This window comes from Phodopus roborovskii, unplaced genomic scaffold, assembly GCF_943737965.1.
Source record: "Phodopus roborovskii unplaced genomic scaffold, PHOROB, whole genome shotgun sequence".
NCBI lineage: Eukaryota > Metazoa > Chordata > Mammalia > Rodentia > Cricetidae > Phodopus > Phodopus roborovskii.
The window spans coordinates 119,319-187,201 of record NW_026125539.1 but is presented as its reverse complement, the minus strand read 5'-3'; the positions used below and the strand labels follow the sequence as shown (position 1 = coordinate 187,201).

Genomic DNA, 67,883 nt, shown 5'->3' with positions numbered 1-67,883 from the left:
TTCATGATGTCCCACATTTCCTGGATGTTCTGGTTAAGGATTTGTTGGAATTACGATTTTCTTTGGTTAATGAATCTATTTCCTCTATTATCTTCTGTGCCTGAGAGTCTCTCTTTCATCTCTTGTATTCTGTTGGTTATGCTTGTGTCTGTAGTTCCCAATCATTGGCCCAGTTTTTTCTATTTCCAGCATTCCTTCAGTTTGTGTTTTCTTTATTTTCTCTATTTCAATTTTCAAGTCTTGTACCATTTCTTTCACCTGTTTAATTTTTTTTTTCTTGGCTTTCTGTACTTTCTTTAAGACAGTTGTTCATTTCTTCCAATTTTTTTTTTGCTTGTTTTTGTTTTTTCTTCCATTCCTTTACAGTATTTTCCCACTCATCTTTGAGGGCCTCTATCATTTTTATGATGATAATTTTTAACTCGTTCACTTTTGCTTCATCTGCTTTGGGGTGTTTAGGTCTGGTTGATGTAGATTCCCTAGAATCTGATGGTATCATGCTTGTCTTTCTATTGTTAGGTGTTTTCTTGTATTGCTGTCTTTCCATTGCTTCCTCTAGTAGGTGTATGTGGGGTTTCTCTCTTTCTATGGTACTCCCCACGTGGGCTTAGGTGGGTCTGATTTTTGATATAGTAGCTCTGGGTAGTATAAGCTCTCTAGGAGGTCTTTCCTTAGCCAGAGTCCTGGAGAAGGGGAGGAGAAGAAAGCACATGTGACTAGGAAGATTGGGTCAGGGTAGGAATAGAAGACAGGAGAGACAGACAGAGACAGAGATAGAGATAGAGATAGAGATAGAGATAGAGATAGAGATAGAGATAGAGATAGAGATAGAGATAGAGATAGAGATAGAGATAGAGGAACGAACATAAAAGAGGGAGCCATTATTGGTTTGAAGAGAAAACTGAACCTAAAGAAAGGTCTAGAGACCTACAAGACTGCTGCCAACTAACAATTTGCACAACAGTAGAAAAGCTACCATAAATGCCCTTCCTGGATAGTGAGATCAACAACAAACTTATCCACCATCATGGAGTCTTCATCTAGTACCTGTTGGAAACAGAAGCAAACGCCCATAACTAAACACTTAGTCAAACTAGAATCCAGATACAGAGGGAGAGGACAAGACCATGCTGCAGAAACACATAAAGACAGCTGACCTGAACAAGGAGGAGCTAACGGGCCCTCAGACTGATAGCTAGGAATCCAGCATGGGACTTACTCAGACCCCCTGAATATGGGTCTCAGCTCGGACTGAGTGTCTAAAGGCCCTCAGACTGTGGAACCAGGATGTATTCCTGTTGCACAAAAAGCACCTTGCGAACACATCCCCCATGGAGGGATACTCCCTTATCCTAAAGACAGGAGAGAAGTCCCAGACCCTACTTCAAATGACTTGACAGATTTACATGACCCCACCTGGATGGCATTGCCCTACATGTGGAATTGGAGTGGGGGGATGGGAGTGAAGGGTGGTCAGGGTGCATGTGAGGGGCGAGAGAGGGTAAGAGGGAGGGAGTGAGGGAGAGAGAGGGAACTGGGATCGACATGTAAAATTAAAAAAAAAAAAGCAAAGTCCTTAACTCTAACTCTAATACAGTAAAATTATATACACTAAAAACAATTCCATTTACAATGTTTAATCCATTTCTTTTTGGCATTTTGGAGAAAATAATCCATTATCTATCCTTTCTTAGTTGAGAAAAGTTTCATACATAATTCATTTTCTATCATAACAAAGGAAAGTTGTGACTATAATTATAATCTTCAACCATATCAAAGACCCAAGAATGATATATTACCTGAATAAACAGAAAATACCAAGGAAGCAACTTCCAATACTATAAGAAATGACAGAAAACCTGACTGTCTAGAGAGCCACTCAAGTTTCCTCTGGGATGTTTGGACATCCATATTCAGCCAACGGCCTAGAATATCTGACAGACTCTCTGTGAAACAGGAATTTTACAGTACTGTACCACCTTGTCTTGGCAAAGTTCAGCAGTTGTATTCTTTTGTGTCCTCTTTGTTTAATTTATAAGCATACTGTCAGCAGTCGAGGGAAGGTTAGCTTCTTTGCCCAGTGGCAAACTTTTACCATAAAGAAAGTAAATTCCATATGAAGGCTCTTTCATGTCTATCGTCTTTTTTTTTTTTTTTTTTTTTTTTTTTAAGTAAAATGGTGTTGCCAAAAGTAGACCTCTCTCACTGTTTTGAAAAGTTTTATGTTATTAAACATTTCAAATGCCATGTAGTATTAGTGTTTGAAGTGTTTGAAAACCATCAATTTATTTAAAATATATCTGTTTGGCCTTGAAAATATACCTAACATGACTATAAGTTTGCTTATTGTAGATGAGTAACTCCTAACCTGTATTCCTTTATTATCCTAAATATCTTTTAAGGACAAGAAATTATATTACTAAATAAGTTACATAGGTACAATACTTTACAAGTAGAAACATATACCATATAACAAAAATAAACTTAAATTTTTATCAAGTTTAAAAAATCCATACCAGCTTAAAATATTTTGAGGTTAATACTTTTTAGATGAAAGTAACTTCAATAATCTACCCTTTTATCCTATAATTTCTATATTCTCTTCTTCTTCTTCTCCTCCTCCTCTTCATCTTGGTTTTGGGACAGGTTTCCTGTGTGTGCCAGTGTTAGCTGTCTTGGAATTAGCTCTGTAGACCAGCCTGGCTTTGAACTCAAAAAGATCCAACTGCCTCTGCCTTCCAAGTGCTGGGATTAAAAGCATGCACCATCACCACCCAGCCATCCCTATATCCCCCTTTTGTTTTCAGAAAGAGATCCTTGCATCTAACCTCCTTTGTTTAGTTTCTTTCCTTACCATGACCAATGATAGTTTGCAACCAACCTCCATAAATGATGACAAATATCCATAACCCACTGGACAAACAAAACCACCAACCCCATCTCTTGGTAATGTGGGTATTGTGTTCTCTAGACCGCTTTCTGTTGTCAGTTGGTGCTGGCATCTTTAGGGTACCCTGAGGAAATTGAGATAAAGATCAAGTCCTGGGAAAGATTGCTGTAACATTTGTTGTTCAGTGTAGTGAGGTAGTCCTTCTGTAGCACTGACCACGCCGATTGGGGGATGGAGCGATGGGCGGAGGTGACCTGAGGAAGGAGGTCGGAGGGGGCCAGGAAGGCGCTCTCTCTTTCTGGCGTGACTCGGACAGGAGAGGATCGGGTTGAATTTCCTGGTGTTCATCTGTCTAGGTTGTAAGTTATTTCTCCCTGAATAAACATCTATTCGGCCTATTTGTTTATCCTGATCCTTATTTACCGCAATATCTGGTGTCAGAAGTGGGATTTACCTGTGTTTTGCCCCCAGGCGGCAGAAGCCGCCCCCTCCCCCACCTTCCCCAACGGGCAGGGTTTAACCAGGTGGACTCACCACAGCTTTGGGACATTTGCCTCTTCCTTACTGCAAAGGAGATCTTTGCCGCTAAAGCAGACCTGAGAAGGCACTTACCGCTTAACATTTTTTGCCCATTTCCGCACGGGACTTTGCATTCGCGCAGAGCCTCTCGGCGGCACCTGCCCAGCGGCACCCACCCGGCGGCACCCGCCCGGCGGCACCCGCCCGGCTTGCACGCGTTTCGTCTTGTGTTACAAGTAACTCCAAAAGTCCCCTTTTAACAAAATTCTGCTTGCCATAGTTTGTTAAGAACTTTTTACAGGAACCGGGATCAGACGAGCCTGGGCGACTAGGCGCTATTTGATGACACACCTCCAGGCGTAGCTACCACAAGCTGAGATATACAACTAAAAGCATCAAAGTTCCAGGACAGCAGAATTACACCTAAGGTAATTGTAACATCCTTTGCAATTTAAGCTGATATAAAATCTGAGATAAATTGTTCTGTAACTATGGCAGATAATTTTACTATGCAGAACTTCAGGAATTATTTTACTTCATATGTAGAAGGGATTTTAGCAGAAGAAACTTATGACTGGACCAATATATACTTTTATTTTGTAATAGCAATGGGTTTCATCATTAACATGATATTCTTAAAGAAATGGTTTGAGATTACAGCAAACAATAAGGAACTTGTACAAACCATGGGAGACTTAGTGACAAAGATTCGAAACATTGAAAATGATGGAATTCAAAACATAGAGACAAAGATTCGAAACATTGAAAATGATAGAATTCAAAGCATAGAAAATATAGAAAGAAAGGTTCAGAATATTGAAGATGGCGTTGGCGAGCTGAAAGGTAATATTGTTTAATGTCAGATACCTCAATAACCAGAACAGAAACAATGCAATGCATTAACAAAGTAGCAGAAACAGCCCACTCCTGGTCGGAGGAAGCTACTAATAAGTTTAAAAAACTGGAACATCAGATAGAAAGACTAGATGACAGAATCTCTTCCATGTCTGAGGATAATGGCAAGCTAGCAGATAGAACATTGTTTCTGGAAGGCAGTTTACACGCCATTCAGATAATATCTAAGGATGATAAGATTAAAAACATGGAATCATTTGTAGTTGGAGAAAGTAAGAAACTGACTGATGCAATGAAGTCTCTAGAAAGTTATTTGATTCAAGAAGTTCAGACACTCAAAGAAACAATGGTGAATAGATTTCAGGCTTTAGAAGACCTTCAGTCTGATACATCAGAAGAAGAACTACAGGTAACAGGGCATGAAAAAGATTTAAAATTTTCCACACCATTTAGGGTCAGGGGAGCTTTCCCTGTATCTATTCATGAAAAGCCAGCAACGAAGAAACATCCAAAAGGTGTCGTTGCATATCAGTGGGAACCAATACGTATGAAAGATTTAAAAGGTATAAAGGAAGCAGTAGTCTCTTATGGCATGCACTCACCTTATGTGAAGCAATTAGTAGAATCATGGGCATGGAATAACAAGGTAACCCCTAAGGATTGGGATCAATTAATATCAGCTGTCCTTGAAAGCTCCTCTCAAATAGAATGGAGGGCTTTATGGAGAGAGGAAGCAAAAGCTCTTGAACTTCAGGGCTTAAAGAAAGGGTATAAAGCTCCCCAAGATAAAATTCTTGGTGAGGGTCTCTATGCTGACCCAGAAACCCAAGCTGCCTATGATGAACACATCTTGTCTCTATGCAGTACAGCAGCTTTGAATGCTTGGGATAAGGTTCATGAATTAGGAGAGAGGATAGAACCCTATACCAAGATAAAGCAAGGACCTAGAGAACGTTTTAGTATCTTTCTAGAAAGATTATCTAGGGCAGTACAATTAGAGATAGCAGACATAGATGCTAGGCGAATACTCATAGAATCTTTAGCTTATACGAATGCGAATCCTCAATGCAAACAGGTGCTTTGGCCTTTAAAAATGCGGTCAGCACCCTTGGATGAATGGGTCCTATATACAGGCAACATTGAGTATAATGACAATAAGACTGAAGCATGGATAGGAGAAGCCATATCTAAAGGTCAGAGAAGATATCAAGATAACAGAGTTCCTTACTATGGTGACTTAGAAGCTTGGGTAGGAAAAGCCATCCCCAAAGGTTTGAAAAGATATCATAATGTCAGATGTTATAACTGTGGTAAGATAGGACATCTAAAAAGAAATTGTAGGCAAAGCTTCCCTAGAAATAACACCCCCAGGAATGAATCAAACAGAAGGCCTCAGCCTCCTGGGTTATGTAGAAGGTGTGGCAAAGGCAGACACTGGACAAATGAGTGTAGATCGACCAGAGACAAGCAAGGAAACCCTTTACCATCGGGAAACTCCTTGGGGGGCCTCTCCGAAGGCCCCCACGTCACAGGTGGTTCGAACATTCCCAGTCACAGTGGAAGACAATCTCCCACAGGACAATTAGAAAATTCTGTGCCTATTATAAAAACTCATACTGCTCTGGATGACGAACTAGTGACGGAAGTTGAATCAAACATGACAGAAGGAAATGAAAAACGTATATTTTGGCAAACTGCTATAAATAGTCATAGGCCTAGATTGATAGTTAAGATGAATAATAGACTGTTTGAGGGTCTGCTGGACACAGGAGCTGATGTAACTATCATATCTAATAAATCTTGGCCTCAAAGATGGCCCCTGCATGAGGTAAATGTTCAATTCTTAGGGATTGGAACCCTGGCTCAGGTAAAACAAAGCACAAGATGGATTGACTGTATAGGACCAGAAGGACAGAGAGGGAGGTTGAGACCATATGTGGCTGATGTAGTGATAAATTTATGGGGTCGTGATCTATTACAGCAATGGAATACACAGATTAACATTCCTCCTGTATTAGATAGGAACCATAGACGACCTCATGATTGTGGAAAGAATACTGTTAAGTACTATACAAGACAGAGACCAAATATCCAGGCAGTACAAAAACAAAATACAAATGCTGAACAAACAGAGAAACCAAAAGCCCTACCTTTAAAATGGCTAACAGAGGAACCTGTCTGGGTAGGACAATGGCCTATGACCTCTGAGAAGTTAGAAGCTTTAGAAAGCCTGGTTCAGGAACAGCTAAATGCTGGACATATTGAGGAATCAACCAGCCCTTGGAATTCTCCTGTATTTGTGATCAAAAAGAAATCTGGTAAATGGAGAATGCTTACAGACCTGAGAGCCATCAATAAAGTTATCCAGCCAATGGGCTCTCTACAGCCTGGAATGCCCTTGCCTTCTTTGATAGCCAAAGAATGGCCTATTATAGTTATTGATTTAAAGGATTGCTTCTTCACTATACCTTTACAAGAACAAGACAAAGAGAAATTTGCCTTCACGGTACCTAATTATAATAATTCTCAACCGGTGAAGAGATATCAATGGAAGGTTTTCTTTTCTTTTTTTTTTTATGCATATAGAGTATTTTTTATTTAATTTTATATAACAAAGTCCAATTAAATGAAAACAAACATTTATACACAATATTTGGGAATTTGGGCGTCGTTCTTTCCAAACTACTTCCTGCTGGTAAGGGGCGCTGTCTTGGGGGATTCGAAGAAGATTCAGATATCCTAGCTGTAGTCTGTAGGGCTGTTTTGTCCAGCTGTTTGGAATGTAGGATCAGCTTGTACTCTGTTTCAGGCGGTCTGGTGTGATCAAACCACATTAGTCTGGAAGGAATCCACATTTTTTCATTTTCTGTGGAAACAAAAATAGAAATACTTTTCCCCAGTAACTTACTTGTTCTTCAACTTAAATTTTGGAGTCAAAGCGTTTTTTTTTTTATTATTATTATTATTTTACATGTCGATCCCAGTTCCCTCTCCCTCCCTAACCCTAACCCTCTTAATGATCTTCAAAAATTACTAGGAGAGATTTCTCAACTGCAAACCATAATTGGAGTAGAAGGGCATGATTTGAAAAACTTGAAAATGGCCCTAAAAGGAGATAAGGACTTGAATAGTCCAAGAATACTATCAGCTGAAGCTGAGAAGGAATTAGAATGGGTAGAAAAGAGGATACTAGAAGCACATGTGGACCGTGTGGATCCAAACCTAGACTGTATTCTGGTTATATTACCATCTAGAGAATATCCTTCAGGGATTTTGATGCAGAGAGAAGATATCATATTAGAATGGATATTCCTACCACATAACAGAATAAAAAACTGAAAACATATATAGAAAAGATCTCTGACTTGATTATAAAAGGTAAATTAAGACTTCGTCAGCTAATAGGAAGGGACCCAGCAGAAATTATAGTACCTTTAACTAATGAGGAAATTTCTTCCTTATGGAAAGATAACGAATATTGGCAGAGAGCTTGCAGTAACTTTTGGGAACAATTAGCAACAACTATCCCAAAACTGAGAGAATCAAATTCATAAAGAAAACGGTTTGGATTCTTCCACGCATTGTAAGAAAAACACCTATTTCTGGAGTTCATACATTCTACACTGATGCAAATAAATCAGGTAAGGCAGGATATAAATCAGGAAATATTAGCAAAGTGATTCAAAGCCCTTACAATTCTGTACAAAAGGCAGAATTGTATGCCATTCTCATGGTACTTATGGATTTTAAAGAACCCCTCAATATAGTTACTGACTCTCAATACGCAGAGAGAGTCGTTTTACACATTGAGACTGCAGAATTTATTCCTGACAATACAGAATTAACTTCATTGTTTATACAGTTACAAGATACTATCAGAAAGAGGACTCATCCTATATATATAACACACATCAGATCCCATACGGGTCTGCCAGGTCCTCTAGCACAAGGCAATGATGAAATTGATCGTTTATTGATAGGAAGTGTGCTAGAAGCCTCAGAGTTTCATAAGAAACACCACGTGAACAGTAAAGGTTTAAAAAAGGATTTTTCTATCACTTGGGAACAAGCCAAGGAAATAGTAAGGAAATGTCCTACTTGCTCATTCTATAACCAAACTCCTTTACCACCAGGCAGTAACCCTAAAGGTATAAATAGGAATGAAATATGGCAAATGGATGTGTTTCATTTTGCAGAATTTGGAAAATTAAAATATGTACATCACACTATAGATACATTTTCAGGGTTTCAGTGGGCTACTGCTCTGAGCTCTGAAAAGGCTGATTCTGTTATAACGCACCTTTTAGAGGTAATGGTCATTATGGGCATACCTGCACAAATAAAAACTGACAATGCTCCAGCATATGTCTCCAGCAAATTGAAAGAGTTTTTTGAGTATTACAAGATAAAGCACATAACTGGTATACCACACAATCCTACAGGACAAGCAGTGGTTGAGAGATCCAATCGTACTTTAAAAGAAATGCTCCATAAACAGGCAGGAGGAACCAAAACACCCAAACACAGATTACATAATGCTTTATTAACATTAAACTTTCTTAATGCTGATGAAAAAGGAAAAACAGCTGCAGAAAGACACTGGACAATAGAAAAAACTTCTTAACTAAATCAGCCAGTGTATTTCAAGGATGTACTGACCTCAGAATGGAAAGCAGGATATGTGTTACGTTGGGGTAGGGGTTTTGCATTTGTATCTACAGGAGAAGAAAAACTATGGATACCATCTAAGATAATCAAGATCCGAGTTGAACAAGAGAAACATCTTAATGAAGAGAAATGACAAGTCATCCAACAAACTAGGTCCTATGAGGTGTGCGGAGGCCTCTCAAAGGTAGGGGAAGTGTTCTGTTCTTGTTTTTACAGGAAAACAGAGAAAACCTATCATCAAACAGCCAAAAGACACTGAACATGTAGGTGCCTACAGAAGAGAAGACAGCTCTTCAGAAACAATCACTTAAGGAAGCAGAATCTGATATATGGTAAAAAAAAAATATTTAATTGTAGTAAACTATTTCTATATAGAAATCTATTTCTCTCTACTATCTAGTATTCCTGAAGTCCCAAATTTTGTAAACCAATGCTGGCTTTGGAGTTGGATTTGGCTTTCCTTCTCTAAATTCAAACATGTTGTTAAGATTAAATTCATGGTTTCTGCCTTAAATCAAGAAGCCAATTGGTGTAAGGCAGAAGAAAACAAAATCTGGGGACTCATATCTTATGCAATTTTCTCTCTGAAATCCTAATTTTCTCACATACTTTTAATGCTTATTGTTGTCTTTCCCTAATGCATACCTTAAAACTTGAAAATTTTACTTTAATATTGATGTGTAACTTATCCACAAGGAATAATAACGATTCCTAACAGAAGTCTTTGAACTTTCCGGAAAGAAGATGGGGCCCCACATCATCATTTCCACTTGACTCAACCTGATGCATCAGAACTACAAACATCACCCTAAAACCGGTTTGAGACTGTTTTGCTCGAGACAACTCATGACTAGCGAGCTGTAATGGTGCACCTTTTTATTACAACCTGGCCAGTTTCAAATAGAACTACAGTCAAGAATTTTCTGCCACACAGTGACTAACTACATATGTCGCAGCCAGTTCTGTTGAAAAATTTGGTTGCTAAAAATTTTCTTCCTACAGGATCCATTGGAGCAATCATCGTCCCATTTCAGCAGGAAGTAATCTTAATATGACTACGCCCCCTTTCCCTACCCTTGGAATTTTGGGATAATAGTCATCGTCTTTGGGTTGGTTTTAGTTATTTGGGATTGGGTGATGCTTACACTCGGTTTATCTTTTAGACAGAAATAGGGAATGGTGGGTAAAGGTATGGTTTAGATGGGATATAAGTAGATTAGCCTATTTCCTTGAGAATTTGAGTATGAATGAGATAGTATTTTACAGCTTACACTGTTATGTATTCCTATGTGGTAAGCTATGTAAAATTAAGTTTATATTTTGTTATATTGTGTTAAATGTTTCCACTTATAATATTTTATGCACATTATTTTTTACCATATTCTATGTATGTATACTTTTCTTGTGTTCAAGACATTTTGTATATTGATACAATTTGGGGATATTTATCTTGCTGCCCTTTATAGTTCTACCTCTTGTCTTGACACTTATACTCTACCTCTATTTTAGGGATTTACATGTAGGTATATGTAAATAGTTATATTGTTTAAGTATTTGTTCCTGCTTTACTCAGGAAAGTTTTAATCAGTCTTTTTAGCTAAGTTCCCGAGTATTACAGATTATCCTCACTCACATTTCCTGTACCTATGAGATTAGTCAGATATAGATGCTTAATCTTCAATCACTTCATAGACATGCAGAACATGGCATTTAAATGTTTTAATATTAGTACTCCATTGACATGAGACACTGTTGCTCCTGACAGCATCGTGCACTTTCCCGAAAATGTGTTGGACACTGTTGTTGCTCCTGCTGGAGTTCAATCTCGCCTCAGCTAATGGCCTGTTGGGCATAGAATTGCCCCCACCTTGACCACTGATTTGGACATGCAGTCCTATGTGCTTGCAGGAGACAAATATAGAAGACTGCTTGACCTTGCCAAGTCAGGGTAAGACAGCCATTCTATTTCCCTGCTGTTGTTGTGGTCTGTCAAGTTCTCTTGGCCTTAGCCAAATCTGGGTGTACCAACGTCGCTGTGAGACCTAGGGTGACTGTTCAGGTGGCTTGCTGTTTCTGTCCTTGCTGCACCTTTTGGAAGTTGTCCATCCGCATTTCCTGTCTACTCTAGTATTGTTATTTTCCTTCTCAGGTCTTGATGAGGTTGAAGATTAAACTATCACAACTATTATTCTTTCTTCCTAGTTAGATATATTAGGTACTAGACTTACGTTTTCCAGCTTAGGACAACTCTATTGTAAACTCCATTATGCCCTCACCCTAGGACTAGATATGTAGGTCATTTTGTTCTCGATTTTCCTTTTCTTAGAGCACACTTGTTATTCACTGTTTTGTATATAGTTTTGTATTAAGCCTAAATCTTTTCTTTAGACTAAAAGGGGAATTGTAGTGAGGTAGTCCTTCTGTAGCACTGACCACGCCGATTGGGGGGTGGAGCGATGGGCGGAGGTGACCTGAGGAAGGAGGTCGGAGGGGGCCAGGAAGGCGCTCTCTCTTTCTGGCGTGACTCAGACAGGAGAGGATCGGGTTGAATTTCCTGGTGTTCATCTGTCTAGGTTGTAAGTTATTTCTCCCTGAATAAACATCTATTCGGCCTATTTGTTTATCCTGATCCTTATTTACTGCAATAGTTCAGTCTCTATGAAATGGGAAAGCACAAGGGGTATCTGCAGTCCTGGCTAGAATAGTCTGTGAGACTGAACCATCTTAGCCAGGAGCCTTGAACCTGGTCTTGTTGTCTCAAGTCTTTACCATACTGTTTGCACTAACAGCATTTTTCTCACTGTGAATTCTTGCCTATACCCTAATATCAAGATGAAAAATAAAGATTTTTAAATATTTACAGGGCTCAAGACAGTGCCAAGCAATTAAGATAAGCTCATGACAAGAATCCAGGAGAGATTTTTGACAATCTCCTGTAATTTCTGATAGAAATCCAGGATGACTATGGGGTCTATACCTCTTGAAGCCATCAAGCATGGACATATATCCAAAAATACACTGATATAACCAAATAAAAATTAAAATGAATCATTAAACAAACATTTTTCACCCATGGCTATTTTTATTGCATAAGCATTCATTCTCATAACCCAGATATTTAAGCATAAAAAGGCTTACCTACAGAGTTTCTTTATTTTGAGTTACTTCATATAACAGAAAATAAGCATGTAGGCTTCAAAGTCATAGAATCAATACTTCTCAGTTGTTGGTATCATTTAGAAAACTTGAGAAAATGCTACCCTGTAGAAGAAATCTGGTGGTGGGTTTTGAGATTTTAAATCCTTGATACCACATCAGTTCACATTCTCTGCTTCATGCTTTGGGTTGAGGATGTCATCTTTGAGCTTCCTGCTTTAGCTATTATGTCTATCACATGTTGCCTGTTTCACTCTGGAACCATAAGCCAAATTAAGTTCCTTTAAAAGTTGCCTCATGTGTCCATAGGATTGTAGGTGCAAATAAATTAAAGAGGGACATTAAAATGCTTGAGTAGATTGCTGACACTTGTCAGATTTTTCTTCATGTGTAACTAAATAGAAGTTTGTTGACAAAAGCTCATACCAAATCCTTTATATTCATAGATTCCCCAAGTCTCAGTTCTTTCATGTCCTCAATGTCTACCATGATATAGGAAGGCTTTAATAAATGTATTACACCCTACAGATTTTATTCTTCGACAAACTCTTTCATAGATTCAAAGACTGGGGTGAAAAGCAAAGACTTTATAACAGTGATGAAATTCATATACTTGTTCTCCAATATGAATTCTTGCATGCCTTTAAAAAGATAACTATGGCATGTAAAGGCTTTACCACACTGATTACATTCATAAGGTTTCTCTCCTGGATATATGAATTTGGAGAAGACTGACTTGTGAAAAGGCTTTCTCACATTGATTACACTCATAATGTTGTACCTCGGTATGAGTGATTTTATGCCTTTGCAGATTAGCGTGACGTGCGAAAGCTTTCCCACACTGATTACATACATGAGATTTCACTCCAGAATGAGTTGCTTTATGAACTTGAAGATGACTGTGTTGTGAAAAGGCTTTACCACATTGTGTACATTCATAGGGTTTCTCTCCAGTATGGGCTCTTTTATGTATTTGAAGATTACTGTGACATGCAAAGGCTTTACCACAATGATCACACTCATAAGGTTTCTCTCCGGTATGTATTCTTTTATGTATTTGAACATGACTGTAACGTGCAAAGGCTTTCCCACACTGATTACATTCATAGGGTTTCTCTCCAGTATGAGTTCTTTTATGTAGTTGGAGACTGCTGTGATGTGAAAAGACTTTCCTACACTGATTACATTCATAGGGTTTCTCTCCAGTATGAGTTCTTCTATGTATTTGTAGACCACTATGTCGTAAAAAGGCTTTCCCACATTCATTACATTCATAGGGTTTCTCTCCAGTATGAGTTTTTCTATGTATTTGGAGATTTTTTTGTTGTGAGAAAGCTTTATCACACTGATTACATTTATAGGGTTTCTCTCCAGTGTGAATTCTTTTATGTCTCTGAACATGACTGTAACGTGCAAAGGCTTTCCCACACTGATTGCATTCATAAGGTTTCTCTCCTGTATGAGTTCTTTTATGTAGTTGGAGACTACTGTGGTGTGAAAAGGCTTTTCGACATTGATTACATTCATAGGGTTTCTCTCCTGTATGGGTTCTTTTATGTATTTTGAGACTACTTTGGTGTGAAAAGGCTTTCCCACATTGATTACATTCATAGGGTTTTTCTCCAGTATGAGTTCTTCTATGTATTTGGAGATTACTCTGCTGTGCAAAGGCTTTCCCACATTGATTACATTCATAGGCTTTCTCTCCAGTATGACTTCCTTCATGCCTGTGAAGATAATTGGCACATGTAAATGCTATAAGAAATCCATTTGTCTCATGAATACTTTAAACTATATGACTTAATTTTACAGTTTGTTCTAATGGCAAAGAGGAATCAGATATTAAGAGTTTACCATGTTGTTTCCATTCATAGGTTGCTCATCATTATTGGTTGGCTCTTTTGCATGTTTGAGAATACTTGTGATGGTTAGTGCCTTTAGTACATGGCTCACTTTGATAGCATCCTTTTTCATAAGACTTTTTAATATAATTGAAGATAAATAGAAGAACTCAGAGATTTACCACACTGATCAAATTCATAACATTTTCATATACTGTGAGTCACAACATTTGCAAAGTAAACCAGGAAAAACAGAAGAATTTATACAGTTTTTTATACTTAAAGGGCTTTTCTGTGGTGTGAGTTTGTTGATGTTTTTCCAATGAGGTTTGTAAAACAATTCTAAACTTACATCAGAATCAGAAAGTGTACTCAAAGTGAAGACAAATACATATCTCCTAATTATTCTTGGAAAAAGAGAGGTACATTACTTCTTTCCATATCATTTATGCACACATGACCTGTTTTCAGAGTGACATAAGGAAATACCATCAAAGAAAGAAAAACAAGTAAAAGGTGTCCATATTGCATTCACACATTGAACTCTTTTGTTCATCATAGAGACATAGTATAGGTATTGAGGTTTCTCTACAACAAAGTTCTTAATTCTCATAGACTGACCCTATCACTAAACTTTCATTACTCACCACAAGTACATTAGTAACACTTGCTTGTTATTAATGGAATATTTGCTTATTAGAAGATTTTGGACAATGTTTACCCCCTAACCAATAGGTATTCTTTTGCTATACCTGAGTGGTATGGAATTAAACAGATGAACAGTTCTACAGGCTAGCTCTCATGAGGCTATGACTAAAATGGAGATATCTGTTAAGACACTGTTTCATTGTCATCTTTGTTAGAGGAATAACTGCAAACATAGATTAGCTACCTGACATTGAGGTACATGATATTGTGAGAATTTAGTAATCATCAATACACTTAAATCTGTGCTTATTTACACTGTTAATTTTCCTTGAAGCATCTACTCTGTGGAGTTCAAGGCCAGCCTGATCTACAAAGCAAGTTTCAGAACAGCCAGAACTGTTATACAGAGAAAGTGTCTCAAAAAGCCCCCCACCCAAAAAAAAAAAAAAACATTTTTGTGGGAAATTTATATTACCTTGCACATGAAAATTACCTTCCATGTCTTCTAGATCTTTGAAAATGTACTTTAATATTGTGGTCTTCACATTTGTAGCCTGAAATATAGTACAAGTAAATGCATATTATTGGAAATAATGCAAAATTCAAGCTACTATAATCAATGAACCTAAAAACTATGTCTGTTGTTCACCACATTCTTCCCCTTTATCAATCCAAATTATAGGAAAGTATCAAAAAACCAAGAAGCAGTGTTGTCCCCTTTATTTTAAAAGTTAAAGGAAAATTCACAGTCTTACCTATAGCACTGAGGTTCCTGTAGGTCTCCAGCATCACATCTTTGTAGAGACACTTCTGGGAGGGATCCAGCAAAGCCCACTCATCCTGAGTGAAGTCGACATGCACATCATCACAGGTCACTGCACTCTAAATTACCCCATCCATGTGTACAACAGAGTGATATTGATTAGAATGAAAATATACATTAGAAGGAAATTGAAAAGGAGGTTTGCACATCTTATTTCTTGGACCTTTGAATAGGTTTTACCCACCCAAGAGAAATGGCTATTAACAGACATAGAGACAAGCAAACAAATTAACAGTATTAAATACATGTCAGAGAAATTGTGTGAACAATTACTAACTGCAAAAACAATGAACAGTATCATCCTAGCACTCTGGAGTCATATACAGGAGAATCTTATTCAGTTTGAGGCCAGCCTGGTCTATGAAGTGAGGTCAGCTTATCCAGAGATTCATATTTAGACCCCTCCACCTCCACTCACCAACCAAAGGAACAAAAAGTAAGATGTCACTGAAGTTCCTACAAAAGGATAAACATTCTTTCTAGTTTGTATTCATCTCCAAGAAACCTGAAGTGTCACAGTTTACAGTGTGAGATTAGATATTATTAAAAAGGAACACTTATTTAACATGTTAGAGAAAGAAAAATGTGAGCATCTTTAATGTAGATCATAAAAAAATTACTCAGCAGTTAATATCACTTGCTGATATTGTAGAGAAGATGGGTGCTTACAAAGCTCACAAGTATTCATATTCCATGTTCAGGAGTTCTGAGATCATCTTCTGATTACTAGGAACACCAGGCACACATTGTAAGGATTTAGGTAAGATACGCACACCAGTATTAAGGCAGATATTTAGACAGCTCAAAGGTCCCTGTATTGTGTGGCTACATCATGTGTTATGTGGCTGTATAAGGACTCTGTATAAGGGCATTCATGCAAGCTTTCCCTTTTAAGTGAGCATCTCCCACCTGTTCACCCCTTATTTCTCCTCTTCCCCCTTTCCCCTTCCCTCTCTGGTTGGCCAACACCTACCCCTCCCTTTATTCCCTTTCCCTAATAAACTCCACATGGGTTTTGTTGGTTTGTGTTTCATCACCCTCAGCTAAAGCAAAACAACAATACACATGTGGTGTATATCCATGCATACAGGCAAAATACTCATATCTATTTTAAAAATTCAAAACATGATAAAAGTTGGGAAGACTATCACACATATCCAATCTAATGACATGGGACTTTCAGACATTATTCATGTCATGTTATCCAAGGAGGAAAAAAAAAAGATACATTATGCCAAAGTTTAAAAGTCAAGATATTGGTGAATCTCAGTACAGCAGCACTTGTTTGGTATGTACAAAAACCTTCTTTATGGGTCCAGCAGGCAATAATGTAAAAATAAAAACTCTGGGCATGTTCACCCAAAAATTTAATATCAACACCTGAAGGCAGAGTTAGGCAGATTTCTGAGCATAAGGCCAGTCTGGTCTCAGGAACTATTTTCAGGACAGTCAGTGCTATGTCAAAAACCTTTTCTTCAAAAACAAAAATACAAAATAAAGAAATTTTTTTAAAAAGGTGACCAAATGGCTTAACAAGAAAAAACACTTGTTTTCATTGTTATTTGGAGATAAAGTTCAAAGTGGTTGTGAATCTATAACATCATGAGAAGACAGCTGGCTGATCAATTTTAACAAGTAGACACAAAGAACAGGCAATGGGGTGAGGCTACACAATATCAAATTACCTTCCCAACAAGAAACTTCCTCTAGAAAGGGTCTTCTATTAAAGATTCCATAAGCACCACAAAGAAATCCATCAATAAGAGCCAAATGTTCAAACATATTATCTTACATGGGAGGTTTATACTTAATTCACATTCTGTCCCAGACTACCATGATTATTTCATGATGAAAATGAAGTTACTACATGCATCGCCCCTAAAGCCCTCCTTGTTAGCTTCTCTGAATCTGAGGACTGGTTAGTACTAAACAACTAATATCCACTTATTAGTGATTATATATCATGTTCGCTTTTCTGTATCAGGGTTGTGCATCATGGGATGAGTTTTGTCTAGTTCCATCCATTGCATACAAATTCCATGGTATCACCTTTTAACAGTTGGGTAATGCTTCATTGTGTAAATATACCACATTTTAAAATCTATTCTTTAGATGAGGAAATCTGGGTTGTTTCAAATTTCTAACTACTATGAATAAAGCCTCTATGAACATAGTTGAGCAAGTTTCCTTGTGGTAGGGTGGAGCATGTTTTAGGTATGAGTGTTATAGCTGTGTCTGGAGCTAGATCAATTGCTATTTTTCTGAGGAATCCCATATTGATTTTTGCAGTGGCTATACAAGTTTGTATTCTCACCAGAAATAGTGTGTTTTCCTTGTTCAACCTCCTTAGCAGCATGACTTTCACTCATGTTATTGATCTATCCATTCTGATAGGTATAAGATGGAATTGCAAAGTAGTTTTGATTTTCATTTTCCTGATAGTTAAAGATGTTGAACATGTCTTTAAATGTTTCTCAGCCACTTGAGATTCCTCCATTGTGAATATTCTGTTTAGATCTGTATCCCATTTTTTAATTGGATTGTTTGGTTTATTGGTGTCTGGTGTTTTGAGTAATTTATCATCCTGGCTGAGGCAACCAAGAAGCTTATATACATACTTGGTATGTACTAATTTCCAAATGGATATTGTTAGCAGTCAGGCATACTGGGTCCACCCCTTGGAGACATGGCAGAGTACGTCACCCCTGCACATATGCACTTGCCAGTACTCAGACATTACTCTGATCTGCTCAGGGTCCTGACATTTTCAACCATGTTGCTATAACTACACCCCCTTAAAAAGTTGGAAGTCCTCTCTCTCTCTCTCTCTCTCTCTCTCTCTCTCTCTCTGCTGTCATCCCAGCAGCCAGTTGTTGCATTCCTTCCCTTAACCCCCAGTAAAACTAGTATGTGAGTTCTGTTGTATGATGTTACTTTCCTTTCCATTGCCACCAAACAACATTGGTACTGAGAGTCTTGGAAAAGCTCTCCTGGTGGTCCTCCCCTCCCACAGGTAATCTGAAACACACCAGCATTCTGTTCCTAATCTACCTACAACAGACTCACTTTTCACCTAACTTATCAATGGGCACTCCAATACTGGCAACAATTGGTAAATTTCCCTTCGCCTAGTCTGTATAAATGTGTCCACGGGTCTGTGGGAGTAACCATTGAGTGTCCAGCACCTGTCCAGTATTCTTGGAGGTAGGGGAACTCCAAAACATGGTATTTGAGGCTATGGTTAACCCTCTTCACCAATTCTCATCTCTGTCCATTTCCCACCAGTAAGGCTTACTCTCTTGAGTATGGACTCTTGCCTTTTGGTCCCACCCACAAGACCTGATAACATGCAACCACATCTCTCTAACTTGGAGTCTCCAACCTCTTTTCTTTGTGTGACAACATACTGAACAGTTTGTGCCTACTCAATGCCATCCTCCTTGAATTCCTGGGCTGATAGGAATTACAGGTATTGTATCTTATTTTTCTAACTCACTCATGGGAACTGCATCTCCCACTATACCTCCAAGCACCCCTTTAGAATGCCTTTTTGAAAATATCAGACCTTTATACCTTGCACCCAACTTAAGGTATTCAAAACTCATCTGCCTTTACAGCCAAGTCTGGCCCACCTGCACCTTGGTTAGTTAATCAAAATGTCTGCCTACGGGCAGCTTAGAATCCAATATTATACAAAATCTTTGCAACTTTTGACAGAGGCCCAGTAATTGGAAAGTGGTGCTCTATGTCCAAGCCTTCTCCTACCTTAACTCTAGTCCTTCCCTCTGTTCTTGTTCCCCCACTCAAGTCCTCCTAGCCATGGATTCTGAACTACAGGAACCCTCCACTATTCTGGATGCTAATGAGCCTCCACTCTTATCAATCTCAACACACAACCACTCCTCCTTCAACTCTTCCAGTCCCTTCCTCCTCTCCAGTGATGGGCCATTCTAACCATCTGATTCTGACACCCACTTTCACTCCCCATTACTTGTGCATGCTCTGCTATGGACACCATCTCTCTCCCCCAGCCAAACTGGCTACAGTTCTCCCATTTCAAGAGTTTCCCAGGGTGGGTGGACTACTTAAGGTACAAGCCCCCCCCTTTTTAAATTTTATGTATTTGTATTTTATGTATACATACTCTTCATGCCAGAAGAGGGCAGCAGATACTATTATGGATGGTTGTGAGCCACATGTGGGTGCTGGGAATTGAACTCAGGACATCTAGAAGAAGAGCTATTGCTCTTAACCCCTGAGACATCTATCCAGCACAAGTCCCTTTTTCTTCAAGTGAACTCTTTCAAATAGGGGGGAAAACCCTCGGGTATTATATATCTAACTCTGGTTCTTTCATTAAAGATTTCCAATATAACCCAATTATATAGCCTCACCTTCCATGACATATATATATGATCTAGCTAACAACCTACTGAGGAACACAGATGAGTTTGGGAATGGGCTAGAGTGCCTGCAGATGAAATCCAACAGACTAACACAGCACACCAAGGTGGGGCAGAATTAGTTCCCAACGGGGATCCCCAATAGGACTATAATATCCCAGGGGGCATTCTAGCTAGAGACTGCCTCCTGGCTGGTCTCCATAAGACTGCCCTTAAACCAGTTAACTGTGAAAAACTCCAAGAAGTTGTCCAGGACAAAAAGGAAAACCTGTTCCTAGGAAAATCCAAGAGAGCAGACAATACTTTATAACCTTTATTTTTTCCAGAGCTTCTGACATTAGGGCCAAGCTTAAGCATTTGGGAGAGGATCCCTAACCCCTCAGGCAGAAAGCTTTGCTCTGGCCTCTAAGGTATACCATGAGAGAGATGAGAAAGCCCATAAACACAAATACTAAAAGCTGGTCAAGGCTATTCAATGAGCTTTGGTGACTAACTGGGCTCCCTTGCCTTCTAGGGCTTTAGGATCACCAGGTCCTTAATTCAAATGTCATCAGGAGGGTCACTGGATCAATGCCTGCCCTAATCCCTATGGGCCACCTAGGCCATGTCCAAGGTGCCACCAAAAGGGATATTGGGCTCTTAATTTTCTCCATGTCCCTTGTGGCATGGGGACATCAAACAGACCACCTCCAGCTAAACTTTCAGGCCTGGCCATGGATGACTGAAGTGGCCTAGGATCTGTTGGCCTGACCATTGCCATCTCTGACAGTGAGTGCTGGGTAGTCGCTATATTATCAGAACATCTCCTTCCTACTGGACACTGGAACCACTTACTCAGTCCTGATGGAGTTTGGGGGACCCACCTTTCCTTGTGTCCCTATTGTCCGGGTGAGGGGACAGAATTATCTACCTCAGAATCTTTCATTTAATCACATTTTTGGGTGTACTCATCTTGCTCATTCCTTCCTGGTGGTGCTATCTCGCTTTTGTCCCCTTAATGGGAAGGGATCTCTTAGCCAATATGCTATTTCTTTTGCTTCAGCCATTTGCCTGACTCCAGACTCACCAGTAATCCTTCCCCTCCTCTTAGCCACCCAACCTACTGGTTCCAACAAATCATTTTCTTTGCTAGCATTCCAGGTGGACCCCCAAATCTGGGATACTCCAAACCCCTCCACTGCTAAAAAACACTCCCCCATCATTATCCAATTACAGGACCCTACCCAGTATATCACCCAAGCCCAATACCCATTCTCAATCCAGAGCCTTAGGGAACTTAAAACTATCAACTATCCCCACAATTTTCCCCTTTTAAAACCCTTATATTTGTAGTTAAAAAGCCCAATGGGACCTACCACCTGGTTCAAGACTCCAGATCATTAATTCTGCAGTAGTTCTGCTCTACCCTGTGGTGCCTAACCCTTACACACTACTTTCTACTATCCCCTGAGGGACCTCTCATTTCTCAGACATGGATCTCAAGGACACTTTCTTCTCTATCTCTCTCAGCACCCAGTCACTAAATATTTTCTGCGTTCACCTGAACTGACCCTGACAATCAACTTTTATTCTGCTCACTTGACTGTCCTACTCCAGGAGTTCCAGGACAGCCCAAACTTATCCAGCAAACCCTAGCTTGTTATTTACTCTCTTTGTCTCTCCCAAAATCTAAAATTATACATTATGTAGATGACCTTCTCCTCTGCAATTCATCCCTACAAATTATCCAAACTAATATCTCTGCTCTTCTAAATTTCTTGCCCAGCTGGGGCTACAGAGTCTCATCTTCTAAAGTCCAATTCTCCACTTCTCAGGTAACATACTTGGAACTAACAATTACCCCAACCCTCAAAGCCATTAACTTGGATAGAAAACACCTAATCCAATCTCTTGCACTCCCTTCTACTAAAGAGGAAATCTTATCATTCCTGGGAATAGCTGGGATCTTATATTCTTGGATCCCTTTTCTCCCTCCTTGCCTACCACATATATGAGGCAGCTCTTGGAACCTCACATAAACAACTTCTTACTCCCATTACTAAGCTCTTTAAGAAGCTCCAACAGGCTCATCTCCAGTTCCCAGCACTATATCTCCCAGACTTAAACTGTCCCTTCTCCCTCTGTGTAACAAAAAAAGACAGATATGTTCTTGATGTCTTAAGCTACCAACTGGGACCTTCCTTTGCACCAATAACACATCTGTCAAAAAAATTAGACCTAACTACCCAGGGGTGGACACCCTGCATATGTACTTTAGTAGCTGCAGAGCTTTTTATTCAAGAAAAGGGGCTTAGAAACTACCTCTTCCCCAGGTTCTTTCTCTCCAGGAGCACTAGTAAAAGATGCCACAATTACTTTCCAAACTTGCCTACCTCTCAAAATCTCAAATCTCCTTCCCTGACCAAACACTGACCACTCCCCCATCTCATTCTTGCATTGAAACCCTAGAGGAATTACTGTCCTATCCCTCATATATACAGGAGGGCACATTACCTCAGGCCACCTATACCTGGTACAGATGACAGCTCCTTTTAACATAAGAGGGTCCAAAATTCAGGCTATGCCATAGTGTTAGATACTGAGGTGGTTGAGGCACAGGTCCTCCCTGCCACCACTAAACAGGCTGAATTAATAGCTCTCGACCATTCCTTTCGATTAGCACAAGTACAATCCCTAAATGTTAACAGGCTCCAAATATGTTTTACATATGCTGCTGTCTCACACTGCTGTCTAGAAGTGTGGACTACTTACAGCAAATAGAGGGCCCATACCAACCCAAGGCAAATTATGGCCATACTAAAAGCCTTCCATCTTCCAACAGTTATAGGGACTGTCCACTGCCCATCTCACAAACTGACAACCCCATAATCTCCAAGGGAATAACTGTTGATAAGGCAGCTAGAGCTGCAGTCTTCTAAGGCCCAAACTCACCTAACCAATGGCAGGATATCCTTGCACTACAACCCACTGTCACCACCATCTACAGCAGCTCTTTTCTCCTAATAGCCAAGCTCTGTCTCACTTTGTCAAGACCACCCACAGGCCACTTCAGAGGACATGCATTCCTTAAGAATGATTACTGCCTCTTGTAAAATCTGTAAAATATCAGAACTGAACTGCAGTTACTACAGCCCTCCTTTTCCTATCCTCCACGTAGGAGGCTCCCTCCCAGGGACTGACAACTTGGCCTTTCCCATATGCCCATGTCAGATGAGGTGGTACCACCTGGTCTTAATGAACACATTCTCAGACTTGGTGGAGGCATTCCCAACCACTAAGAGGGCTTAGACAGTCTCTGACTTCCTCCTCCTCCAGGAGATCATTGGAATACTCACCTGCCTCCAGTCAAATAATGGTTCTGAATTCAACTCCTAGATTTCTCAAACCTATCTAAAGCCCTCCTTGGCCTTTCCATACCCCAGACCATCCCAGTCATTAGGAGAGATAGGATGAACTAACGGCTCCTTTTAAAACACCCTTGTCGAATTGTCACAGGAACCTTGATTGGATAAAGCTCTTCTCGGGCTCTGGGCCCTCCCCAAACAATCCCATACCATCTTTCCCTTTGAACTTGTATGGTTGTCCAATTCTAACCCCCAGTCTCTCTACCAAACCCTTACCTCTCTCTGATCACCTGCTCACTCCCTTACTCTGTCCAATCTGCTCTCTCCTATGCAACTTTACTGACCACTCCCTACCATGACCATGTGCCAACCACTGTTCATCCTCAATTAGCATTGGGGAAAAAGTCCTTCTATCTCCTCCAGACCAATGTCCTTCACTCCTTCCCCCTAAATGGCAATGTCCATTCAAAGTAATTCTTGAAACCCCCACGCTGCTAAGCTTGAAGACCTCCCTCATTGGAATCACTTTTCCCACCTCAAGTCACTTTTCCCTCATACATCAACTCCAATAGGGCCCTACCACCTTAAGTTTCAGAGGACACAGAGATCAACTGCCTTGTGCCCAATTCCAGAAGAATCAGGCTTCACCTCTCACCATGGACTGAAAACCCCATATGGAAGTAGGCGCTTTCCTTCCTGACCCATCTCCTCATTCTCTTGCATCTACTAACCATACCCTGCTTCATTGGTTTCTTCTGTATATATCTTTAATGACACATTCAAAAAGAATCTCTAATCATTAGCCACAAAGATGGAGGTGCAAGACCACCAAACCTTACCTGAGTGGTCAGGACCAATAGCACCCCAGAGATACCAATGCCCCCCTAGACTCAAAAAGGAGACTAACTCTACAGATCTTAATGTAAATCTCTATTAATACTGTATTTAAAATGCACTCACTCTAAAATGACTGACATCAGTTATCAACCACCTGTGTCTACTGGTAGATTTGATTGCTGTAATGATGGGAAAGGACCAGGTGATTTAAGGTTTGTTTTTATATGAAGATAGGAAGATTTAAGTGGTGATAGGAAAAAATGATTTGAGAGATATAGAAAAATGAAATATATTCTAGATTTCTCTTTCTCTCCATCCCTCTCTGCTACTGTTATATTATAACTCCAAAAGGTCATAATCTTAATACTGACAGAATTCTGATAAGCTATTAATTAAGTTATGGAAGACTACTATTACTATCATAGCCACAAGCTCAAGGTTTTAAATTCCCTTCGATTGTTTTCTAACTGTAGACATGAAAGTGCCTTTCATTGTTCTAAAAAAACATCTGTCACAATTTTTCAGACAGAAGAAAGAATCTTTAATGATTTCAACCAGAATCATTTCTGGGTCCCCTATGACTCAAAGGAGTGAGTATACTGCAATTTTTTCAATGTAAACTCCAGTATAAATAGTGGAAATGTTAATACACACACACATACACACGCATACACACATATATATACATATACATACACACACACACACATATATACATATACATACATACCCACACACAGAGACAGAGACAGAGACACAGACACACACACACACACACACACACACACACACACACACACATATATATATGGCTTCTGTAGGTGCTATGTACATGCAGGCAAAACACCATAGAACAAAAGTTTTAAAAACCTAAAATAAGGGAAGGAGTGAATTTCTCCGCAGTGATGTCACAGTCCTGAGATAGACAGCCTCTGGGCTAGTTAAAATGAACTCCTCTGATCCTGCATGGAAGAAACTGTGGCCTTCCACTGAACCAATATTCTCAGAGGTAAAAAGCAGCTGAGTAATCCATCTAAGAGCAGTGACCACAGTACTTATAGGTGCCTTTTCCTTGATATTTTCTGTATTTATGTTCTCTGTCCTTCATATTTGTTAGAATTGTGGCATTGATACATGTATCTTTAAATGATACATCATGATTGACAGGTGGGTTAGGCTCCCAAGTCTCAAACTTTCGAAGAACAGCTCCGAAAGCTTTCACTCAGGTTCAAAACAAGAAGCCACAATAAGGTTTGTAGCACCAAAACAATCTAATTTCACAGAGTCATTTCCTCAATCTTCAGTTAAGTCCTTGTAGTACAAGGTGAACATTCCATATGCATTTCTTCATATTATTTTTTATAATCTAATATATTCCTGCATGACTTTCTGGAAAGGATGCCCCTAAATGTCACTGTTTCTACATTATTACTGCTTTTAGAAGTGTATTTATTATTTAAGCATGCTTAGGAACAAGTAGAATTCTATGAGAATGTGTCCAGACTCTGTAAGTTAAACCCCATTCTTACCTTGTTTAGGAAAAGCACTGCTTTGGAAATGACACCCATGCTCCCCCTCCCTCCTATAGGTAAGATGTCTTTCTCAGGTCTTCTGTTTTAGGTTGTTGTGATGGCTATTTTTGGTAGTCAAAATTACTACCTCCAGAATTAATTAAAACCCCAAGAATTAGATACACTTGGGAGGGAATTTTCTTATAAAAAGTTGTCAAATGGGAAGACTAATCTTTAATATAGATCAGTTGAGGTGATTAGATCCACCTTTAGCAGCTTGGTGGCAGTATACACCTTTAATCCCAGTGCACATCGACAGAGTCAATAGGATTTTCTGAGATTGAGGCCAAACTGATCTAGACAATGAATTCAAGGAATACACAGATAAACCCTGCCTTGAATTTAAAAAAAAAAAAAAGCAGACAAACAAAAAACAGGAAAACATTCACCTTTATTCTGGATCATACCTTCTGGTGACAGCCTACATACATCAAGGATATTGAAGAAGGAAGTTCTCTCTCTCTGTGTCTCTCTCTCTCTCTCTCTCTCTCTCTCTCTCTCTCTCTCTCTCTCTCTCTCTCTCTGCTTGCACTAGCTCTGGCTACCAAGTTAATTCCTTAACTAGCATCATAGCCTATGTTTTTGAAATTCTGGTATATACTGAAGACCAACTGAAACACCCAGCCTCATGGACTGAACATCTACTGGATTCTTCAGCTTTCCATTGGTAGATATCCATTGTTGGACTAACTAGACCATAACCTGTGAGACATTGTAATAAATCCACTTTCTACATACACACAACATGATTGTTCTATTCAAGTAGAGAACCTGTTGTTGTTTGGTGGTAGTGGTGGGAAGGAAAGTAACACCATATAATAGAACACACATGGAATGTTTACTGGAGAAAGGGAAGGGATGCAGAGATAGACCTCTGGGAGTTACAGTGTCAAAAGGGTGTGTAGGGAGCGGCCTGCCTTTTATGTGAGAATGTAGCACATGTGCACAGGGAGAGCTACACATAGTGGCAGCAGCTGATGACAATTTTTCAGAATCCTTAGAGGTGGCCAGTGTAAAGGACTGAGCACTAGCAAGCACAGGTGCACATGGAGTACGCTTAGGGGCTGCAGTTGAGGATGTTGAGGGCAGGCCAGCATAATGCCTGAGTGTTAACATTCTTCCCTTTCATTTATTATAAAAAGCTGAAGAGGTACAAAGGGGTAGCTGGTGAGACAGAAATGAGGACATTGTGTTCTTTAGACTGCTTCCTGTTGGCCTGCTGGCATTGGCATCTTTGGGGCAACCTGTGAATGCTGAGATTCTGGCCAATTCCTGGGATATCTGGCTGTTTTAATTCTCTGTGGGATTGTTTGGTGTCACTTGGACCCAGCAAGATGCCTGTACAGAAGATAAAGTGTAGGCAGAAATTTTTTCCTTAGGTCCTGATAACTGAGGGAGGGGAGTCCAAGAGCAGGGAAAATGCTGGGAAATGTAGGCTGTTGACTGGCAGTAGGCTGGTGACTGGAATGCATCTGAGAGTGCATGGGAACTGTTCCAGGAGGATCCAAATTACTCCCTTGAGCTCACAAGAGGATTTTTAGTAAATAGTAGCCTGGGACTGGAGTTACAGCAAACTATTAGCTACCATGTGGGTTCTGGGAATTGAATCTGGATCATCTGTTACAACACCCAGTGGTCTTATCTGTTGAGTCATTTCTCTTTGTTTTCATTTAAAATTTATTTCTCCACATTTTACATCACATTCCTCTTTTTTTGTCCTCTCTCCATCCCTTTCTACATACTTCCTTTCCAACTTCTTTGTTAAGTATGTATGAATAAGTATGCTAATATATATGAAGATACCCTGCTGACTGGGTTTTTTAATAGGTGTATGTATACGGTTTAAGGGCTGACCACATTGTACTTGATAAATATTAGGGAGCTTAAACCTGCCTTAAGGTAATACTCTCACCTGAAGGAGAATTCTACTTTTTAATGAGTATCAGGTATCTGACCCCAACTAGACTTCCTTGGACAGGAAACATAATGGAGAACAGCAAACTTAGATTGGAAAATACCTTAACAGTTAGGATCACTAGAGATTGTTGCAGAGCACCCAACTTCTATTTTCAATAAATATAGAAAGTTCACTGTTATTTTAACTCCAGTTCTAGGGGTTCTGACACCATCTCCTAGACTCCATGGCCACCAGACATGAAAGGGGTGCAAAACATGCATAGAGGACACCCACATGCATAAAAATGAATGTAATCATATTTGTAAAGGGAAAAAAGAAAGAAGGAAAAAAGGAAAAAAGCAACAACATAAATAATGAGAAGAGACAACTTGCACCATGAAACTTAATTCTCCAACTGTGTGGTAGTACATTCTTTTAATAACAGCACTTCAGACATAGAGGCAGAAAGGTAAATATGTGTTTTAAAGCATTGCTACATAGTCAACATCAACACACAAACACACACACACACACATGAAATGAAAAACAGAACTGAGTAATATATAAGAAATGGTGCATTGGAAAAATGGGAGTGATATGCACACAATCATTTTCAAAACTAAATATTGTCAAGCAAGCTAGCTCATGCCCTTAAACCCAGCTATAGGAAGACAATAGGGCAAAGATACTCATAAATTTAAAGCTATGTTGGTTGAAACAGTCACTTTCGAAGAAAGGCCCATCTCAAAAAGTCCTAAACATTTTTAAAAAGGTGTATAAAATTTTTATTTGTTTTCCTGGTTTGAGACAGGGTTTTATTTGAAATACTAGTTAACTTTGATAAAGTATGTAGTATATCAACTAATACATATTGTATCTTTAATAAAGGCTCATATATATTTAATTTTTAAGTGTGGCTGTCCAAAAGCCTTTTGTTTCTACTAATATCTATATGAAATCCACTACAAACATACCTATTTGGCCAGTCATGGTTTTGGTGACACACCTTCAGTCCCAGAATTAGAGGGGGAGAAGAAGGAGGATTTCTATAAGTTCTAGGCCTAGTCTGCCTACTACATAGTGAGTTCCAGGCCAGATAGTGTTATAAAATGAGACTGTGTCCCAAAATACATTCAATCTATAAATCTCTACTTATAAACTCCATGGCTGAGAAGATGGATTAGCAGATTATGTCCTCACTTTGCAATTAAGAACCTTAATTATTATCCCCTTATTTCTGCATTAGAAAGCCAGCAGTGCATGCCTATAACCAAATTCTTTTAAGGCCTCTGATAATGCCCTGATATCACTGTGAAATCTTGGGTGACAGTCCAAGTAGCCACCAATTTCTGTCATTTCTTGCACCTTTAGGAAGTCACCCAATTGCACTTTCTACTTACCCAATTAATTTTATTTTCTTTCTTAGGTCTTTGATGGGGTTGAATACTAGATAGTTATACCTAATATCCTCTCTTATCTTAGCTAGAGCATATTAGGTACAAGACTTAGACTTTCCAAAAAAAAGGGCAGCAGCTATAGGAATAATCTCTGTTTTGTGCCATTATCATTGGCCTAGACATTTAGTGTGAGTTTCTTGCTTAATGTTGCTTTTGCTTGTTGAAGGACTAAATTTGCATATGTTTTACCTTTCTTTCCCCTGGAATATACTTGAAATCTATTGTCATTGTGTACATAGTATTTTTTACTCAGGACCCATATAAATATTTGTTATTCATTTATTTGGACATTTGTGGACTTCCTTAATCTTCCCATCAGTCCACTATCTTAAAATCTATTCAATATAGTAATGAGTCCTAACTAGAGCAATAAGACAAAAAAAAAAAAAAATCAAGATGACACAAGGGAGAGGAGTTAAACTATATTGAATATAGGATAGAATACTAAGAGACTCCAAAAATTCTACCAGAGGACTCCTACATCTGACAAACACATTTAGTAATATGGCAAATTACAAATTAACTAAAAAAAAAAAATCAGTAGTCCTCCAATATACAAATAATAATCAGGTAGCAAAAGAAATGAGAGAAACTTCACTCTTCACAATAGCCACAAACAACATAAAATACCTTGAGGTTACTCTAACCAAACAAGTGAAAGACCTGTGCAACAAGAAACATGACCCCTACATTCACAGCAAACACCAAGCTGATGATCCTAAAAGCTAAGCAGTCTAAACAAGTCTAAACAGGTCTAGTGCTGTGACACAGTGAGGCACTGAATTTCCTTTCAAGGAACCTGTTTTCAGTGGCTTAAAAACTATAGACTGGGCTCTGAGCACACTATACCTGCTTATCCACACCGGACCACCCTGAATCCCCACCTGCCTGATCTTTGACCCCCATTGCCAGTCCTTTGTGGAGTTCTGTGGAGCTTCCGGCCCAGGACAGAGATCTGCCTATCCCCCAGGGACCATCCAGAGATGCTGCCTGCTTGATCTCTGATCCCCATCGCCTGAACACTGATGGTGGGCCCCAGTCTGAGGAGAGACCTCCTAGAGAGTTTAGACCACCCAGAGCTACAGACATCAAACTTCTGACCCACCTAGGCTCACCGAGGGAGCACCATAGAGAGAGAGACCCCACCAACACCTACTGGAAGAAGCGATGGGAAGATGGCATTACAAGAAAACACCTAACAATAGAAAGACAAGCATGACACCACCAGAATCTAGGGACTCTACATCAACTAGACCTGAACACCCAAAAGCAGATGAAGCAGAAGACAACAACTTAAAAAATGATGGGAGATGTCATTCTGTAAATATGTTTCTCATACTGGTTAATGAATAAAGCACTGTTGGCCAATAGGAAAGCAAGATAGGCGGAACTAGGAGACAAAGAGGAAAGAGGAAGTAGTAAGGAGGGGTCAACATGGAGAGATGGGGGAGAACAGACTCTCCGGTAAGATAAGACCACGTAGAAATACTTAGATTAACAGAAATTGATTAATACTTAAGACAGAGCCAGCTGATAAGAAACTAGTACCTGGCCAACAGCATTATATCAAATACAGAGTCTCAGTGTTATTTGGGGCTGGCGCGGCAGCGGGAAAAGACCAGCAGCGGGCTGAAAAACATATTCCTTACATATGGCGCCCACGTGGCTAATAAGAACTTCCACTTAAAATTTAACAAAAGCTTAAAAAAGGGTTTTACAAACGAAAGTACAGAGACAAGCAAGGTTTCTTGGTAGTAGCATTCCTCTTGGTTGGACTCTGATTTGCGAGAGACAAGCAGATATTTGTGCGCCTCCTTAAGGGAGGTTTCCTGACTCAGCATAAGCTGCAAAAAAAAAAAACAAAAACAAAACAAAAACAAAACAAAAAACACACGGCTTTTAAGAAACACTGCTAACAATTTATTGGTGTGTATGAGAGCTGGCAATGACACTGACCACATCTCCAAGCTGGCAACATGCTGCTGGGTGCAGCGTAGACCAAGGTGGTGAGCACAGCTCTCACTGCTGGCAGTAAAGGTACCTGCTATCATCTTTGATAAACCACGGCAGAAACAACTATGACTTTCATTTTAGCAATGTTGTTGTTTACCAGATAAAAGACTCGTGGTCAGAAAAAGATAAAGATTTACAGTAAAGACAGATTCACACACACACACGCACACACACTCACACAAAAAAAAAAAAAAACAAAAAAAAAAAAAACCGCTAAAGGCTTACAGTGTGTTCTAAAAAATATGTAGGCTTGGAAGCGAAAAGAAATAAAATGGTTTTAAAAAGACAGCAAGGAGCTGTGGGTGGTGGCACACGTCTTTAATACCAGCACTCCAGACACAGAGACAAGCAGATCTCTGTGATTTCAAAGTAAACCTGGTATGCAGAGTGAATTCCAGGGCAGATAAGAGTTACACAGAGAAACCCTGTCTCAAAAAAATGAAAAAATAAAAAGTAAAATAAACAGTAATAAAAAAAGCCACATAAAAATGAAGAGAATCTGGATAAAGTATGGCATTATATTGTCTTTGTATCTTTTGACTGCTGAGGAAATAACAACAACTGTTAAAACAAATCCTGCTGGATCAATCCAATTTATATATTTTAAAAATGCTTTGACTTAAAAATTTAAGTCTAAGGACAAGTTACTTGGGAAAAAGATTTCTATTTTTGTTTCCACAGAAAATGAAAAGCTATGGATTCCTTCCACACTAATGTGGTTTGATCAATGCAGACCCCCTGAAACAGCATTCCTGGTTATCCAACATTCAAAACAGCTTGAACAAGGCAGCCTTGCAGACTAAAGCCAGGATTTCTTAATCTTCTTAGGATTCCCCATGACAGCGCCCTTTACCAGCAGGAAGTAGTTTGGAAAGAACAACACCCAAATTCCCAAAAATTGTTTATAAATGTTTGTTTTCATTTAAGTGGGCTTGGTTATAAATGATTAATGGTCACAATCAATCTCTTTTAAAAGGTAAAAAGGGGATTATGGTATAGATATGAATACTTTGTTTTGGAATGGATTTTCATTTATTGATACAATTTAAGGTCAATTTTTGTGATATGTATATTTCTCCTCTTGTTTAGATATTGTGTTTTTATACCTCATTTAGAAATGTAATGTATAATTTAGTACAGATTATAGTTACCTATAACAGTCAAAACTTATAGTGTTAGTTAGGTTTTCTAGATATATAGAGATGTATTTGAGATGGATATTCTTCAAACCTTTCAAAGACATATAGAATATGGCATTTAAAATGGTTTAGGGTTTTCCTTGACAGTGAGACATAATGGCTCCTGGCAATACCACTTGCATCAGAAAGGAAGATAGACATTGAAGAAACTCGTTATGGAGTTTACTTCCAATATGGCAAGACTAGCCATTTGGACAAGATACTACTCTTGTCTGGACTGTTTGACTTTATGCTGTATAAACTGGACATGCAGGACCCACAGAAAAGTGACTGCTGATACAAGATAATCACTGAAGCAGGATAATCAGACTGCTTCATGGAAGAGTCTGCCAGACAGTCTGAAGGACACAGAGAAAAGTGACTGACAAACTGCCAATACAAGAAGACAATTTAAAGTTTCCTGCTTTGCTGAAGAGTCTGCCAGACCCACTATGGCCTACGAGTTGAAGATGGAAGATTACAGAAGAACTTCGGGTGACTGACCAGGCAGTGAGTTGTCTCTGTCATTTCTAGAGTTTATATATTATCCTTCTGTGGTCTTTGATGGAGTTGAAGACAGATAGTTATGGTTATAGTTTTCCTTAGTTAGGTTTAAAGATAAGTTACATATAGGACTTTAGACTCACAAAGATAGAATAGATGATGGAATATTTTCTTAAATCTTGCTAAATGTCAATGAACTAAATATTGTTAACTGTGATTCTTATTTGATAACTGTTGTGTTATATACTTTGCTATGTTAAGGTTAAAACCCTTCTTTTTATTTAGACAGAAAAGAGGAGATGATGGGAGATGTCAATCTGTAAATATGTTTCTCATACTGGTTAATGAATAAAGCACTGTTGGCCAATAGGAAAGGAAGATAGGCAGAACTAGGAGACAAGGAGGAAAGACGAAGGAGTGAGGAGGAGTCAGCATGGAGAGATGGGGGGAGAGCAGACTCTACGGTAAGAAATACTTAGATTAACAGAAATTGATTAATACTTAAGACAGAACTAGCTGATAAGAAACTAGTACCTGGCTGAAAGCATTATATTAAATACAGAGTCTTGGTGTGTTATTTGGGGTTGGCATGGTGGCTGGACAAGACCAGCAGTAGGCAGAAAAACCTACTCCTTACATAAAAATGATAGAGGCTTTCAAAGACAATGTAAGACAATACCTTAATGAAATGGAAGAAACAATAAACAAAAAAAAATTGGAAGAAATGAAAAAAAATCTCTGAAAGAAAGTAAGGAAAGCAAAGAAAAAACAAACAGAAGAAGGACACAGTTCAAGACTTGAAAACTGAGAAAATAAAGAAAACATAAACTGAAGCAATGCTGCATACAGAAAAAATATGCAAACTTTCGGGAAATAAAGGCAAAAACATAACCAACAGAATACAAGAGATAGAAAAAAGAATCTCAGGAACTGAAGATAAAATAGAGGAAATAGATTCATTGACCAAAGCAAATCTTAAATCCAACAAATCCTTAACACAAAACATCCAGGAAATATGGGACACCGTGAAAAGGCCAAACCTAAGAATAATAGGTATAGAAGAAGGTGAAAAGCCCAGCTCAAAAGTGCAGAAAACATATTCCACAAAATCATTGAAGAAACTTTTCCCAATCAGAAGAAGGGCATGCCCATGAGAGTACAAAAAGCATACTGAACACCAAATAGACTGGACCAAAGAATAAAGACCCCTCACCACATAATATTCAAAACACCTAACACACAGAATAAAGAAAGAATATTTAGAGCAGAGAAGGAAAAAGGACAGGTAACATATAAAAGCAGACCTATCATAATTATACCTAACTTCTCCATGGAAGCTCTCAAGGCCAGAAGGTCCTGGATACAGGTTCTACAAATACTAAGTCAAAGGTTGCCATCCCAGGCTACTATACACAGCAAGAATCTCAATCACTATAGATGAAGAAAACAAGATATTTAATGAAAGAGCCAGATTTTCCCAATATATATCTAAAAATCCAGCCCTATAGAAAGTTCTGGAAGTAAAACTCCAAACCAAAGAAATTAACTACACTCACAAAAGACATAGGCAATAGATAATCCCACTTCACCAGAACCCAAGGGTAAAGCAGAGCAAATATATTCACAATTCCACCGGCAACAAAAAATCTAAAACAATCATTAACAATCAATGGTCCTTATTTTCCCTCAACATTAATGGTCTTAACTCACCTATAAAAAGACACAGGCTAACAGAATGGATACAAGAAACACATCTAAGCTTCAAAGACAGACATTATCTCAGGGTAAAGAGTTGGGAAAAGATCTTCACCCAAATGTACCCAAGAAACAACCAGGTGTGGCTATCTTAATATCTAACAAGATTGACTTCAAACCAAAATAAATCAAAACAGATGAAGATGGTCATTTTGTATTCATCACAGAAGAAATCCATCAGCACAAAGTCTCAATTCTAAACATCTATGCCCCAAATGCAAAGGCACCAACATTCATAAAAGAAACGCTACTAAAACTCAAAGCTCACATAAAACCTCACACACACACATAGAAGGAGACTTCAACACCCTACTCTCACCACTAGACAGGGCCACCAGACAGAAACTTAACAAAGAAACAAAAGAAATAACAGAAGTTATATCTCAATTGGGTTTAACAGGCATCTATAGAACATTCCATCCAAACACAAAAGAATATACCTTCTTCTCTGCTCCACAAGGAACCTTCTCTAAAATCAACACATACTAGGCAACATAACAAACCTCAACAGATACAAAAAAAACAAAAACAACAACAACAACAACAAAAAACTGGGATAGTCTCCTGTATCTTATCAGACCACCATGATTTAAAGTTGGAATTCAGCAATAACACAAATCGCAGAAACCCTACACTCATGGAAACTGAACAATGTGCAATTGTACCATACCTGGGTCAAAGAAGAAAGAAAGAAAGAAACTGAGGACTTTCTAAAATTCAACGAGAATGAGGACACAACATACCGAACTTATGGGACACCTTGAAAGCAGTCCTACAAGGGAAGTTCATTGCACTAATGCCCATATGAAGAACATGGAGGATAGTCACATTACAGAATTAACAGCACAACTGAAAGCCTTAGAACAAAAAGAAGCAAACTCACCCCGGAGGAGTGGACCCCAGGAAATAATCAATTTGAAGGCTGAAATCAATAAAGTAGAAACCAGGAAAACAATACAAAAAAAAAAAAAATCAGTGCAACAAAGAGTTGGTTAGTCAAGAAAATCAAAAAGATAGACAAACCTTTATCCAACCTAACCAAAAAGCAGAAAGAGAATATGCAAGTTAACAAAATTAGAAACAAAAAGGGGGACATAACAACGGACACTGAAGAAATCCAGACAATTTTCAGGTCATACTTTGAAAACCTGTACTCCACAAAATTTGCAAATTCAAAGGAAATGCACAAATTTCTGGATAACTATCACTTACCAAAATTAAATCAAGAAGAGATAATCAACTTACATAGACCTATAACCCCTAATGAAATAGAAGCAGTCATCAAAATCCTCCCAACCAAAAAAATCCCGGGGCCAGATGGCTTCAGTGCAGAATTCTACTAGAAATTCAACAAAGAGCTAATACCAAAACTCCTCAAATTGTTCCATACAATGGAAACAGAACATTTATTACCAAACTCTTTTTACAAGGCCACAATCACCTTGGTACCCAAGCCACACAAAGACACAACTAAGAAAGAGAACTACAGACAGATAGTCCTCATAAACCTTGATGCAAAACTACTCAATAAAATACTGGCAAATCCAACCCAAGAACACATCAGAGAAATCATCCACCATGACTGAGTGAGCTTAATCCAGGGATGCAGGGATGATTCATCATACACAAATCTATCAACGTGATCTACCATATAAACAAACCTACATGATCATCTCACTAGATGCTGAAAAAGCCTTTGACAAAATTCAACACCCTTTCATAATAAAGGTCTTGGAGAGATCAGGGATAACAGGAATATACTTAAACATAATAAATGTAATATACAGTAAACCAACAGCCAACATCAAACTGAATGGAGACAAGCTTAAGTCGATTTCTCTAAAATAAGGAACAAGACAAGGCTGCCCACTTTCTCCATATCTCTTCAATATTGAACTTGAAGTTCTAGCTAGAGCAATAAGAAAACAAAAGGAGATCAAGGGGATGCAAATTGGAAAGAGGAAGTCAAACTGTCACTATTTGCAGATCATATGACAGTTTACATAAGTGATCTGAAAAACTCTACCAGGGAACTCCTATAGCTGATAAACACCTTCAGCAAATTTGCAGGATACAAAATTAACTCAAAAAAAAAAAATTCAGTAGCCCTACTATATACAGGTGATAAAGGGCTGAGAAAGAAATCACCCTTTAAAATTGCCACAACAACATAAAATATCTTGCGGATACAACTCCTAACCTAACAAGTGAAAAACCTATATAGCAAGAACTTTGTGTCTTTAAAGAAATAAATTAAAGAAGTTACCAGAAAATGGAAATATCTCCCATGCTCTTCCATTGGTAGGATAAACATAGTAAAAATGGCAATCTTGCTAAAAGCAATCTACAGATTCAATGCAGTCCCCATTAAAATCCCAGCACAGTTCTTCACCGACCTTGAAAGGATAATAATCAACTTTCTATGAAAAAACAAAAATCCAGGATAGCCAAACAACCCTGTACAATAAAAGAATGTCAGTAGGCATCACCATCAATGACTTTAAACTCTAGTACAGATGAGAACCTATTTCCAGAACTGATGTGATTAAAAAAACAAAACAAAAACATATGGGTGGAAACTTCAAAATTCTTTGAAACAATACTTACTCTTGTAAACATGTAATTTTTTTATTTATTGAGTGGTTTTTCAAGTCAGGGGTCAGGGTTTCTCTGTAAAACAGCCCTGGGTGTCCTGGAACTCGCTTTATCGATCAGGCTGGCCTCTAACTAACATAAATCCACCTGTCTCTGCCTCCCAAGTGCTGGGATTAAAGGATGTGCCACCATGCCTGGAGCATGCAGTTTTTCTATCTACTAAAAACAATGTCTCATTTTAACTAATAAAGTATGTATTTTACTAAAGTTCCACAAACTCAGGACTAAGATATTGCTCAACATAAAAAAAAAAAAAAAGGCATCTACCACATACTCCAAATATATTTTATTATATTAGTTAAAGGAGGATAGGAATGGAAATTCCAAGACTGAAGTTCTGTTAGGTTTCATAGAATCCCTAAAAACACACCACAGCCTTCTCTCTGACATTATCTTATGTTGTCTTCTTAATTTTAAATGCAAAAAAAAAAAAAAAAAAAAAAAAAAAAGCTTCTGAAAGACAATACATTGTGAAAGGGACTTCAAAATATAAGTTAAAAATGTATTATGTTGGGAAAGTGTAGCACAAAAAATAAAAGACTCAGAGACTGATATTGGGGTTCAAGCTTCAAGCTGAAAATCAGAGAAGCAAAGCAGCCAAGCCAGTAGATCTTACCTCTACCCAGCTGAAAAAGCAATCCTGTCCCCATGAATCCTCAGAGGCAAAAGGCTCTGAATTCCTGTCTCCTCCCCCTTATATTCCTTTCTCCATCCAACTACTCCATATCCTCCTGTTTCCACCTCCCTACTGCTGGGATTAAAGGAATATGATTCCAAGTTCTGAGATCACCTTTGTGTGAGCTGTTTCTTTTAGAACTGATCAATTCCATGTAGTCAGTGGAGCCTTGAACTAAGAGAGATCTGTTTAACCTCTGAATCCTGAGTCCGCAGATTAAAGGTGTGTACCACCTTACTCTATGGCTGCTGGGATTAAAGGTGATTGTCACCACTGTCTGATCTGTATTGGTTGAGGCTGTTTTCTTTCTGAATCCTCAGGCATACTTTAATAAATCATAAATAATATATCATGAAAGAGGTTATCTTTTGTTTCCACAGAAAATGAAATGCTATAAACTCCTTCCAAGTTAATAGAGAACAGATTTGATTGGGAGAGATCCCTGAAATCCTGGCTAGAGACATTTTTAAAAAATGAGAAAAACTACAAGACAGGTGATGTATACAATTCTTTGTAAAAGCTCTGTGCATCCATGGAACCATATAGCATGATGGCTGCACACAAGACTCCCCACTGTCCCCTCCTAATTGCACCAAGAATAGAAAAGCTTGAGATTTACTAACTGGACACACCTGACCTAAGGATAAAAAGCATACAGTCTAGATCCACAGCCTGAGGCCATTATGGGTAAGAATTCAGTTAATAAGTATAGATAAATCAGAATTGTATAGTACAATGGAAAAGAGTAAGATATCAGGTTCTTCTTTTTTGGGAGCATATGAGGTGAACAGGCCCATATATTAAGACTAAGACACAATGCAATTAGGGAACAGCTCAGTACTTACACTGCATCATGCCTCTGGAGGAATGAAAATTGCTCTTAAATTGTAATGGAGTGTCTGGTCCCTGAATAAGTTCATTTCCCAACATCAGACATTTGAATAAGGGCCTCCGTTCCCTCATGTGCTTGAGGAAAGTTCCTGCTTGATAAAAGTAGTCATTCTCCTGAGCTCTGGCAGAAAGAATTTGTGGGCCTTCCATTGATATAAGAGGGTGACCGGTGGAGTTACAAAACCTTTGGGGACAACAGGCATTTAGATACTGGCTCGGTGCTGAATTGGAGCTGCTCACAGGCAGAACCCTTTGCAGGCTCAGCCAAGGAAGGAATGGTATCATAGTGGAAAGGTACATATCTGAATTCCTTCATAACATGAATGTGGTAGCAAAGTGCTCTGTACTTTCTTGAACTGAGGAAATAGTTCAGTTGCCAATAGTCTCCATCCCTATACATTCACCCCCTCACCCAAAAGAGGCAACCATTGGACAATGGGGACCAACAGAATGGTCACATCATTTGTGTAACAAATGAACCACTGATGGAACCTAAACTGAATGGAAAGCAGCAATCTGCAGACTGGTGAATGGAACAGCTATTACTGAGGTAGGAACCACTAAACCAGGACAACCTTCTGATGTATTAGCAACACTGATAGCATAAGACCAACAGCTAAGGAAGGCAAAAGGAAAATCTATATCTTCTCCAGTTCATGAAATGTGCAATGGTATCACTGCCTTCATCATAAAAATAGAAAACTACTATCAGGCAGATAAATGACAAAGGCATTTGGTCAAGGGAAGCATGGATTGAAATGTCAAAACATAGCAAAGATATCAAAATTAACATAATCCACATAAAAGCACGCACAGGAAAGACAGACAAGACATGTAAAAAAATAATGAAATAGTAGACACATTAGCATCATGTTCAATTAAGACCAGAATTTTAAAACTTCCTTAGCAACAAATTCAGTATAAATTATCAAGGGTGATAGATCACACAGTTGGCAAACTTGAAAGTTTACTCCTAAGAATTAAAAAAGAGAGAGAGAAAGGTAAAATGGAGAACCAAATTAAATCAGTACAACCTATGAGAGTAACTACTAGAAGGAACCAAGACTGGAAAATTAAGAAACCAGAGAACATTAGCATAATTAATAAAGAAGAAATCCTAAGATTACATAAAACACAGGGACATGTAGGCACACATGCTTTTTTCCAATGGTGTGATCAAGTGAACTTTAAGATATACTGGCAGGCCTATAAATAGGCCACTAGAGTCTGTTACCTATATCCAATATTAAATCTCTATTGAGACATCAAATTCCAGCTATAACATGGTCTTCAAAACAATTTCATTAGAAACTACAAATAGATTTCATTGGATGTTTGAATACTCACTCACAGGGACCTATATGCATGGACCCTAGTAGATGTAAGCACAGGCTTGGAATAGCTAGAGAAAGTCATAGATCAGACCTGTTGGCAACAATTCTGATGTTGGGTAGCCAAATATGGCTGTCCAATAATTATTGATTTACATCAAGGAACACATTTTACAGGTCCTAAATTCCAAAGGTGGTTCCAGACTATGGACATATAGTGAGTCTTCAATTTAGTATATAACACAACTGCAGCAGGAAATACAGAAAGATGGAATGGGGTGATTAAAAACAAGTTATAACTCAAAGATATCCTTTGGGGGAAAAGCTACTGAAATTGTGTGCTGTCGTTAAATATTAGACAAAGTGTGAATAGAGCTTCTTCCTTAGAAGAAGCTAAGTCAGACTTGGAACAGCCACCAGATATTTCCTGACAAGGTAGAATAATTCCCATAAATGTTTTACAGGGACAGAAATACTCAAGATTTAAAGGAGATAGAAGTCATGGATGGTACCTGAAACAGGAAATACAATCTGGACACAGACAATAAAGGAAATCTGAACCTTAGAAATAAGATGATCTGCCCTCCCAGAGATCATCCTATCAGCACGGGGCCATCCTGAATCCCTGCTGCTGGACCCTTGACCCCGATTGCCGGGCCTCTGAGAGAGAGGCCTCAGCTGGAGAGTGCTGTGCCCAGGCCAGATCTGCCTATCAGCTCAGGAATATCCTGAGTCCCTGCCTGCTGGATCTTTCAACTCCATCGGCAGGCCTCTGCTAGAGGTGAGGCTAGGATCAGTTTGGGTTGAATCCCCCCACACACACACCCTTCCCTGGGAACTCTGTGGATTAGCCCCAAATCCCCCTACCCCATATTTTGTCCCCAGAGAGAGTGCTCTGATACACACCCACACAACCCCACCCACAAAGAGCCTGCCCTCCACCCACCCTATGCCATAACCTGCCAACTGTTGCACTGCTCTGGTTGAGCACTGGGACAGAGGGCAGAGCCAACAATTCCACCACCTTCAGGGAACTTCCTGGAACTCCTCTGAGCACACTAGACCTGACTATCCTCGCAGGACCACCCTGAATCCCCACCTGCCTGATCTATGACCCCCACTTCAGGACCTCTCCTGGAGAGTTCCTGGCCCCTCCCAGAGATAGACCATCCAGAGTCCTGGCATGCTGGATCTTTGACACCCATCCTCTGGCCTCTGCTGGAGCCTGATCTTTGACCACCATCTCCACGCCCCTGCCAGGAGAAAGACCTCCAAGAGTGCATGGACCACACAGAACTACAGATATCAATCTTCTGTCCCACCTAAGCCCACCAGGGGAGGACCAAGGACAGAGAGAGAGAGAGAGAGAGAGAGAGAGAGAGAGAGAGAGAGAGAGACCACCTGCCTCTACTGGAAGAAGCAATTGGAAGACAGAATACAAGAAAATACCTAACAATAAACAGACAAGCATGACACCACCAGAATCTAAGGACTCTACACCAACTAGACCAGACCACCCCAAATCAGATGAAGCAGAAGGAAACGACATAAAAATTATCGTCATAAAAATGATAGAGGCCTTCAAAGAAGAGTGAGAAAATCCCTTAAAGAAATGGAAGAAACAACAAACAAAAAAATTGGAAGAAATAAACAAATCTCTTCAAGAAAGGACACAAACAAACAAAAAACAATTAAACAGGTGAAGGAAACAGTTCATGATTTAAAAACTGAAATACAGACAATAAAGAAAACACAAACTGAAAGAATGCTGGATAGAAAAACTGAGCAAATGATCAGGCACTACAAATGCAAGCAAAACAAACAGAATACAAGAGATGGAAGAGAGAATCTCAGGAACTGAAGATAAACTAGAGGAAATAGATTCATCAACCAAAGAAAATCTACAATCTAACAAATTCTTAACACAAAACATCCAGGTAAGGTGGAACACCGTGAAAAAAACCAAACTTAAGAATAATAGGCATAGAAGAAGGGAAAAATCCAGCTCAAAGGTGCAGAAAACATATTCAACAAAATCATGAAGAAAACTTTCCCAATCTGAAGAAGGACATGCCCATGAAAGTACAAGAAGCATATTGAACACCAAATAGACTGAACCAAAGAAAAAGAACCCTTGACACAAAGTGATCAAAACACTTAACATGCGGAACAAAGAAAGAATATTAATAACAGAGAAGTAAAAGAGCCAGTTAATATATAAAGGAAGACCTATAATTACACCTGACCTCTCCATGGAAACTCTCAAGGCCAGAAGATCCTGGCTAGATGTTCTGCAAGTACTAAGAGTCCATGCATGCCAGCCCAGGCTACTATACCTAGCAAAACTCTCAATCACTGTAGACAGAGAAAACAAGATATTTAATGAAAAAGCCAGATTTTTCACAATATGTATCTACAGATCCAGCCCTACATAAAGTTCTGAAAGAAAAACTTCAACCCAAGGAAATTAACAACACTCACAAAGACATAGGCAATAGATAAAACCACTTCATCAGAACCCAAGGGAAAAAGGAGGACAAATATATCCACAATACCACCTCAAACAACAAAACTTAAACAAGCATTAACAATCAATGGTCCTTACTTTCCCTCAACATTAATGTTGTTAACTCACATATAAAAAGACACAGGCTAACAGAATGGATATGAAGAGAGAATAGATCCTTCTGCTGCATACAATAAACACATCTAAGCTTCAAAGACAGACATTACCTCATGGTAATTACCTTGGAAAAGATCTTTAATCAAATGAACCCAAGAAGCAAGAAGGTGCAACTATCATAATATCTATAAAGTTAGACTTCAAACCGAAATCAATCAAAAAATAAAAAGACAGTCATTTAGTATTCATCTAGGAGAAATCTCAATTCTGAACATCTATGCCCCAAATACAAAGGCACCAACATTTGTAAAAGAAATGCTACTAAAACTCAAAGCTCACATAAAACTGCACACACTTATAGAAAAAGACTTCAGCACACACTCTCACCACTAGAAAGGACCACCAGTCAGAAACTTAACAAAGAAACAAAAGAAATAACAGAATTAATGCCTCAATAGGTTTTAACAGATATCTATAGAACATTCCATCCAAACACAAAAGAATATAACTTCTTCTCTGCACCACATTGAACCTTCTCTAAAATCGACCACATACTAGGTGACAAAACAAACCTCAACAGATACAAGAGAATTGGAATAATCCCATGTATCTTATCTTACTACAATGCTTAAAAATTAAAATTCAACAACAATAAAATAGCAGGAAACCTACAAACTCATGGAAACACCTAGGTCAAATAAGAAAGAAAGAAATTAAGGACTTTCTAATATTCAACGAGAATGAAGACAAAACATACCTAAACTTATGGGACACCTTGAAAGCAGTGCTACGAGGGAAGTTCATTGCACTAAGTGCCCATATGAAGAAAATAGAGGACAGTCACATTAGAGAACTAACAGCACAACTGAAGGCCTTAGAACAAAAAGAAGCAAACTCACTTGGGAGAAGTAGATGCCAGGAAATAATCAATTTGAGGGCTGAAATCAATAAAATAGAAACCAAGAAAACAATACAAAAATGTCAATGCAACAAAGAGTTGTTTTGTTTTTTTGGTTTTTGTTTTTTGTTTTTTGTTTTTTGTTTTTTTTTTTTTGGTTTGTTTGTTTTTTGTTTTGTTTTTTTTTTTTTTTGAAAAAATCAACAAGACAGACAAACCTTTATCCCAACTAACAAAAAAATCAGAAAGGCAACATGCAAGTTAACAAAATCAGAAATGAAAAGGGGAACATAACAATGGACACAGACAATTTTCAAGTCATACTTTCCACAAAAATTGAAAATTCAAAGGAAATGGACAAATTTCTGGATAACTATCACTTATCAAAATTAAATCAAGAACAGAAAAACAACTTAAATAGACCTATAACTCACAATGAAATAGAAGCAGTCATCAAAAGCCTTCCAACCAAAAAAAGTCCAGGGCCAGATGGATTCAGTGCAGAATTCTACCAGACATTCAAGGAAGAACTAATACCAATACTCCTCAAATTGTTCCACACAATAGAAACAGAAGGTTCATTGCCAAAATCTTTTCATGAGGCCACAATAACCTTGGTACCCAAGCCTCACAAAGACACAACTAAGAAAGAAAACTACAGACCAATATGCCTGAGGAACATCGATGCAAAAATACTTAATAAAATACTGGCAAACCAAATTCAAGAATACATCAGAGAAATCATCCACCATGACCAACTAGGCTTCATCCTTGGATTGCAGGGATGGTTTCACATAGGAAAATCTATCAATGTGATCCACCATATAAACAAACTGAAAAAGAAAAACCGTATCTCCCTAGATGCTGAAAAAGCCTTCGACAAAATTCAACACCATTTCATGATAAAGGTCTTGGAGACATCAGGGATAACAAGAACATAGCTAAACATAATAAGAGCAATATACAGCAAACCAACAGCCAATGGAGAGAATGGCGAGAAACTTAAGCCAATTCCTCTAAAATCAGGAACAAGACAAGGCTGCCCTCTCTCTCAATATCTCTTCAATATTGTACTTGTAGTTCTAGCTAAAGCTATAAGGCAACAAAAGGAGATCAAGGGGATCCAAATTGGAAAAGAAGAAGTCAAACTATCTCTATTGGCAGATGATATGATAGTTTACATAAGCGACCCAATAAACTCTACCAGGGAACTCCTACAGCTGATAAACACCTTCAGCAAACTAGCAGGATACAAGATAAACTCAAAAACATCAGTAGCCCTACTTTTTTCAGACGACAAAGAGACAGAGAAAGAAATCAGAGAAACATCACCCAATACAATAGCCACAAGCAACATAACGTATCTTGGTGTAACACTTACCTAACAAGTAAAAGACCTATATAACAAGAACTTTGTGGCTCTAAAGAAAGAAATTAAAGATACCAGAAAATGGAAAGATCTCCCATGTTCTTGGATAGGTAAGATAAACATAGTAAAAATGGCAATCTTGCCAAAAGCAATCTACAGATTCAACGCAATCCCCATTAAAATCCAAGCACAATTCTTCACCGACCTTGAAAGGATAATACACAATTTTATATGGAAAAATAAAAGACCCAGGGTAGCCAAAACAACTCTATACAATAAAGGAACTTCAGGAGGCATCACCATTCCTGACTTTAATCTCTACTACAGAGCTATAGTTCTGAAAACAGCCTGGTATTGGCACAAAAATAGAGAGGTAGACCAATGGAATCGAATTGAAAATCCTGATATTAACCCACACACTTATGAACACCTGATTTTCGACAAAACAGCTAAAATTATACAATGGGGTTGAGGAAAGCATCTTCAACAAATGGTGCTGGCACAATTGGATGAGGGTGTGTAGAAGACTACAGATAGACCCATGTCTGTTGCCATGCACAAAACTCAAGTCCAAATGGATCAAAGACCTCAACATCAATCCAGCCACATTGAGAAACTGGGAGATACCCTTGAACAAATTGGTATAGGAGACTGCTTCCTGAACATAACTCCAGGGGCAAAGACATTGTGAGAGCAACAATTATTAAATGGGACCTATGCAAACTTAGAAGCTTCTGTAAGGCATAGGACACAGTAGACAAGACCAAACAGCAGCCCACAGACTGGGAAAAGATTTTCACCAATCCTACATCTGACAAAGGGCTGATCTCCAAAATAAACAAAGGACTCAAGAAACTAGTCATCAAAACACCAAATAACCCTATTTAAAAATGTGGTACAGAACTGAAGAAAGAATTCTCAATAGAGGAAATCAAAAAGGCTGAAAGACACTTAAGAAAAGTGCTCAACATCCTTAGCTTTCAGGGAAATGCAAATCAAAACAACTTTGAGATACCATCTTACCCCTGCCAGAATGGCTAAAATTAGAAACACCAATGATGACTCATGCTGGAGAGGATGTGGAGAAAGGGGAACACTCCTCCACTGCTGGTGGGAGTGCAAACTCGTACAGCCACTCTGGAGATCAGTATGGCGGTTCCTCAGGAAAATGGGAATTAGTTTACCACAGAACCCAGCAATCCTGCTCTTAGGCATATACCCAAATGATCCACATCCATGCCACAAAGACATCTGTTCACCTATGTTCATAGCAGCACTGGTTGTAATAGCAAGAACCTGGAAGCAACCTAGATGCCCCTCAATTGAAGAATGGATAAAGAAGATGTGGCACATCTACACAATGGAATACTACTCTGCAGACAAAAATAATGGTATCTTGAAATTTGCAGGCAAGTGGATGGCACTTGAAGAAACCATCCTGAATGAGGTAACCCAGTCACAAAAATAGGAACATGGTATGTACTCACTCATATATGGATTTTAGACCTAGAGCAAAGGATCACCAGCCTATAATTCACACCACCAGAGGAACTAGGATACAAGGTGTATTCTAAGAGATTCATATAAAGTCCCTCACAGAACTGGGAAGGGACAAGTCCCCCAGAGCACAGGGGAAGTGGGGGGGGCAGTGAATGGAGAGAGAAGTAGGAGAAAACGAGGGGGAGGAAAGGAAGACATGTGCGACCAGGAAGGTTGAGCCTGGTTAGGAATAGAAGACAGGAAAGAGAGAGAGAGAGAGAGAGAGAGAGAGAGAGAGAGAGAACATAAAAGAGGGAGCCAATATTGGTTTGAAGAGAAAACTGAACCCAAAGAAAGGTCTAGAGAACTACAAGACTGCAACACACTAACAGTTTGAGCTTCCGTGGAAAGGCTACCATAAATGCCCTACCTGGATAGTGAGATCAACAACTAACTTATCCATGGAGCCCTCATCTAATACCTGTTGGAAACAAGAGCAAACAGCCATAACTAAACACTGAGTCTAACTAGAATCGAGATACAGATGGAGAGGACAAGACCAGGCTGCAAAAACACATAGAGACAGCTGACATAAACAAGAAGGAGCTAATGGGCCCCCAGACTGATAGCTGGGAAGCCAGCGCAGGACTGACTCAGGCCTCCATCTTTATAAGCAAAAAGAAAAAGGAAAACAAAAAAATCTGCTTGGCAAATGAAAAATTTTATAGCTGTTATACAAAACAGTCACTCCATGACAATGAAAGAACAGACTTCCCAATATGTCTGGATATACATGGCAGGAACACCACACACTTCTTTCCTCCCCAAATATGGAACATTAGTTCCCAGACTGTTGAAATTCCAGCATGAACTTATGCTGGCTACCAAACTGATCACATCAACCCAAGAGTAGACATGATATAATTTCCAACCAGAAGATGCCTTAGATCCAATGACTCCATTGTGCCAAGTTATCACATAAACAAATGCAGACAACAGAAACTGATAGAGATGGAAAACTGCAGCTATCAATTTTACCAAACTGGAACCCAGGAAATATACACATTCAGGACCTCCCTATTATTTCTACATAATTCTTCCACTACCTCTGTTCGAGTAATAAAGCACTGGAGACTTTACAAAGTCCATAAGACTATACTCAATATATCACGTACAGGAATCTGCACAAAGGATCCCAATTTGGTAAGAGACACGTCTTCACCATAATGGGGAAATCCTGTGAAATTAAAGAAGGCAGCCTAACATCAGGCATTATTGATAGAGGAGGATGGAATTAGAAAAGTAAATTCTTCACAAAGTGTCATTGTCAATACCCCTCTTTCCCCACTGATGGTTACTGGCGAGTCCTAACTCTTAGTCTACATGCAAGACATAATTATACCTAGGGTCCAGAAGGTTGTGCATACCTCCAACCTCAAATCATGGCTCCCAACTAAAGAATTCTGCTCTGAGCCTGAATTTAGGGGAATACCAGTCTTCTTCTACTCCCCAGGAAATAGGTTTACTGCAAGAAAACCCCTATAATTCTATAATTTATGGTTGCTGGAGATGTTGGCTCCTTACTCAAAGCTGGCAAAGCATCTTTTTCCTTTTTTGTGGTGGGGGGGTGGAACATCACTGCAGATACAATAGACATCAGAAATCTTACCAAAGAACAAACACTAGCTACTAACGCCTTATTTGACTGACTAGCTACTACAGGCCTTCTTCTGGAACTAAATGTATTAGAGCAATCATTGGCAGATACTAACAAATATACAACTGAAAATTTGAAGAGACTAGCTGTAGCTGACCAGCTCTCTCAAAATTATCTCCTACAACTTATTCAGAGGAACAGACAAATGGATGTATCCAAGCAATGTATTAAGCAAGACCCACTTTTCAATGAGTGTAAAGATCTATCTTGGTCCTTTTCTGCAGCATTTGGAACAAAAACAGCAATCTATAAGTCTCTCCTAGACACAAGGCAAGCCTCTTGGTATGAACATGAATTCTGTAAAATACATTTACTCTTAGACTATACCAACAATGCAGTACCAGCTATTACACACACACACTGCCTAGGAAACATGGGGATGGATTTGTAGTACCCATTCATTCTTTCCTATGGACTAGTTGGACTAATACAGAGGGCATCCGCTGACCAGAGAAACATACCATCTCACTTGGGACCAACATCTTTGTGATCACCCACCCTCTGCCCAGTGAGCTCCAAATGTCAGAAATGGACCCTTAGGTATATACAAACCAACTCACAGACCTTGGCAGTAGAGTCTTTACTGCATGCTCGATGGAGGCCTTCACTCTCACAATTGAAACTATAACATCACCAGGGATATTTTGAACTCCACTCTTTTTATTCTGTAAAACCTGATCGTCTGACTATACACAATGCTACTAGAGTTATAGCTAGTATCGATATAGCTAGTATACCTATAAGAGAGGTAAATATGTCCAAGATCTCCAGCCTAATGCTAGAATAGTAGCATGACTTTGACTCAGGTACCCTACATAATAATGAAACCAAAGATGACTTGCTAGGGAAGCCATTAATGAAAATTTCACTGTTCTTTCTTTTAACAGCCACAATCACAGTCAATGTGAGATTGCTAGGGATCTTGAAACCCTAGGAGGACAGTTAGACAGAGTCCAACATTTATCAGTGATACTCGAAGCAAACACAATTGCTTATGGCCACAAAGTAAGCAAGCTTAAAAACTGTTCTTTTAAAAAAAAAATGGAGTGACTTTAAAGTAATAAAAGAAAAAAAAATCATGTCAACCTAGATTCAATGCTCGATAAAAGTATTTTTAAAAACAAACAAAAACAAAAGGAAAAAAAAATCTGTTCTTTACAAACCTAGCAATAGTGGAAAGGGTGGCTGAACTGGCCATCTCCTGTAAGCAAAATACGTGACTCCCCTAACTGTCATCAGAGAGTCTTCACCCAGTAACTGAAGGAAACAGATTCAGAGATCCACAGCCAACTATGACCCAGGAATCCTGTTGAAGAGAGGGAGGAAATATTTTTTAAAAAAGTTCTTTATTTGATGTGACTAATAGGATGTTTACATTTGACTATACCTGCCTCCCCACCCAGATATGATTCCACTGGATGAAGCAGTGCTTGAACTTTTTGTAAACTTCATATTGGCCCATTTGGAACATAAACTCCTTATTATTTTGTGCTTATTTAATAAACTTCATTTTAAGAGGAACTACGATAATGAGCTCCAGAGACTACCAAAAGAAACAAACCAGCGAAACTGTTATTTCAAAAAATTCTTTAAAAAATGTTTCATCTCCATGATGACACCTCAGGCCACAAATATTGTATTCTTGGTTCTGCTTTATTACAGTACTGTCATTTTTGCCAGAAGAGAGTCTATATACATTGATTATATACCATAGATGGATGTCTCTGGAGACTCATCTACTTTATAGTCACCATTTGCTTTCTCATAATATTAACATACAAAATAATGAGAAACAATACTGGAAGCTAATTATGAAGCTTCCTGGATTCCTGTTCACTCTTTTTCTTAATAAAAGAAGAAATACCTAGCCCATGGCCATTGTCCACATTTTCATACTTGACAGTGATCAAATTAATACAATGCTCCACTATGATTTGCTTAGCTCAGAGTCCTACAGCTCAAACCCTGCTATGTCTCCTTTACAGATTTGAAAATTGTTGCATTTCCTTTATTTCTGAATGTACTTTCAACTTGGTACATACCAAACCTGGAGAAAATATAAATTTGGGAAAATATATCTGCCAGAGGAATCATAGCAATATGTCTCAAGCAACAGAGCATGTCTCAAGTTTGCATGGTTTGGGACTGTTGCATAGGACATATGCTGCAGTATGTGCCATAGTCCATGTGGCAGGAAGCAGATATTAAATTGTTCTTGTACATTGTTTTGTGATTCACCATCACTGGTACTGGGTTTTCCTGAAACCACAAGGGAGCATCAAAAGCTGCAGAGCCATAACAGGATCTGCAGGAGATTGCCACGGACCCCCCAACTGGGTATAGGGGTCCCTGGGATGAGGGTAAGGATTCAGAGGTGACAAACAGAAACAAACACAGAGGCAGTTTGAATCCGAGTGTATTTTGCAGCTTTCACGCAAGGCCTTTTATAATAAAACAAATATCTTTTAAGTTTGTGTTCAGTGAATCCATACCCAGATGGCATCATTGTTACTAGGCATAGTAACACACAACTTATCCAACAGTAAATCAGAAAATCATTCAAGGCTAAATGACCGCCAGTTCTAACATCAGGTTAATACATGTTTATGGTCAGTTATTGTTTGACATCTGTTACCTAGTTCACAATTGTTTGATATCTGTTATCTAGTTCTTGTGAGTATTTGAAATACAGCTATTTTGACTCTTTCTTATTAAAAAGCTTTCTTTACCAAACATTTAAACCCACTCTCAATTACACATATACAGCCATATGAAATTTTATTGTTTGGAAAGTTTTTATCAGTATTATTACTATTTACTTATGTTAATGATTGAAAAGTGCTGTTTTTTTCTGGAGATTAGATCATAGTCAATGACTATGTCTCAGAAGATGGTTTTGCATTTATTCCTTTTGTTTGAAATGTCATCAAAGGCTTTCAGGAACATTTCATTAATATGAGAAAAGAATAGAAGCATAGAAATTACCATGAGATCTATGGCTCAATATTTTTCTCTGGCTGAGAGATCTACAACTGTTTCCTTCTTTTGAAGTTATTGTCTCAGTCTGTGGAACTTGTCACAGAGAATCTACTGGATTTGGTGTGGCAGGAGACCACCTCCTTTTGCAGAGAAAGTTCCAGAACATGGGGCTACTCTAGAAGAAGTAGCGGGAGCATCAGAAACAGCAGTTTAAGGGTTACCTTGAATTAATTTTGTGGGAGTTTTGAAGTCTGTGATTATTTAATTTCTATACGTGTAGAACCTTAGGAAGCTGGTTAACATTGGTCAAGGTCACAGTTTTCCTCTCTGAATTTCCTTTGGCCTTTTACTTAAAATTTGACTATATGTCCTGCATTTTTCTTGGCATTTTCTCTCTATCCCCTTTATTCTTTTACAAATATTGTACACATTCTTTATTATTAGAGCTGGTAAATACAGAAGGCTCATTGTGTCAGTGTGTGTACTGCTTTTTCATAATCTCATTGAACACTCTGTTTCTACTTTTCATGGAGTTTTGGAATCAGCTTTGTTGTGAAGTGTTGGGCATTGTCTTTGGATTGTATTCAATTTATGGTGCAAATTGACCATATATAACCTCTTAATATTGATGCATCATGTTCCAAGGATCATTTACTTTATTTATCCAGGTTTTTTTTGTTTTTAATCTGGGAAAGACTGTTAATGTGTTGGATAAAAAGGAAAAAAAGGTCTTGGCCAGTGTCTCAGCATATATTCTTCTTGGGCATGACCTGAGTTCAGATCCAAGCACCCAAGTTAGTAGGCTCATAGCCACCTGCCTCTCCAGGTACAGGGGATCTGACACCGTCTTTTCTGGTTTGTCACCTGTACACATATGGAAGACATTCTCTTGAACACACAAACATACACATAAAAAAATGGGGATAAACTGGTTGGTGGTGGTACACACCTTTATCCCAGCACTCAGGAGGCAGAAGCAGGTGGATTTCTGTTAGTTTGAAGCCAGCCTGGTCTACAGAGTAAGTTCCAGGACAAGCTCCAAAGCTACACAGAAATCCTGTCTCTGAAAACCAAAACCAAATTTGTTTTCAAAATGAATTTGTTTTCAAATGTTCTTATGATGTATAAAGCAATTAGTGCAAAAAAGTTGATTTAATTGCATAATATAAATCATACATGATTTCTGTAAAAATCTATGATCTTGCATTTGCTTTGGAGAAGGTTTCCTTTCCTCATTCTAATACTGTCTTACATCCAATCATCAATCATAGGAAAGAAAATGTTTTCTAAGTGATCCTAACTTTCATGAGCAAGAAGGTAGATATGCATAGTTAGTGTAGCACACATTGTATTTATTATGTGGATGGTCATTACACAAGGTTCACACCCTAAATTCCTAACTAAGATCCTAAGTCTGTTTCCTCAAGGTTGCTTACCTGTGTGACATTTCTTAGCTGAAGGTCAGATCCAGTTTCTAATAGATGTCTCCATTTCAAGACTCAGGAATCTGGGGAAGATGCTCTAGCTGCTGGGAAGATCAAGGTTTTGTCTCCCCAGATATGCAGAACAGACATTGCTCTTGGTCTCTGTTTAGGGTTCTGGGACTGTGTCTGGTTATTTAAAGTAACTGATGTTACTGGGTTCTTGTTGTCAGATACAGACTTGGTTGTAGTGGGGTTCATGAATAAACTGTTTTTACATGTCTAAAATGCTGGGTTTCCTTTCTTTTTTCTTTCTTTTTGTTTACTGTGCTCATTACATTCAATTTCCAGGTCCTTTAGTTATGCATTAAGTATTTCAATTACTAGTAGACAAATAAATGCAGGAAAATAAATCTCAGGCATGAAAATATACAATTATTAATCAGAATGGTCAAAACAATGTAGATCACAGGATATTGCTATGATTCCTCTGGCAGATATATTTTCTGTATGTATTAACCTGATGTTAGAACTGGCGGTCATTTAGCCTTGAATGATTTTCTGATTTACTGTTGGATAAGTTGTGTGTTACTATGCCTAGTAACAATGATGCCATCTGGGTATGGATTCACTGAACACAAACTTAAAAGATATTTGTTTTATTATAAAAGGCCTTGCGTGAAAGCTGCAAAATACACTCGGATTCAAACTGCCTCTGTGTTTGTTTCTGTTTGTCACCTCTGAATCCTTACCCTCATCCCAGGGACCCCTATACCCAGTTGGGGGGTCCGTGGCAATCTCCTGCAGATCCTGTATGGCTCTGCAGCTTTTGATGCTCCCTTGTGGTTTCAGGAAAACCCAGTACCAGTGATGGTGAATCACAAAACAATGTACAAGAACAATTTAATATCTGCTTCCTGCCACATGGACTATGGCACATACTGCAGCATATGTCCTATGCAACAGTCCCAAACCATGCAAACTTGAGACATCTCTGTTGTTCGGACCTCCTTTTATCCCCTGGAACTGAATTCACTGATCACTGATCATGGGGGCTGACCGTAGCAGAAAGGTAAAAGCATTTTAATCATGTATTGCCAAAGGTCCCCCTCCCCAGGGAATCTACACTCAATGTAGCTCAGAGACCAAGGGCCACTGCCTAGGTCACCACAGGGACCAATAGAACCATAGTCTGGTCATTTGTCCATCCCAGTCCCAGCAGCTCAGACTCTGACAGTTCAGCCAAACTGATCTTCCTGATATGGGAACACCGTCCCCCACACTCACCAGGCATGGTTTGTTGTCTTCCTCACAAGTCCCTATGGTAGAAGCAGAGGAGAATCCTGGAAAGAACCTGGTGCTCCTGATGTTAATCCTTCCAGAGTCTCTCATTAGCTAGGACCACCCAGCTGGGCCTCTGGACATTATAGGTTACCCTACTAGGTAAGCAAAGATTAAATGACTCTAGGACATCACAGGCCTTCCTAGCACTGCCCTTACAGGGCCCTAGTCTGTGAAATTTGTAGTTTAGTAGAATCTCCCATTCTCCCAGAGATCTTCCTGCTCCTCTTCCAAAGCACAGGGTCCTTTGGGTGCATTACATACTCAGTGTCCAGTGCAGCCAACCCTTTGCTTCTTAGCAGGAGAAGTACTGCATCTGAACACAGGTCACATACAAGCAGTAACTCTTGTTAAATGAAAAGAAGCTATGGATTAGAAAATAATGTGAGGGCTTGTAGGCAGGAAAGAAATGGTGGAAATGATGTAAACCCCACCCCAAAAGTTGAAGCAGGCTTTATGGCCATGTGCTTCAGAGACTAGGGGTTTGTATTAGAGCACACCAAGTATTATTGAAACCATTGTTCTCAGGTGCATATCTTAAACCTTTAAAACACAGTCATATTAGTCAAGGAGTCACCATTTTGTCCAGTTCTTTTATTTTGGTTGAAGTACCATAACTACATTAATTTGGTTTTAGGAAAGTTCAGTTCTTTATCCAGATTCTGTTCTGTGAAACTGAGAAATGGCTAGTCAAAACATTTACCAATCATCTAAAATTCATACCCTCCCTACTCATAGCTAATGTCAACTACTGTCACAGCAGGAAAGCTTTCACCTTCCTTGACCATACCTTTCCATGCTGTGAAAATACCTGCTTTTCAATTGATCGATGAACTCAATTCTTACCCAGGTCCCCCAATGAAATTCAGAGAGATTGGAGGACACTCATTCACTGGTCTATTTTTAATTCTCACAGACCAATTAAAGCCCAGCCTGGAAGGAGCAGCAGGACTGCCTTCCCAGCCTCAGGCACCAGAGGCAGGATTAAATGTTCAAAGCAATTCTCAATTACATTATGTGAGGCAAGCCTGAGCTACAGGAGACGATGATCTACTGGATCTCAACCTTCTTCATGTTGTGACCCTTTAATACAGTTCCTCACATTGTGATGATCCTCCCCAACTATAACATTATTTTCACTGCTACTTCATAACTAATTTTGCTACTGTTATAATGTATATTCTGATGGTCTTAGGCCATTCCTGTAATAAGGTTATTTGACCCCCCTAAAGGGAGACTTGACCCATCAGGTTGAGAACCACTGCTCTAAACCGAGGTAAATAATAAATAACACCTAAGAAAATAATGTAATGAAGTTCTTAATGACAAGGAAATATTGGAAAACAGAAACAAATAGAGTTTAAATTAATACATTTGAATAAGATGATTTTTTTTAAAAAATATATGAATAATTGACTTTTTAAAATGATAAAATCAATTGGAGGAACACTTAGTTATACTGGCTTTGAAACAGAGTAGGAAATTCCCTAGTACAGAAAATGACATTAATATCGCATTGTAAAATGTTAGTCGCTGAGTGTTGTAAACTGGCACATATTTACAGTCAATGGTCTGTATCTCAAACCTCCAAATTGACTTAACTGTGTCAACCAGGATTACACATACCTACACAGGAGAGTTCCCTAATTGGAAACGGAATACTCAGTAGTTCAAGCTACCCTCCCTAAACTGTATTCCCACCAGTTCTGTCTGTCTGTCTTATTTTTCCAGCATGTACTCTTTCCATGTGAATAAAGACAGACCATAAACAGAAAGTCACTCACCCTGTCCCATCAGGTCCTTCTTTGTAGTGGACACCCCTGCAGCTCACTGCCTCAAACTTCAGTCTCTGATCTAGCTATTGTCTAGTCTGCTTCCCCTGCCGTGTACACAGTACACTGCTTCTCCTCTTCTGGTCTGACGGGAGAAGCCATGCTCCACACGCAAACCCTTTTCCTGTTACTGCAATGAACAGTCCACTGTGTGACTCAGACTGGTCATTTCAGAACTCTGTGGCGCTACAGACTTGTAATCTAGGAATTTAGTGTGGCTAGTCAGGAGTATATCAAGGGCAATGAATGCCCTGTGGGGCTACAAGCAGGGTTCAAGTTCACCTCTATCAACATCAGAGGCCTCAATTCAAAATAAATTTTCAAAAAGACTGGAGATACAGCTGTTCTAGAATTAATGCATCTTTATGGCACACCTAGACTTAAAAGTGGTTGTGACTCTGTAATTGCCCTTTGAGCAGCATGTTCTTTGGGTAGGTGGGGGGGGGGTGTTCCTTTTGGCTGGTGGTAAAGCTGGGTTGATCTCCTTTGTTAGGGAAATGTTTAATGACTGGTTAATCCTGGTGAACATTTACTGCTTACCATACTAATCTCTAACAGGCATGGTTACCATACTACTTGCCTTTGGGGTATTCGGGAGGTAGCTCTCCCTTAGCTAAATTCTACTTTGTGTGACTTAATGTCTCCTAAGAATTGAGAAATCTTTATACCATCAATTCTATTACAGTCAATTCTACTCTTCTACATCACACTTTGTGAGTGGAGTGCAACTTTACGGAGAAGATAACACAAGCCTCACAAAATTATCTTCAGACAGATCCTAACCCTAAATGTTAATGTTATAAGTGCATAACTTCAGTTAAATATTAGAGAGACCAGGGCTCCCCGAGTTTGGCAAATCTGTTTTCCACAGAGACAGTACAAGCACTGCAGGCGCTGGCATTTCACGATGACGTAAACAACAAAGATACCTCTAAGCACAGCGCCTCTGCCAATGCTCTGCACGGACTCAGCCTGAAGAGTGAAGTATTTAGAGTCTGCCGCGCAGCACCGGAGGTTCCACGGACCTTGCAGGACAAGCTAAACTCTTGCGTCTGGCCGCTGGTCCCACCCAGCCTGAGGAGGAGCCACCACACCCGTTCCCGCGGCTCAGCCGGCCACTCCACCCACTCTGGGGACAGTGGCCACTCATTCCATATGGCAAGATACACCTCCCCATCTGGGGACAGAAAACTGGCACTCACCATAGTGAAGCTGCACGCTCTCTGTAGCGGAGGCGCTGCATAGGACCCAACTTCAGACATCCTCAGCATAGGGTCTGCCCCAGACTCGTTGCTCCCGGAAGAACCCTCCTATCTGACTGGCCGGTCCTCTGGAAACCCCGATTGGCTAGCGAGACTTGAGTGACAGGCTTAGTTCACTTGGGGACAGACCTAGAAAGCTGAACAGCACAGTGGTGTTCAGCCCTGGCTCTCACCAGAAGCACAGCCCTATCCCAAATTGATTGGAGATTTACATCAAATGAAACAACAGATCTCCTTGTAATAAACCAATGGGTTCGTTTTTTAAAAGAATTATACTCTCAGAAGGAGTCTAATCAGAAAATGTAACACAAGAGGAAAGCAGGGAATCTCAAGAACATTATAAATGAAGACCACAGTGGTATTGGGACTGATAACCACAACCACATGCATAGTAAGAGTTGGGTTCTCAGGATCTGAAGAAACCCCTCCCCAAAGGCCCTAGCCCCAGACGATTACCAGCTCATCCAAGCTTATTCCTGGTTTTAGAGAAGGGGCTCTGGTTTATTCTTAATACACGAGGCCCTTGGGGAAAGCTCCCAAGGCCTAAGCTGGTTGTCAAAGTGGCAGAACCCTTTTCTCAAGCATCTTCTAGAAGTTCTGCACTTTGGAGGTTGTAACTGGCATTTCATGTGCAGGGCAGCGTTCCACTACCAAGCATGATGGAAAAGAATAGAATTGGTACAGAAAAAAAAAAAAATTTACCAAGGTTTAGGAGACAGTAAGTCACACAAAGTAGAATTTAGCTAAGGCAAGGCTGGCTCTTAAATACCCCCAGAGATAAGTAGTATGTAAACCTGGCCTGTTAAAAATTAGGATGCAAGCATATAAATGTTTGTTAACTTTTATGTATACTGGTATTGGTCACAGGTCTGTAGTAAAAACAGCTAACAGGATATTCATCCATAAAAAGGACAGAGAGACCCTCTGTGTAAAAATCTGCTGGAGCATCATTGTTTTAAAAGGGATTTCTTAGTCGTTTTGTACTGGTTGCTGTAAACATCAATTTGATGATTTTTGATTATGTATTTGCTGCATCTTTATCACCTACATATACACATTGAGAACCAAAAGCATGGTTATAGTAATGATGCCACATAAGACTGTCTGTGTTCTCCCTAAGCTTTAGTTTAACAGATTGAACCTAGGAAATTTTAATTTATTATATTGGCTTATACACAGCTTCTATTCAGCTTTATACTACTTAATTGTTGTTGCTCAGAACTATCTAAAGGCAAACAATTGCGCTGTCCTATGATCAGCTGTGCCTGCTCACAAAGGATGACAGCCACTAGGTCTGCTGACTGTTGATGTTCCATCATAGAAGGAAGTGCCCCCTCCTGCTGAATATACAGCCTATTTCCCAGGCAACTGTGAGCAATTCAACCCTAATGACATGTGATCTTGTGGTTTTGGAGAGGAGCTATAGTACATAGCCTGGGAAAGACTAAAGAGGAATTGATTCTGCATTTGTATCAATGAAAAAGCCATCTTAAAAAAAGGGGGGGGGAGCTTATCTTGAATGCTATCAGGCTTCCTTCTTTTGTACACTGAAAAATGTAATAGTGGAAGATTAGACAGAAGGTGAGGTCCACATATACAGCTATTGGAGGGCCATTGTTCAAGCAGGGTGCAGACATTCCTGTATGGTTGCATTTGGGTATCTTCTTAGTTTTTATTGTTCTGAAGAAAAAAAAATGACTGATATATATATATATATATATATATATATGATATATATATATATATATTCTTATTTTACATATTGAATCAGGTTACCTCTCCCTCCCACCCATGCCCCCCCAACACCCTCCCATCCTATCCCCACCCCCACACTCCACAGGGAGGGTGAGGCCTTCCAGGAGGGATCATTAAAAGCTGTCAAGTAATTAGGACTAGGGTCTATGCCCTCCATCCTGCCTCTGGGCTAAGGGAGTATCCCACCATGGAAAATGTACTCCCAAAGTCCTTTAGTGCACCAGGGATACATCTTTGTTCCACAGTCAGAGGTCCCTCAGACTGCCCAGGCCTTCTAACTGAGACCCACGTTCAGGGGGTCTGAGTCAGTCCAATGCTGCTTTCCCGGCTATCAGTCTAGGGGTCCATGAGCTCCCTTGTTCAGGTCCCCTGTCTCTGTGGGCTTCTGTAGCCTGGTATTATCCCCTTTTCTTATCATTCCTCTCTCTCAATCTGCATCTGGATTAAAGAATTTGGCTCAGTGTTTAACTGTGGGTATCTATTTCCATCAGCTACTGGATGAAGGCTCTAGAATGGCATATAAGTTAGTTATCAATCTAATTATCATGGAAAGGCATTTGAAGTAGCCTCTCCACTGTTGCTCAGATTGTTAGTTGGGGTCATCCTTGTAGGTCTCTGGACATTTCTCTAGACTCCGTTTTCTCTTGTCTTGCTCTACTCTATTCGTCCCCCCAACTCAGTCTGGTCCTACAAGTTCTCCTCTCCTCCCCTTTTCATTCCCCTGACTCGCTCTCCACTCACTGGCCCCCCACTCCCAATATGCTCAGGACGCCTTGTTCCTTTTCCCTTCTTTGAGGGACCACAGAATCCTCCTTGTATCCGAGTTTATCAGGCAGTGTGAATTACAAGCTAATGATTTATTGCTTTATGTCTAAAATCCATATATGAGTGAGTACATACCATGTTCCTCTTTTTTTGTGATGGGGTTACCTCACCCAGGATGGTTTCTTCAAGTTCCATGCATTTGTCTGTGAATCTCAAGATTCCATTGATTTTTTTCTGCTGAATAGTATTTCATTGCGTAAATGTGCCACATCTTCTTTATCCATTCTTCAGTAGAGGGGCATCTAGGTTGCTTCCAAGTTCTTGCTATTACAAATAATGCTACTACGAACATAGTTGGACACATGTCTTTGTTGCATAGATGTGGATCATTTCGGTATATGCCTAAGAATGGAATTATGAGGTCCTGTGGTAGACTGATTCACATTTTCCTGATATTAAAAATAGCTGTACAAGTTTGCACTCCCAACAGCAGTGGAGGAGTGCTCTCCCTCTTAAGATGTCATTGGTGTTTCTTTTTTTTTTTTTTATGCATATAGAGTATTTTTTATTTAATTTTATATAACAAAGTCCAATTAAATGAAAACAAACATTTATACACAATATTTGGGAATTTGGGCGTCGTTCTTTCCAAACTACTTCCTGCTGGTAAGGGGCGCTGTCTTGGGGGATTCGAAGAAGATTCAGATATCCTAGCTGTAGTCTGTAGGGCTGTTTTGTCCAGCTGTTTGGAATGTAGGATCAGCTTGTACTCTGTTTCAGGCGGTCTGGTGTGATCAAACCACATTAGTCTGGAAGGAATCCACATCTTTTCATTTTCTGTGGAAACAAAAATAGAAATACTTTTCCCCAGTAACTTGTTCTTCAACTTAAATTTTGGAGTCAAAGCGTTTTTTTTTTTTTTTTTTTTTTTTTTTTTTATTATTTTACATGTCGATCCCAGTTCCCTCTCCCTCCCTCCCTCCCTCCCCCCAAGCCCTCCCTCCCTCCTTCCCTCCCTTTTGCCCTCTCTACCCTCTCCCATGCACTCTAAACACCCTCCCCTCCCAACCCCCCACCACAATACAATATGTAGGGGAATGCCATCCAGTTGGGGTCATGTAGATCTGACAGGTCCTGTGAAGTAGGGACTAGGGCTTCTCTCCTATCTCTAGAATAAGGCAGTTATCCCTCCATGGGGGATATGTTTGCAAAGTCCTTTTGTGCACCAGGGATACATCCTGGCTCCACTGTCTGAGGTCTCTTAGACTGCTCAGACCTTCTGGCTGAGACCCATATTCAGGGGGGTCTGAGTCAGACCCCTGTTGGCTTCCCAGCTATCAGTCTAGTGGCCCTTAGCTCCTCCTTGTTCAGGTAAGCTGTCTCTATGTACTTCTACCGCATGGTCTTGTCCTCTCCATCTGCTTCTGGGTTCTAGTTTGACTCAGTGTTTATGTATGGGTGTTTGCTCCTGTTTTCAACAGGCATTAGTTGAGGGCTCCATGGAGAAGTTAGTTGTTGATCTCACTCTCCGGGAAGGGCATTTATGATAGCCTTTCCACAGAAGCTGAGATTGTTAGTTGGGAGCAGTCTTGTAGTTCCCTCGACCTTTCTTTGTGTTCAACTTTATCTTCAAACCAATATTGGCTCCCTCTTTTATGTTCTCTCTCTCTGTCTCTGTCTCTCTCTCTCTTTCCTATTTTCCATTCCTAACCAGGCTCAATCCTCCTGGTCGCACATGCCTTCCTCTCCTCCCTCTCATTTTCTCCTACTTCTCTCTCCATTAGCTGTCCTCCCCCACTATACCTGAGGTCTGGGGTACTTGTCCCTTCCCAGTTCTGTGAGGGACTTTATATGAATCTCTTAGAATACAACTTGTATCCTAGTTCCTCTGGTGATGTGAATTATAGGCTGATGATCATTTGATCTAGGTCTAAAATCCATATATGAGTGAGTACATACTGTGTTCCTCTTTTTGTGACTGGGTTACCTCATTCAGGATGGTTTCTTCAAGTGCCATCCACTTGCCTGCGAATTTCAAGATACCATTATTTTTTTCTGCAGAGTAGTATTCCATTGTGTAGATGTGCCACATCTTCATTAACCATTCTTCAATTGAAGGGCATCTAGGTTGCTTCCAGGTTCTTGCTATTACAAATAGTGCTGCTATGAACATAGTTGAACAGATGTCTTTGTTGCATTGATGTGAATCCTTTGGGTATATGCCTAAGAGGGGGATTGCCGGGTCCTGTGGTAAACTAATTCCCATTTTCCTGAGGAACCGCCATACTGATCTCCAAAGTGGCTGTATGAGTTTGCACTCCCACCAGCAGTGGAAGAGTGTTCCACTTTCTCCACATCCTCTCCAACATAAGTCATCACTGGTGTTTCTAATTTTAGCCATTCTGGCAGGGGTAAGATGGTATCTCAAAGTTGTTTTGATTTGCATTTCCCTGATAGCTAAGGATGTGGAGCATTTTCTTAAGTGTCTTTCAGCCTTTTTGATTTCCTCCATTGAGAATTCTTTCTTCAGTTCTGTACCCCATTTTTTAATAGGGTTATTTGGTGTTTTGTTGACTAGTTTCTTGAGTTCTTTGTATATTTTGGAGATCAGCCCTTTGTCAGATATAGGATTAGTGAAAATCTTTTCCCAGTCAGTGGGCTGCCGTTTGGTCTTGTCAACTGTGTCCTTTGCCTTACAGAAGATTCTAAGTTTGAAGAGGTCCCATTTATTAATTGTTTCTTTCAGTGTCTGTGCCCCTGGAGTTATGTTCAAGAAGCGGTCTCCTATACCAATTTGTTCAAGGGTACCTCCTACTTTCTCTTCTAAGAGGTTCAATGTGGCTGGATTGATGTTGAGGTCTTTGATCCATTTGGACTTGAGTTTTGTGCATGGCAACAGACATGGGTCTATCTGCAGTCTTCTACACACCCTCATCCAATTGTGCCAGCACCATTTGTTGAAGATGCTGTCTTTGCCCCATTGTATAATTTTAGCTGTTTTGTCGAAAATCAGGTGTTCATAGGTGCGTGGATTAATATCAGGATTTTCAATTCGATTCCATTGGTCTACCTGTCTATATTTTATGTAGTAGAGCTTAAAGTCAGGAATGGTGATGCCTCCTGATGTTCTTTTATTGTATAGGGTTGTTTTGGCTATCCAGGGTCTTTTGTTTTTCCATATAAAGTTGATTATTATCCTTTCAAGGTCGGTGAAGAATTGTGGTGGGATTTTAATGGGGGGGATTGCATTGAATCTGTAGATTGCTTTTGGTAAGATTGCCATTTTTACTATGTTTATCCTACCTATCCAAGAGCATGGGAGGTCTTTCCATTTTCTGGTATCTTCTTTAATTTCTTTCTTTAGAGTCACAAAGTTCTTATTATATAGATCTTTTACTTGTTTGGTAAGTGTTACACCAAGATACTTTATGTTGCTTGTGGCTATTGTAAAGGGTGATGTTTCTCTGATTCCTTTCTCTGCCTCTTTGTCGTCTGAAAAAAATAGGGCTACTGATTTTTTTGAGTTTATCTTGTATCCTGCTAGTTTGCTGAAGGTGTTTATCAGCTGTAGGAGTTCCCTGGTAGAGTTTATTGGGTCGCTTATGTAAACTATCATATCATCTGCAAATAGAGACAGTTTGACTTCTTCCTTTCCAATTTGGATGCCCTTGATCTCCTTTTGTTGTCTTATAGCATTAGCTAGAACTTCTAGTACGATATTGAAGAGATATGGAGAGAGAGGACAGCCTTGTCTTGTTCCTGATTTTAGAGGAATTGGCTTAAGTTTCTCTCCATTCAGTTTGATGTTGGCAGTTGGTTTGCTGTATATTGCTCTTATTATGTTTAGGTATGTTCCTGTTATCCCTGACCTCTCTAATACCTTTATCATGAAATGGTATTGAATTTTGTGGAAGGCTTTTTCTGCATCTAGGGAGATAATCATATGGTTTTTCTTTTTCAGTTTGTTTATATGGTGGATCACGTTGATAGATTTTCGTATGTTAAACCATCCCTGCAATCCAGGTATGAAGCCCACTTGATCATGGTGGATGATTTCTCTGATGTATTTTTGAATTCGGTTTGCCAGTATTTTATTGAGTATTTTTGCATCGATGTTCATCAGGGTTATTGGTCTGTAGTTTTCTTTCTTAGTTGTGTCTTTGTGAGGTTTGGGTACCAAAGTTATTGTGGCCTCATAAAAAGAGTTTGGCAATAAACCTTCTGTTTCTATCTTGTGGAACAGTTTGAGGAGTAGTGGTATTAGTTCTTCCTTGAATGTCTGGTAGAATTCTGCACTGAATCCATCTGGCCCTGGACTTTTTTTCGTTAGAAGGCTTTCGATGACTGCTTCTATTTCATTTCGGGTTATAGGTCTATTTAAGTTGTTTGTCTGTTCTTGATTTAATTTTGGTAAGTGATAGTTATCCAGAAACTTGTCCATTTCCTTTGAATTTTCAATTTTTGTGGAATACAGATTTTCGAAGTATGACCTGAAAATTGTCTGGATTTCCTCTGTGTCTGTTGTTATGTTCCCCATTTCGTTTCTGATTTTGTTAATTTGCATGTTCTGTCTCTGCTTTTTCATTAATTTGGATAAAGGTTTATCAATCTTGTTGATTTTCTCAAAAAACCAACTCTTTGTTGCATTGATTTTTTGTATTGTTTTCCTGGTTTCTATTTTGTTGATTTCAGCCCTCAAGTTGATTATTTCCTGGCGTCTCCTCCTGCGGGGTGAATTCGCTTCTCTCTGTTCTAAGGTTTTCAGTTGCGCTGTTAATTCATTTATGTGACTATCCTCTGTTTTCTTCATATGGGCACTTAGTGCAATGAACTTCCCTCATAGCACTGCTTTCAAGGTGTCCCATAAGTTCGGGTATGTTGTATCCTCATTCTCGTTGAATATTAGAAAGTCTTTAATTTCTTTCTTTATTTCTTCTTTGACCCAGGAGTGGTGCAATTGCACATTGTTAAGTTTCCATGAGTTTGCAGGTTTTCTGCTATTTGTATTGTTGTTGAATTCCAATTTTAAAGCATGGTGGTCCGATAAGATACAGGGGACTATTTCTATTCTCTTGTATCTGTTGAGGTTTGTTATGTCTCCTAGTATGTGGTCGATTTTAGAGAAGGTTCCATGTGGAGCAGAGAAGAAGGTATATTCTTTTGTCTTTGGATGGAATGTTCTATAGATGTCTGTTAGCCCCAGTTGAGACATAACTTCTGTTAATTCTTTTGTTTCTTTGTTGAGTTTCTGATTTGTGGTCCTGTCTAGTGTTGAGAGTGGTGTATTGAAGTCTCCCACTATAAGTGTGTGAGGTTTTATATGAGCTTTGAGTTTTAGTAGTGTTTCTTTTACGAATGTGGGTGGCTTTGTATTAGGGGCATAGATGTTCAGAATTGAGACTTTGTGTTGATGGATTTCTCCTGAGATGAATATGAAATGACCGTCTTCATCTCTTTTGACTAGTTTTGGTTTGAAGTCTAGCTTGTTAGATATTAGGATAGCTACGCCTGCTTGCTTCTTATTTCCGTTTGATTGGAAAATCTTTTCCCAACCCTTTACCCTGAGGTAATGTCTATCTTTGGAGCTAAGATGTGTTTCTTGTATGCAGCAGAAGGATGGATTCTGTCTTCGTATCCATTCTGTTAATCTGTGTCTTTTTATAGGTGAGTTAAGACCATTAATGTTGAGGGTGAGTAAGGACCATTGATTGTTGATGGTTGTTTGATTTAGGTTTGTTGTTGGCAGTGGTATTGTGAATATATTTGTTCTGCTTCACCCTAGGTTTCTGGTGTAGTTGGATTATCTGTTGCCTACATTTTTGTGGGCGTAGTTACCTTCCTTGGGTTGGAATTTTCCTTCCAATACTTTCTGTAGGGCTGGATTTGTAGATACATATTGGGAAAATCTGGTTTTGTTATTGAATATCTTGTTCTCTCCATCTATATTGACTGAGAGTTTTGCTGGATATAGTAGCCTAGGCTGGCATCCGTGTTCTCTTAATACTTTTAGAACATCTATCCAGGACCTTCTGGCCTTGAGGGTTTCCATGGAGAAGTCAGGTGTAATTTTGATAGGTCTGCCTTTAAATGTTACCTGTCCTTTTTCCTTCGCTGCTCTTAATATTTTTTCTTTATTCTGTATGCTAGGTGTTTTGATTATTATATGTTGAGGGGTCTTTTTTCTTTGGTCCAGCCTATTTGGGGTTCGGTATGCTTCTTGTACTTTCATGGGCATGTCCTTCTTCAGATTTGGAAAGTTTTCCTCGATGATTTTGTTGAATATGTTTTCGGCACCTTTGAGCTGGGCTTCCTCACCTTCCTCTATGCCTATTATTCTTAGGTTTGGCCTTTTCATGGTGTCCCACATTTCCTGGATATTGTGTGTTAAGGATTTGTTGGATTTATGGTTTTCTTTGGTCGATGAATCTATTTCTTCTAGTTTATCTTCTGCGCCTGAGATTCTCTCTTCCATCTCTTGAATTCTATTGGTTATGCTTGTGTCCGTGGTTTCCGATTTTTTGCCCAGCTTTTCAATTTCCAGCTTTCCTTCCATTTGTGTTGCCTTTATTTTCTCAATTTCGGTTTTCAAATCTTGAACCGCTTCCTTCACCTGGTTAATTGTTTTTTCTTGGCTTTCTGTACTTTCCTTAAGGAATTTGTTCATTTCTTCCACTTTTTTGTTTGTTTTTTCCTCTATTTCTTTAAGGGATTTTCTCATATCTTCTTTGAGGGCCTCTATCATTTTTATGATGGTGATTTTTAAGTCGTACCCTTCTGCTTCCTCTGATTTATTGTTGTGTTCCATTCTAGTTGGTGTAGATTCCCTAGATTCTGGTGGTGTCATGTTTGTCTTTCTGTTGTTAGGTGTTCTCTTGTATTGCCTTCTTCCCATAGTTTCTTCCTGTAGGTGTTGGTGGTGTCTCTTCCCTCTCTCTATGGTCCTTCCCAGATGGGCTTATGTGGATCAAAGATTCAATGTCTGTATCTCTGTGTGGTCCAAGCTCTCTAGGAGGCTTCTCTCTGGCCAATAGCCGGCAGAAGAGGACGAGGGCTGGACTGGAACTTGAGAAGGTTTTGCAGGGTAGTGGGATCTCACTGGAAACTGGCGCTCTCCAGCTGAGACCTCGTTCTTTGGCAGGGGCCTGGATTTGTGGGTCAAGGATCTTGCCTGCAGGAACTCCAAGTGGACCCACAGAGATAGGCGGATCTCTGGGAGGGGCCTGGGACTCCAGCAGAGGACTGGAGGCGGGGTCAGGGACCAAGCAGGTGGAAATTACAGGTCAGGTCAGGTCTCCTTTGTTCGGAGTTGCTCAGAGAGGTCTCCGAAGTAGGGTGGACTGTTGGCTCCACCCTCTGTCCCAGTGCTCAACCAGAGTGGCAGGACCGTAGGTGGGGTAGGGCACAGGGTGGGGGGGGGGGGTAGGCTGGAGGTTGGGATGGGTGGGGGTGTATCAGAGCTCCAAGGGTGCTCTCAAAGGGGACCGGAGACAGGAGCAGCAGGTGGTGTTTCTTATTTTAGCCATTCTGACAGGAGTAAGATGGTATCTCATTGTTGTTTTGATTTGCATTTCCCTGATGGCTAAGAAAGTTGAACACTTTCTTAAGTGTTTTTCAGTCATTTTGGATTCCTTTATTGAGAATTCTCTCTTCAGTTCTGTACCCCATTTTTAATAGGATTATTTGGTGTTTTGGTGACTAGATTCTTGAGTACTTTGTATACTTTGGAGAACAGCCCACACTGTCAGTTGTGGGGTTGGTGAAGATCTTCTCCCAGTCTGAGGGATGACATTTGATCTTGTCAACTGTGTCCTTTGCCTAACAGAAGCTTCTCAGTTTGAAGAGGTCCCATTTATTAATTGTTGATTTCAGTGTCTGTGCTACTGTATTAAGGTCAGGAAACAGTCTCCTGTACCAATTCGATCAAGGGTGCCTCCCACTTTATTTTCTAAGAGGTTCAATGTCGCTGGATTTATGTTGAGGTCTTTGAACCATTTGGACTTGAGTTTTGTGCATGGCAATAGACATGGGTCTATCTGAAGTCTTCTACACACCATCATCCAGTTGTGCTAGTAACATTTGTTGAAAATGCTTTCCTCCTTCCATTGTGCAATTTTAGATATTTTCTCAAAAATCAGGTGTTCATAGGTGTGTGGGTTAATATCAGGATTTTTTATTCGATTCCATTAATCTACCTGTCTATTTTTGTGCCAATACCAAGCTGTTTTCAGGAGTGTATAGCTCTATGGTAGAGCTTGAAATCAGGGATGGTGATGTGTCCTAAACTTCCTTTAGTGTACAGGGTTGTTTGGCTATCCTGGGTCTTTTGTTTTTCCATAAAAAGTTAGGTACCATCCTTTCAAGGTTTGCAAAGAATTGTGCTGGAATTTTGATGGGGATTGCATTGAATCTGTAGATTGCTTTTGGCAAGATTGCCATTTTTACTAAGTTTATCCTACCTATCCAAGAGAATGGAGATCTTTCCATTTCCTTTAATTTCTTTCTTTAAAGAAACAAAGTTCTTGCTATATAG

The 67,883-nt window shown here is 39.3% G+C and overlaps 1 protein-coding gene across 2 annotated transcripts; it reads right to left on the bottom strand.

Annotated features, from left to right (window-relative positions):
- Positions 1 to 12,078: 12,078 nt before the first annotated feature.
- On the bottom strand, positions 12,079 to 56,843 carry LOC127216279 (zinc finger protein 431). Of its 2 annotated transcripts, XM_051176889.1 has the most exons (5): positions 56,774 to 56,843; positions 15,333 to 15,459; positions 15,071 to 15,131; positions 13,535 to 13,815; positions 12,079 to 13,198 (listed from the first exon to the last, which is right to left on the bottom strand). In XM_051176889.1, exons 1-5 carry the CDS (start codon positions 56,840 to 56,842, stop codon positions 12,780 to 12,782), a joined length of 957 nt encoding a protein of 318 aa, XP_051032846.1. In that variant the 5' UTR covers position 56,843; the 3' UTR covers positions 12,079 to 12,779. The 2 variants fall into 2 exon arrangements, with proteins under 2 accessions (XP_051032846.1, XP_051032845.1); XM_051176888.1 differs by having other exon boundaries at positions 12,652 to 13,815.
- Between the last annotated feature and the right edge of the window lie 11,040 nt (positions 56,844 to 67,883).

Bases quoted from the DNA above. Each gene is read 5' to 3' on its own strand.
- LOC127216279 (XM_051176888.1), bottom strand. From the start codon at position 56,842: ATGCTGAGGATGTCTGAAGTTGGGTCCTATGCAGCGCCTCCGCTACAG. The intron at 15,132-15,332 runs GTAAGACTGTGA...ACTATATTTCAG, and splicing joins CAGGAACCTCAGTGCTATAG to GCTACAAATGTGAAGACCAC. The intron at 13,816-15,070 runs GTAATTTTCATG...TTATCTTCACAG, and splicing joins AGATCTAGAAGACATGGAAG to GCATGAAGGAAGTCATACTG.